The 70406-nt window shown below is 39.9% G+C and overlaps 2 protein-coding genes across 2 annotated transcripts in view; both read left to right on the forward strand.

Moving 5' to 3' along the window:
* The window catches only part of LOC145866007 (NLR family CARD domain-containing protein 3-like), a 23467-nt gene extending 21902 nt beyond the window's left edge, over positions 1–1565 (forward strand). Inside the window, exon 6 of the mRNA XM_082970891.1 lies at positions 1–1565. This exon is cut by the window's left edge and continues 1885 nt beyond it. The gene's annotated coding sequence lies outside the window, so the exon portion shown is untranslated.
* A 24710-nt stretch (positions 1566–26275) lies between these two features.
* LOC123741817 (NLR family CARD domain-containing protein 3-like) lies at positions 26276–51528 on the forward strand. The gene is made up of 6 exons (XM_045716018.2): positions 26276–26530; positions 26911–28678; positions 28800–28973; positions 43846–44019; positions 44313–44359; positions 48203–51528. The coding sequence occupies exons 1-6, from the start codon at positions 26317–26319 to the stop codon at positions 48724–48726; spliced, it is 2901 nt and encodes a 966-aa protein (XP_045571974.2). The 5' UTR covers positions 26276–26316; the 3' UTR covers positions 48727–51528.
* The last annotated feature ends 18878 nt before the right edge of the window (positions 51529–70406 follow it).

The raw sequence follows: 70406 nt of genomic DNA on the forward strand, positions 1-70406 counted from the left end.
CTTTTAAAAGGGGGAGATCCAACTCTTTTAAATAATTATAGGCCAATCTCAAAGCTGTCACCCCTGGTGAAAATACTTGAAACCCTTGTGAGTGACCAGCTAAAAGAGTTTTTATATACTAACTCTATTTTATCAATGTACCAATTGGGTTTCAGGAAGAAGCATAGCACAATTACAGCAGCCATGATGGTTTTAAATGATATCACTGAAGCTCTTGACAAAAAACAGCATTGTGTCTCACTTTTTATTGATCTCTCTAAGGCTTTTGATACAGTTGATCATGCTATACTAAGGCAGAGATTGTTGAGTGTAGGTCTTTCAGAGCATGCAGTTGCATGGTTTGTTAACTATCTGTCTGATAGAACTCAGTGCACTCAATTTGATGGGCTTAGGTCTGTTAAATTGTCTGTCTTGAATGGTGTGCCCCAAGGCTCTGTACTTGGTCCTCTCTTATTCACTATTTATATAAATAATTTAGACAAAAATGTCCAAAATGCACAACTTCATTTTTATGCTGATGATCCTGTTATTTACTGTTGTGCTTCATCTCTTACAAAAGCTTTCCAGAACTTGCAAACTGCTTTTAATACTGTTCAACATACCTTGTCTCGATTGAAGCTTATCCTGAATACTGACAAAACTAAACTAATGGTGTTTTCTAAAGCAAGAAATAGACCTCTGAACCTTTCACCTATTACTACCTGTCAGGGCAATGAGATTGAGGTTGTAACCTCATATAAATATCTTGGAATTTTGATTGATGATGGCCTCTCTTTTAAAATGCATATTCAACAACTTACAAAAAAATTGAAGCTGAAATTAGGATTTTATTTTAGGAATAAGGCTTGTTTTTCTTTTGAAGCCAGAAGGAGGCTAGTATCAGCTACATTTATGCCTTTACTAGACTATGGGGATATTTTATATATGAATGCTTCCGCTCAGTGTTTGAGATCAATTGACACCCTTTACCATGGCACTTTGAGATTTATTTTAAACTGCAAAACCCTTACGCACCACTGCACTTTGTATACCAGGGTTGGCTGGCCTTCTCTAGTCACTCGTAGGCTCAGTCACTGGTATACTTTTATTTACAAAGACATTTTGGGTTTACTACCTTTTTATTTGGGCATTTTTATTGTTCAGAAATGTGGTGGGTACTCTCTTCGTTCGCGGGACTTTATCCTGCTAACTGTTCCAAATGTCCGAACTGAATTTGGTAAAAGGGCTTTTATGTACTCTGCACCATCGTCTTGGAACGTCTTACAAAATACTTTTAAACTGGAAGAACTGGTCCTGATTGGTGTTTTTAAATCACTGATGAATGATCTGGAGACTGATTCCCTGACATGTCAATGTTTTTAATTTGCTGTTTTTGATTTTGTTATACTCTTGTGAATTCTATGGTTTTTACTAGATTACTTGTAGTTTTTCATGTTTGTCTGTAATTTTTGTAATGACTTGGCGCTGCCTATCTTGGCCAGGACGCTCTTGAAAAAGAGATTTTAAATCTCAATGAGCCCTTCCTGGTTAAATAAAGGTTAAATAAATAAATAAATAAAACTGCATCTGGCATCAATGTCCTCCATGAAGATGAGATTGATGTTCTGGCCTCTCATCTCCTCCTTCATCTCTCAGCAGGTTCACTGCATCTGGCATCAATGTCCTCCATGAAGATGAGATTGATGTTCTGGCCTCTCATCCCCTTCATCTCTCAGCAGGTTCACTGCATCTGGCATCAATGTCCTCCATGAAGATGAGGTTGATGTTCTGTTCTCTCATCCCCTCCTTCATCTCTCAGCAGGTTCACTGCATCTGGCATCAATGTCCTCCATGAAGATGAGATTGATGTTCTGGCCTCTCATCCCCTCCATCTCTCAGCAGGTTCACTGCATCTGGCATCAATGTCCTCCATGAAGATGAGGTTGATGTTCTGGCCTCTCATCTCCTCCTTCATCTCTCAGCAGGTTCACTGCATCTGGCATCAATGTCCTCCATGAAGATGAGATTGATGTTCTGGCCTCCCATCCCCTTCATCTCTCAGCAGGTTCACTGCATCTGGCATCAATGTCCTCCATGAAGATGAGGTTGATGTTCTGTTCTCTCATCCCCTCCTTCATCTCTCAGCAGGTTCACTGCATCTGGCATCAATGTCCTCCATGAAGATGAGATTGATGTTCTGGCCTCTCATCCCCTCCATCTCTCAGCAGGTTCACTGCATCTGGCATCAATGTCCTCCATGAAGATGAGATTGATGTTCTGGCCTCTCATCCCCTCCATCTCTCAGCAGGTTCACTGCATCTGGCATCAATGTCCTCCATGAAGATGAGGTTGATGTTCTGTTCTCTCATCTCCTCCTTCATCTCTCAGCAGGTTCACTGCATCTGGCATCAATGTCCTCCATGAAGATGAGATTGATGTTCTGGCCTCTCATCCCCTCCATCTCTCAGCAGGTTCACTGCATCTGGCATCAATGTCCTCCATGAAGATGAGGTTGATGTTCTGGCCTCTCATCTCCTCCTTCATCTCTCAGCAGGTTCACTGCATCTGGCATCAATGTCCTCCATGAAGATGAGGTTGATGTTCTGGCCTCTCAGCCCCTCCTTCATCTCTCAGCAGGTTCACTGCATTTGACAAACTACAGAAGAAGTACATCATTATCTGCACTAAATACAATTTACTAAATTACCTAAATTAATCAAGACTGAAATAAAATACTGAAAAAGAAACTGAAAAAAACTCCCTATTACTGCATCCCACCTTTCACCCTTTTTCATGTTCAGGAAGTGAAGCGGGTGGTCATGCTGGCAGGAAACCCCAACACGCCTGTCTCCTACAATTTCCTTGTTTTGGGTTTGGACCTGATGGCATTGCCTGCTTGAAATCCATGGCAACCCTAAAATATCTATAATAATATAAAGTACAATACAAGTATTATGTACTGAAATGCTTCCTTGCAGGTTAACCTCTTGACAATGCAACAACAATAGAACAAGTCAGTAGCTAAGTTAATAAAAAGAGTACTACAATAGTAATAAACCCTTCATTCATCAGTACCCTGAACATAGCTGGGTGTTTCTGGGATAGAGGGTTGATATTAAAGTCAGTACTACAATAGTAATAAACCCTTCATTCATCAGTACCCTGAACATAGCTGGGTGTTTCTGGGATAGAGGGTTGATATTAAAGTCAGTACTACAATAGTAATAAACCCTTCATTCATCAGTATCCTGAACATAGCTGGGTGTTTCTGGGATAGAGGGTTGATATTAAAGTCAGTACTACAATAGTAATAAACCCTTCATTCATCAGTACCCTGAACATAGCTGGGTGTTTCTGGGATAGAGGGTTGATATTAAAGTCAGTACTACAATAGTAATAAACCCTTCATTCATCAGTATCCTGAACATAGCTGGGTGTTTCTGGGATAGAGGGTTGATATTAAAGTCAGTACTACAATAGTAATAAACCCTTCATTCATCAGTACCCTGAACATAGCTGAGTGTTTCTGGGATAGAGGGTTGATATTAAAGTCAGTACTACAATAGTAATAAACCCTTCATTCACCAGTATCCTGAACATAGCTGGGTGTTTCTGGGATAGAGGGTTGATATTAAAGTCAGTACTACAATAGTAATAAACCATTCATTCATCAGTACCCTGAACATAGCTGGGTGTTTCTGGGATAGAGGGTTGATATTAAAGTCAGTACTACAATAGTAATAAACCCTTCATTCATCAGTACCCTGAACATAGCTGGGTGTTTCTGGGATAGAGGGTTGATATTAAAGTCAGTACTACAATAGTAATTAACCCGTCATTCATCAGTACCCTGAACATAGCTGGGTGTTTCTGGGGTAGAGGGTTGATATAAAAGTCAGTACTACAATAGTAATAAACCCTTCATTCATCAGTATCCTGAACATAGCTGGGTGTTTCTGGGGTAGAGGGTTGATATAAAAGTCTATATATTCAGCAATAAATGTCTATATATTCAGCAATACAGTAAGATTCTGAGACACAATCACTTCCTATTGGTCAGCTGCAGGGAACCGCCCACGTCTCTGAGACACAATCACTTCCTATTGGTCAGCTGCAGGAAACCGCCCCACGTCTCTGAGACACAATCATTTCCTATTGGTCAGCCGCAGTGAACCGCCCACGTCTCTGAGACACAATCATTTACTATTGGTCAGCTGCAGGGAACCACCCACGTCTCTGAGACACAATCACTTCCTATTGGTCAGCTGCAGGGAACCGCCCACGTCTCAGGAGATGTCTATTTTAGGCAGTAAGTAAAACTGCCAGGGCCTTGGAGAATCTGGCCCAAAAAGACAGACCATCTGTTTATCTGTAATGTACTTATCCTCATACAGTTTATCTCCTGGATTAATCTTTGTGTTTTCCGGTTGTGTTGAGTGGGACAATGGAACATAGTGTTTAACATGATCCTATTGTCTATTGGCTTCAAGAAGATATTCACTTTATCCATTACAACAATCTGAGCCCCTTATCTGCTGGTTTAATCACTATATTTCTAGAGCTTGATTTTTAACCATTTGTAAGGTTAAGCTGATAAACAGGTCTGGTTCTGAATAGTGAAAAGGAAGCCACATCCCTACGTATCAGAGTCTGTATAGTTTCTGACTCCAACTGAGGTTCCCAATGTGAGGGGTTTGGAAATAGTATCTGAGGAAAATCTGTTTCATATTCACAATGATCTTATAACTTCAATCTCTATGATAGACGTGTAGATCCCCTCCGGAGCTCCTCCCAGTCCACCTGTTTAGGAGTTGGTATGAAAGTCAGTCCACCTGTTTAGGAGTTGGTATGAAAGTCAGTCCACCTGTTTAGGAGTTGGTATGAAAGTCAGTCCACCTGTTTAGGAGTTGGTATGAAAGTCAGTCCATCTGTTTAGGAGTTGGTATGAAAGTCAGTCCACCTGTTTAGGAGTTGGTATGAAAGTCAGTCCACCTGTTTAGGAGTTGGTATGAAAGTCAGTCCACCTGTTTAGGAGTTGGTATGAAAGTCAGTCCACCTGTTTAGGAGTTGGTATGAAAGTCAGTCCATCTGTTTAGGAGTTGGTATGAAAGTCAGTCCACCTGTTTAGGAGTTGGTATGAAAGTCAGTCCACCTGTTTAGGAGTTGGTATGAAAGTCAGTCCACCTGTTTAGGAGTTGGTATGAAAGTAGGTCCACCTGTTTAGGAGTTGGTATGAAAGTCAGTCCACCTGTTTAGGAGTTGGTATGGAAGTCAGTCCACCTGTTTAGGAGTTGGTATGAAAGTCAGTCCACCTGTTTAGGAGTTGGTATGGAAGTCAGTCCACCTGTTTAGGAGTTGGTATGAAAGTCAGTCCACCTGTTTAGGAGTTGGTATGAAAGTCAGTCCTCTTTCTAGAACCTCACTCTCGGCTTGGTTGAGCCCAATGGGACATTGCTGGTCAAGACCTCAAATGGGTTGTGAAGTAGTATGGACATATTGATGGAACAAGGTCACTAAACTGGTGGATAGACAGGGTAGATCCAAGAGCCTCTGCTGTCATCTAGAGGGGGTTTCTCTGTACTGCTTGACACATGGAGACTCAGTGGAGGCCCAGTGCAAGTGCTCAAAGTAGACTAGTGGTTAGAGTGGTGGATCAGTAACTGGTATGGTCAGATAGACTAGTGGTTAGAGTGGTGGGTCAGTAACTGGTATGGTCAGATAGACTAGTGGTTAGAGTGGTGGGTCAGTAACTGGTATGGTCAAATAGACTAGTGGTTAGAGTGGTGGGTCAGTAACTGGTATGGTCAGATAGACGAGTGGTTAGAGTGGTGGGACAGTAACTGGTATGGTCAGATAGACTAGTGGTTAGAGTGGTGGGTCAGTAACTGGTATGGTCAGATAGACTAGTGGTTAGAGTGGTGGGTCAGTAACTGGTATGGTCAGATAGACTAGTGGTTAGAGTGGTGGGTCAGTAACTGGTATGGTCAGATAGACTAGTGGTTAGAGTGGTGGGTCAGTAACTGGTATGGTCAGGTAGACTAGTGGTTAGAGTGGTGGATCAGTAACTGGTATGGTCAGATAGACTAGTGGTTAGAGTGGTGGGTCAGTAACTGGTATGGTCAGATAGACTAGTGGTTAGAGTGGTGGGTCAGTAACTGGTATGGTCAGATAGACTAGTGGTTAGAGTGGTGGGTCAGTAACTGGTATGGTCAGGTAGACTAGTGGTTAGAGTGGTGGGTCAGTAACTGGTATGGTCAGATAGACTAGTGGTTAGAGTGGTGGGTCAGTAACTGGTATGGTCAGGTAGACTAGTGGTTAGAGTGGTGGGTCAGTAACTGGTATGGTCAGATAGACTAGTGGTTAGAGTGGTGGGTCAGTAACTGTTATGGTCAGATAGACTAGTGGTTAGAGTGGTGGGTCAGTAACTGAAATGTTGCTGGTTTGAATACCTGAGCCGTCAAGGTAAATATCTGTCGGTGCCCTTAAGCAAGGCACTTACACCTAATTTGCTCCAGGGGCGCCGTACTACTATGGCTGACCCTGTAAAACAACACATTTCACTGCATCTATCATACTACTATGGCTGACCCTGTAAAACAACACATTTCACTGCATCTATCATACTACTATGGCTGACCCTGTAAAACAACACATTTCACTGCATCTATCATACTACTATGGCTGACCCTGTAAAACAACACATTTCACTGCATCTATCTGGTGTCTGTGACAATAAAACATTTTAAAAGCAAGCTAACATAAAGAAAATGACAGCATTGATTATTTTTAAATTACAACAGTAAATTTAACAATGCTGTTTATATTGTTGACATTCATCCAAGGACAGTTTGACTTGCATTACACTCTCACTGCAGAAAAATATTCTCATTAAATCACATGACTTCTAGTTAGAGAAAAGGATTCCTGTAAACACGGCCTGCTACAAGCAGGAAACAAGTTATGGACAAACCAGAAATGTAACATATATGTTTGACAGTAACCCTGGATGATGAATGTGTGAACTATCTTGTCATCTCTTTTGGTAACCACAATGGAACATTCTAGTCTTTAAGGACATGAACTGGCAGAACAGGTTTCAGCAAAGTATGGAGTCATTGTTTTCAGGAAGGTGTAACCATGGTGATAGGAGAGACAGGAGGCAGACTAAGGTACAAGGGAAGCCACCTGAACTACTGCTCTACAAAGACAAACAGCATCTACACAAACAGCCACCTGAACTACTGTCCTACAAAGACAAGGAGCAGTCTACACAAACAGCCACCTGAACTACTGCCCTAGAAAAGACAAGGAGCAGTCTACACACACAGCCACCTGAACTACTGCCCTAGAAAAGACAAGGAGCAGTCTACACACACAGCCACCTGAACTACTGTCCTACAAAGACAAACAGCATCTACACAAACAGCCACCTGAACTACTGCCCTACAAAGACAAACAGCATCTACACAAACAGCAACCTGAACTACTGTCCTACAAATACAAACAGCCACCTGAACTACTGTCCTACAAAGACAAACAGCATCTACACAAACAGCCACCTGAACTACTGCCCTACAAATACAAACAGCATCTACACAAACAGCCACCTGAACTACTGCCCTACAAAGACAAACAGCATCTACACAAACAGTGAATCTGAGAAAAATGGCTTTAAGTTGTTGTTTTTTGTCCATGCATATCAACCCTGACCACTGATCTGACCTATGACCCTTAAAATGCTGATACTGCACTCTGCCTTGGTATGACCTTAAACAGCTGTCTGGGTAAGGAAAAAGCAAAGTGCAGCATCTAGAAATCTAAAGGTGTTGATCCAGCTTTCTGGTTGTTTTCTGTTTGATGGAAACAGTTTGAGAGTTCTAACTACATTCCAACTGTATTTAATGGTGTTGTGTAGTTGTGTTGTCATGTTGTGAATGTTGTATTGTAGTAACCAACTGTATTTAATGGTGTTATGTAGTTGTGTTGCCATGTTGTGAATGTTGTATTGTAGTAACCAACCTTATTTAATGGTGTTGTGTAGTTGTGTTGTCATGTTGTGAATGTTGTATTGTAGTAATCCTCAACTGTATTTAATGGTGTTGTGTAGTTGTGTTGTCATGTTGTGAATGTTGTATTGTAGTAACCCTCAACTGTATTTAATGGTGTTATGTAGTTGTGTTGTGATGTTGTGAATGTTGTATTGTAGTAACCCTCAACTGTATTTAATGGTGTTATGTAGTTGTGTTGTGATGTTGTGAATGTTGTATTGTAGTAATCCTCAACTGTATTTAATGGTGTTGTGTAGTTGTGTTGTCATGTTGTGAATGTTGTATTGTAGTAACCAATTGTATTTAATGGTGTTATGTAGTTGTGTTGTCATGTTGTGAATGTTGTATTGTAGTAACCAACTGTATTTAATGTTGTTATGTAGTTGTGTTGTCATGTTGTGAATGTTGTATTGTAGTAGGCCTAACCCTCACCAACAGAGACAGCAACAGACAACACAGAGAAAGTGATGGAGAGAGGCAGAGGATGGGAGTGTACAGTAGACTGGGATTCTAATTACTGCACTGCGCGTGTGTGTGTGTGTGTGTGTGTGTGTGTGTGTGTGTGTGTGTGTGTGTGTGTGTGTGTGTGTGTGTGTGTGTGTGTGTGTGTGTGTGTGTGTGTGTGTGTGTGTGTGTTTATCTGTGTGTGTGTGTGTGTGTGTGTGTGTGTGTGTGTGTGTGTGTGTGTGTGTGTGTGTGTGTGTGTGTGAGAGAGAGGGTGTTTAGGTACTGTAGGATTCTTTAATCAATGTGGCTCATTGGACAGGTCAGAGTCTCAACACAATTGAAAACTTACCATCAATTAAACACCAAATGATGTAATTTCTTGTGGAAGAATGGTGTCACATCCCTCCAATAGACTTCCAGACAGTTGTAGAATGTTTGCCAAGGCTCATTGTAAGAGCTGTAAAGAGAGAGGGACTCGGAGAGAGAACAGGTAGAACCTGATATGTAAATGAGCAGAGCAAACGAAAGTAACTTTCGACGACCGAATGATCATTCAGACTCTGTTTCTATTGAGAGACAAAAGGTAAGACGACGATTGTTATGTGTATTAATATAGTTGATGATATTGTTGTGTGTATTCATATAGTTGATGATATTGTTGTGTGTATTAATATAGTTGGTGATATTGTCATGTGTATTAATATAGTTGATGATATTGTTGTGTGTATTCATATAGTTGATGATATTGTTGTGTGTATTAATATAGTTGGTGATATTGTCATGTGTATTAATATAGTTGATGATATTGTTGTGTGTATTAATATAGTTGATGATATTGTTATGTGTATTAATATAGTTGATGATATTGTTGTGTGTATTAATATAGTAAATGATATTGTTATGTGTATTAATATAGTTGGTGATATTGTTATGTGTATTAATATAGTTGATGATATTGTTATGTGTATTCATATAGTTGATGATATTGTTGTGTGTATTAATATAGTTAATTATATTTTTGGTGGACAGTGTTATAATAGTCCTACTCTCCTTAAAATGTTTTGGATATAAATTAGATGCGTGGGGTGAATTCGTTCTGTGCCCATCTGTGTGCCCCAGGGTGATCGCTCCTACACTATCTACAATCTAAAAGGGTTCTTTGGCTGTCCCCATAGGAGAACCCTTTGTAGAACCCTTTTTTTGGTACTAGGTAGAACACTTTTGGGTTCCGTGAAGAACCCTTTCCACCGAGGGTTCTACATGGAAGCCAGAAGGGTTCTACCTGGAACCCAAAAGCGTTCTCCTACGGGGACGGCCGGAGGACCCGTTTGGAACCCTTTATTCTAAGAGTGTACTGTATCATAGGTCTATAGACTTGTCTTCTCAAAACAGGCTTAAAACACAACAAGTAACAAACAAACATGTTCTCTTTATAATCTACAGTTAACTCTTTTCACTCAGGAAGGTATGTTGTGTGAAAGAGAGACAAATAAATATTGTTCGAGAGACTAACAACAACTTACACTTCCTCAAAACAGTTTGTGTGTATTCATTAGTGCCCACCGTAGCAAAACGTTTGGCAACAGAAACCGTTTAGGTCACATTGTACAGCGTTTAGAGTAAACGGTTTATGTTTTATTTAACATCTTAAAACTGTTGGCTGTGGAGTAAACTAATGAATACAACCCAGGTTGTTGCCTACGACTCGGCATGTTGATACCTGCCTCTTGCTGAAACCTGAACGTAGCCTGAGGGGTATACTATGATACAGGCTTGATATACTGGTTTTCTAAAGCTAGCCAGCTTCAGTTAGCTTCACATTCCAGCTCAGGCCTCATCCATCAGAATATACAGAACAGAACAGAAAAAAAATCTCAATGAAGTTTCAAGGTGAGAATCCTGCCTGGGATTATTGTAAAGTGTGTAGATAAATTAAATGTAATGTTAGTATAGTGAATGACAGTAAAACACTCCTAACAGTCTACTACTACTGAGACAGGTTGGTGTAATGTTAGTATAGTGAATGACAGTAAAACACTCCTAACAGTCTACTACTACTGAGACAGGTTGGTGTAATGTTAGTATAGTGAATGACAGTAAAACACTCCTAACAGTCTACTACTACTGAGACAGGTTGGTGTAATGTTAGTATAGTGAATGACAGTAAAACACTCCTGACAGTCTACTACTACTGAGACAGGTTGGTGTCCGTTTAATCATATAAATGGAGCTGACTGGACGTGGTCAAGTCAAATTCAATATATCAATATTCAGATATTATACTTCTACATTTAACATTTCATATGATAATGTAATTGTATCATAGTTCCACTATAGTGCAGTGATCCTCTACATTTCATATGATTATGTAATTGTATCATATTTCCACTATAGTGTAGTGATCCTCTACATTTCATATGATAATGTAATTGTATCATAGTTCCTCTATAGTGCAGTGATCCTCTACATTTCATATGATAATGTAATTTTATCATAGTTCCTCTATAGTGTAGTGATCCTCTACATTTCATATGATAATGTAATTGTATCATAGTTCCACTATAGTGCAGTGATCCTCGCTATATGAGCCACTTCACAATTCCAACCAAGTGACCCAATTGGTGCCAATGGCGCGATGCGTAGGTTGTTGACCTTTTACAGGTGCGACCTGGGTTCACTTCCCTGCCCAGCTGTTTGCTACATTGGTGTCAGAAGTGGTATGGTGTCTGTGAGGTCATCAGAATGGACCGGATGTGTGAGGGGTCTGAGTAGTCGAAGCACGGGACTAATTAATACTGATACTGGGTTAACACTATTAATACTGATACTGGGTTAACCCTATTGATACTGATACTGGGTTAACCCTATTGATACTGATACTGGGTTAACACTATTGATACTGATACTGGGTTAACACTATTGATACTGGGTTAACACTATTGATACTGATACTGGGTTAACACTATTGATACTGATACTGGGTTAACACTATTAATACTGATACTGGGTTAACCCTATTGATACTGATACTGGGTTAACCCTATTGATACTGATACTGGGTTAACACTATTAATACTGATACTGGGTTAACACTATTTATACTGATACTGGGTTAACACTATTGATACTGATACTGGGTTAACACTATTGATACTGATACTGGGTTAACACTATTGATACTGGGTTAACACTATTGATACTGATACTGGGTTAACCCTATTTATACTGATACTGGGTTAACCCTATTTATACTGATACTGGGATTACACTATTGATACTGATACTGGGTTAACCCTATTTATACTAATACTGGGTTAACCCTATTTATACTGATACTGGGTTAACACTATTGATACTGATACTGGGTTAACCCTATTTATACTGATACTGGGTTAACCCTATTGATACTGATACTGGGTTAACACTATTGATACTGATACTGGGTTAACCCTATTGATACTGATACTGGGTTAACCCTATTGATACTGATACTGGGTTAACCCTATTGATACTGATACTGGGTTAACCCTATTGATACTGATACTGGGTTAACCATATTGATACTGATACTGGGTTAACCCTATTGATACTGATACTGGGTTAACCCTATTGATACTGATACTGGGTTAACCCTACTTGGGGCGGCAGGTAGCTGCGCTCCAACGCTCTAGTGGTTAGTTAGAGCGTTGGATTGGTAACCGAAAGGCTGCAAGATCAAATCCCTGAGCTGACAAGGTAAAAATCGGTTGTTTACCCCTGAACAAGGCAGTTAACCCACTGTTCCTAAGCCATCATTGAAAATAAGAATTTGTTCTTAACTGACTTGCCTAGTAAAATAAATAAATAAATACTGGGTTAACCCTATTTGTGCGATGCATAGGGTGTTTTCCTTGTTCACCAGCGACCTGGGTTCACTGCCCTGCACCACTGTTTGCTACAATATTAATATCATAGACTATCTGTTAAACGAAGAGACACCACAATATGAGTGAAAGGATTTCAGGATAATATCAGTGAGTGTTGATTTAGAGTTGTCTTCTGGGTTCATCCTTGTAGCTGCCTTTATCAACAGGGTGAAATGTAACAAATGACATCAGAGTTGGGAGGTAACCAGGTCCCTGTTTAAATCACCATGACAACCATTTCATTATTTCTCCAGAGCAGCAAGGGAATCTGGAGACTCAACCTTTGTAGAATCACAATCACCAAGTACATTTGCACGTACATATGTAGGATCTTAATTTGAGCCAGTTTACTACAGCAGGAAAATATTCCTGCAGCAACAGAAAATGTGAATTATTATGTGAATTATAATTAATGGACATTTTTGTAGGGGTTACTACATTTTTCGTAAGGAAAACACAAGTCTGAAATTTCTAAGTGGAAATTACAAACTTCAGAAGCCTTTTTAAACCTCAAATACATTTCAAGTTTTACATTTCCTGCATTGCTGGAAAGTTCTTCTGCAGTGGGGGGTGATCAAATTAAGATCCTACATCTGTACACATAATTGTACATGGGGATATGAATGGGGGTCTATAACATCCAATCACAGAGGTTTACATCAGCTGACAGTTGCAATGTTATTGCTAATAATTCAAACTGCCCTTTTCAGATAAAGACATAAACTCTGTACAGATGTAGGATCTTAATTTGATCACCCTGTTGCAGAAAAACTAAACTTGTAGTGTAATTGAGTGTAATTAAACTTTAGAAAAGGTTTCTGAAGATGATAAATTCCACTTTTCCATTTTAAAACTGTTCATTAATTATAATTAATTATAATCCACACAATAATTCAAATGTCCTGTTTCTGCAGGATTATTTTCCTGGTGTAGCAAACTGGCTCAAATTAAGATCCAACATCTGCAGCAATATACCCCTCTCTAATGAATATGGCTCTATCAGGATTCACTTTTGACCATTTGACATCTTGTATTTCCTATTGTTTAGGCTGGTTGAATGAGTTGCCTGTGAAAGCTACTTCATCTGCAAGAAAACAGGTGGCTGCACCAGTGACTGTCAGAAGTTTTGTGATTTCCTCATATGAACGTGAAAGTAAGTGTGTTGTCTACGCAGTTACAAAAATGGCTGATGAAACTGTGGCACATATTTCTCGGTAACATTGAATAAATGTGTTGGTATGTAAGAAAGACGGGCAGACTCTCGTACTGTTGGTCTAGACTACCTACAAACTATTATAAGGCTATGATCACTTATCATGCCGACAAACCTGATGTTCTCTGTGAACTGATCTGAACAGGTTTAGGCTGGTCATCTATGATATGTAGGTTATATACAGTACATTCTCTGTTCTGCTACTGGTAGGACTATAACATTATGTTGATCTGAACAGGTTTAGACTGGTCATCTATGATATGTAGGTTATATACAGTACATTCTCTGTCCTGCTACTGGTAGGACTATAACATTATGTTGATCTGAACAGGTTTAGGCTGGTCATCTATGATATGTAGGTTATATACAGTACATTCTCTGTCCTGCTACTGGTAGGACTATAACATTATGTTGATCTGAACAGGTTTAGACTGGTCATCTATGATATGTAGGTTATATACAGTACATTCTCTGTCCTGCTACTGGTAGGACTATAACATTATGTTGATCTGAACAGGTTTAGACTGGTCATCTATGATATGTAGGCTATAGCCGAGGTATAGACCTTGATCTGCATATCACTAACAAACTGCTATTATGCATTATAACCTAGTCTACTTTACATAATATAACATCTCTCACTTGATGCAAAAAAACCTTTCTGAATGGATCAACAATTTCCTCCTCGGATCAATCATGTCCGTTTTAGCCCTTCTGTCTATATTCTCAGATACGTTTAGAAAAGAACAGATTGAAAGACAATAAATAGTCTACTGTTAGTGAATACAAATACGTGTGAGACATGGCCTTGTGTTGCTGTTCTGTCTATAACTACCTTAACAAACAGTGACTTATTATTATTATTATTATTATTATTATTATTGTTATTATTATTATTGTTGCTGTACTGTCTATAACTACCTTAACAAACAGAGACTTATTATTATTATTATTATTATTATTGTTGTTGCTGTTCTGTCTATAACTACCTTAACAAACAGAGACTTATTATTATTATTATTATTATTATTATTGTTGCTGTTCTGTCTATAACTACCTTAACAGTGACATATTATTATTATTGTTGTTGTTCTGTCTATAACTACCTTAACAAACAGTGACTTATTATTATTATTATTGTTATTATTTTTATTATTATTATTGTTATTATTGTTGCTGTACTGTCTATAACTACCTTAACAAACAGTGACTTATTATTATTATTATTATTATTATTATTGTTGCTGTTCTGTCTATAACTACTTTAACAAACAGTGACTTATTATTATTATTATTGACAGTTACCATGGAGATGAAATGTCACAACTACATGTTCATGTGATGCTTTAAATCACCTGACTGTTTCCATGTGTCTGTTAGTAAATGTTTCATAAGAGATAATTAATAAATGACAACAATTGACATTAAAGAATGACTGTGTTAACCACAACCAACATCCTGGATCTCTGTTTAGTTGTCACTGTGTTAACCACAACCAACATGTTGGATCTCTGTTTAGGGGTCAGTGCTCTAAAATGAGTCTCTCTGGGGAGAGAGAGGAGGGACCTGCCTCTAAAATGAGACTCTCTGGGGAGAGAGAGGAGGGGGGCCCCGCCTCTAAAATGAGACTCTCTAGGGAACATGACACCAAAGCCAAGAGGTGAGATGACAATTTTTGAAATAATTATTAAGAGTTTATTTCCAAAATCATTTCCAAAATCACATTCGTTTTTTCATCAGAAATGGTTGCTTATGGGTACCTTCAATATTACTGTTCTCAGATTTTCAATGAATAGATTTTTGATGGGTATATCTTTTTTAAATTATTATTACTATTATTTCTGCATGTCCTCTTTTTCAAGATGTGGCCGATTTAAACAACAGAATACTCTTTAAAATTAGATTTTTTATTTTTTTACGACATCTTGTTTTTAAATGGCTGCTGGAAATTAGATCGAAAGCATCGAAATCTTCATTCAAAGGCATCAAATTGAGTGAATGCTGCGCAGGTTCACTGAGTTGCAAACCAAATGGATTACTGCAACTCGCTGTTGGCTGGGCTCCCTGCCTGTGCCATTAAACCCCTACAACTCATCCAGAACGCCGCAGCCCGTCTGGTGTTCAACCTTCCCAAGTTCTCTCACGTCACCCCGCTCCTCCGCTCTCTCCACTGGCTTCCAGTCGAAGCTCGCATCCGCTACAAGACCATGGTGCTTGCCTACGGAGCTGTGAGGGGAACGGCACCTCCGTACCTTCAGGCTCTGATCAGGCCCTACACCCAAACAAGGGCACTGCGTTCATCCACCTCTGGCCTGCTGGCCCCCCTACCTCTGAGGAAGCACAGTTCCCGCTCAGCCCAGTCAAAACTGTTCGCTGCTCTGGCACCCCAATGGTGGAACAAGCTCCATCACGACGCCAGGACAGCGGAGTCAATCACCACCTTCCGGAGACACCTGAAACCCCACCTCTTTAAGGAATACCTGGGATAGGATAAAGTAATCCTTCTAACCCCCCCCCCCCCCCCCCCTTAAAAGATTTGTGGTTGTTCCACTGGATATCATAAGGTGAATGCACCAATTTGTAAGTCGCTCTGGATAAGAGCGTCTGCTAAATGACTTAAATGTAAATGTAAAATGTCTAGCTCATTGATTTGTAGATCTGACACAGTTGCTACCTCAGATTATGAGCCTAGCAGGTGTCGTGAATGAGGTATGTAGTACCCACAGAAGGCCACAGGGAGGAGCAAGAGAGATATAAACCCATACAGTTTATCTCTTTAAATACCCTGAACCTAACAATCAATCTAATGTATTTATGAAGCCCTTTTTACATCAGCAGATGTCACAACGTGATGTGCAGAAACTCTTAACACTACGTATTACCTGTTTTAGCCTGAACCCTAATTCCAGGGTAGGGTAGCGTAGAACAGTTCTAGAAACTATTTTAGTACTAAATAGCATTTTGATTATTTTGTTAACCAAAATCTATCTAAGCATTTTGCTTTTATTGTTTTGTTATTTTATTAGATTTACTATTTGTAAGGCAGAACACTTGATTAACAAGACACACTAGTTTAATTTTCAAAATGTGTTTTAAACTTGGTGACCTGGTGACCTCTATGTGAAAGTCCAGCAATTGGCGTGGGATAGATGGGGAAGGTTTGAGACTGATCTAAGGAATTAATGGGAAAAATACACTTTATTTCTCAGCTACCTCACCATGTCTGTATGTGAATGAATAGCTTTTAATTGCTAAATATTTCCAATAGATGGAAGCATAAGACCACAAAGCATCAGTTATAGGCTACAAGCAGCAATATGATTGACATAAAATAGCATGCAACCACAGACTATATGTCCCATGATTCTCTAAAATGGTCACTCATTACTTTAGTTAGCTATATATCTCGTGTTAGGGCTGTGTTACTTTTGGGAGAGCAACAAAAATAGTGACCAAAAAGGTATTGAACCCCAGGTAAATTATCACTAGTCAGAACCTCAACCTTAGTATAACATTACATGCATGATAAAAAAATCTTAATATCTGATATTGTGAGTAAACAACCTCAGAATAGAAAAGACAAGAGTGCATCTTCCAGCCCTCCAATAAATTACATCATTCAACCCTCCCGGTTAGTAAATTTACCACAACATGCCCCTTGGCTTTTCAAATAAAAACAGGTAATAATAAACATGAATCATCATTATATTACTAAACAGTAATCTTTTAAATGCTTTTGCAGTCTTCCTCTTGCGTTAGCAGTGTGGAAAGGACAGACAGAAGCCCACACAGGAGTTTTCCTATGAGGGGGAGTGGTGGTGCATCCAGGGAGAAAACTAAACTGATCTTCTGAATTGTCATTGTGGTCTTATGCTGCCATCTATTGGAATTATGTAGCAACTGCAGTACTACTGAATAATGTGTAATTCCTTACTAATGAAGTAATTACTCAGAATTCCAAAATATACAATCTTCTAGTTTATTTTATCACTTACAACCATAACCACTTATACCATAACAAACAATTAAACTGACATAAACCAAAAACACCATACATTTAGTTAATTTAGTTAATTACCAAATTGAGCCGGTCGGTCACATTTGAGAGTGTGTCAGGTTCGTCGTAAGGATGGGATCAAACTGCAGCGGGAATGTGAATCATCTTCTTGAATGTATTAAAGAAATGAACACTGACCAAAAGCACGACGAAAAACAGTCCTGTAAGGTACATAGAAACGGAAAAACTACCCACAAACCCATGGAAAAACACCCCCAACTAAATAGGACCCTCAATTAGAGGCAACGAGGAACAGCTGCCTCCAATTGAAGGTCAACCCAATGAACTACACATAGAAATATAAGAACTAGAACAAACAGAAATATATTAACATAGAACATAACCCCCCAAAAAAACGAAACACACAAAACAAACACACCACTGCCACGTCCTGAGCAACTGCAATAACAAAATGACCCCTTTTCTGGTCAGGACGTGACAGAGTGAGGCAGATATATTTTTGTCTGAAATGAAACCATCAAGTGATAGATTTTAAACAAATACCTGTTTGTGAGATATGTAATATTTGTCTCTGTTGTGTTGAAGCCCAATCAAGCAGGAGAGACCAGCCTCCCCTGTATCCAGCTGTGTGTCCATGAAGAGTGACCGGTCTATGGACTATCCTATATTCTTTAGAGAGGGAGACTTTTCTACTGAACAAAGGTAAGAAGAACTCATGGTTCATGGTCAGTGAGTTTAACAACACTGTCTCTAGTCATTTCTCCTCTCACATTTTCCCATTTATTTTGGTTGTTTTCATAATCCATAGGCTAATCCTTTTATCCATTTTCATAGTCCTAAAACAATATTAAACAAACACAACGTTCCCTCCCTTTGTGTGTGTGTGTGTGTGTGTGTGTGTGTGTGTGTGTGTGTGTGTGTGTGTGTGTGTGTGTGTGTGTGTGTGTGTGTGTGTGTGTGTACTCCCTGGATGAAGAGATATAATCTCTATCCTGATAGCCTAGTCAGTTTTACCCCTACCTACATGTACATATTACCTCAATTAACTAAACTACCTGGTACACCTGCACATTGACTCAGTACTGGTACTCCTTATAGTCTCATTATTACCTCAACTACCTGGTACACCTGCACATTGACTCAGTACTGGTACTCCTTATAGTCTCATTATTACCTCAACTACCTGGTACACCTGCACATTGACTCAGTACTGGTAATCCTTATAGTCTCATTATTACCTCAACTACCTGGTACACCTGCACATTGACTCAGTACTGGTACTCCTTATAGTCTCATTATTACCTCAACTACCTGGTACCCCTGCACATTGACTCAGTACTGGTACTCCTTATAGTCTCATTATTACCTCAACTACCTGGTACCCCTGCACATTGACTCAGTACTAGTACTCCTTATAGTCTCATTATTACCTCAACTACCTGGTACCCCTGCACATTGACTCAGTACTGGTACTCCTTATAGTCTCATTATTACCTCAACTACCTGGTACCCCTGCACATTGACTCAGTACTGGTACTCCTTATAGTCTCATTATTACCTCAACTACCTGGTACCCCTGCACATTGACTCAGTACTGGTAGTCCTTATAGTCTCATTATTACCTCAACTACCTGGTACCCCTGCACATTGACTCAGTACTAGTACTCCTTATAGTCTCATTATTACCTCAACTACCTGGTACCCCTGCACATTGACTCAGTACTGGTAATCCTTATAGTCTCATTATTACCTCAACTAACTCGTACCCCTGCACATTGACTCAGTACTGGTACTCCTTATAGTCTCATTATTACCTCAACTACCTGGTACCCCTGCACATTGACTCAGTACTGGTACTCCTTATAGTCTCATTATTACCTCAACTACCTGGTACCCCTGCACATTGACTCAGTACTGGTACTCCTTATAGTCTCACTATTACCTCAACTACCTGGTACCCCTGCACATTGACTCAGTACTGGTACTCCTTATAGTCTCATTATTACCTCAACTACCTGGTACCCCTGCACATTGACTCAGTACTGGTACTCCTTATAGTCTCATTATTACCTCAACTACCTGGTACCCCTGCACATTGACTCAGTACTGGTACTCCTTATAGTCTCATTATTACCTCAACTACCTGGTACCCCTGCACATTGACTCAGTACTGGTACTCCTTATAGTCTCATTATTACCTCAACTACCTGGTACCCCTGCACATTGACTCAGTACTGGTACTCCTTATAGTCTCATTATTACCTCAACTACCTGGTACCCCTGCACATTGACTCAGTACTGGTACTCCTTATAGCCTCATTATTAGCTCAACTACCTGGTACCCCTGCACATTGACTCAGTACTGGTACTCCTTATAGTCTCATTATTACCTCAACTACCTGGTACCCTGCACATTGACTCAGTACTGGTACTCCTTATAGCCTCATTATTGTTATTTTGTGTTACTATTTCCTTTTTTTTATTTACAAGGTATAAGGCCAACGTAGCAAGTCTGGTGAACAGGTCAGAGTTCATATCCTCAGTCAGACCAGTAGAAACTGTATCAGCAGCACTACAAGGTATCACGTCTGGTGAACAGGTCAGAGTTCATATCCTCAGTCAGACCAGCAGAAACTGGATCAGCAGCACAACAAGGTATCATGTCTGGTGGACAGGTCAGAGTTCATATCCTCAGTCAGACCAGTAGAAACTGGATCAGCAGCACTACAAGGTATCACGTCTGGTGAACAGGTCAGAGTTCATATCCTCAGTCAGACCAGTAGAAACTGGATCAGCAGCACTACAAGGTATCACGTCTGGTGGAGCATGTATCAATACTGATAGGATGGAAAGAAAGGGAGCTCTACTCTCAGATCAGTTTCTCCATTCAAATCTTTCCTTAACATTATAATTAGTTCACATACTGACCACGGATCAGCTTCTATTATCACCTATGGCTGCAAGTATTAAGGAGGCTTATTCTAATGCTTACCCAATAAAAATGCACTAAATTACAGATTTGGCACAGCATTATGTTCATGTTAGGATACACATCATGACATATATTGACACAAATTACAGATAGTGGCCTACAATTAGCAAAATATAACTTAAAACCTGTTGAGGACCCCTTCGAGATAGGATCCCGTTAACGGCAAAAATAGCAAAAATATCATACTTTCAATTTCTCAAACATACGACTATTTTACACCATTTTAAAGATACACTTCTCCTTAATGTAACCACATTGTCCGATTTCAAAAAGGCTTTACAGCGAAAGCAAAACATTAGATTATGTTAGGAGAGTACATAGACAAAAATAACCACACAGCCATTTTCCAAGCAAGAAGATACAGTGGGGCAAAAAAGTATTTAGTCAGCCACCAATTGTGCAAGTTCTCCCACTTAAAAAGATGAGAGAGGCCTGTAATTTTCATCATAGGTACACGTCAACTATGACAGACAAAATGAGAAAAAAAATCCAGAAAATCACATTGTAGGATTTTTAATTTATTTATTTGCAAATTATGGTGGAAAATAAGTATTTGGTCACCTACAAACAAGCAAGATTTCTGGCTCTCACAGACCTGTAACTTATTCTTTAAGAGGCTCCTCTGTCCTCCACTCGTTAACTGTATTAATGGCACCTGTTTGAACTTGTTATCAGTATAAAAGACACCTGTCCACAACCTCAAACAGTCACACTCCAAACTCCACTATGGCCAAGACCAAAGAGCTGTCAAAGGACACCAGAAACAAAATTGTAGACCTGTACCAGGCTGGGAAGACTGAATCTGCAATAGGTAAGCAGCTTGGTTTGAAGAAATCAACTGTGGGACCAATTACTAGGAAATGGACGACATACAAGACCACTGATAATCTCCCTCGATCTGGGGCTCCACGCAAGATCTCACCCCGTGGGGTCAAAATTATCACAAGAACGGTGAGCAAAAATCCCAGAACCACACGTGGGGACCTAGTGAATGACCTGCTGAGAGCTGGGACCAAAGTAACAAAGCCTACCATCAGTAACACACTACGCCGCCAGGGACTCAAATCCTGCAGTGCCAGACGTGTCCCCCTGCTTAAGCCAGTACATGTCCAGGCCCGTCTGAAGTTTGCTAGAGAGCATTTGGATGATCCAGAAGAGGATTGGGAGAATGTCATATGGTCAGATGAAACCAAAATATAACTTTTTGGTAAAAACTCAACTTGTCGTGTTTGGAGGACAAAGAATGCTGAGTTGCATCCAAAGAACACCATACCTACTGTGAAGCATGGGGGTGGAAACATCATGCTTTGGGGCTGTTTTTCTGCAAAGGGACCAGGACGACTGATCCGTGTAAAGGAAAGAATGAATGGGGCCATGTATCGTGAGATTTTGAGTGAAAACCTCCTTCTATCAGCAAGGGCATTGAAGATGAAACGTGGCTGGGTCTTTCAGCATGACAATGATCCCAAACACACCGCCCGGGCAACGAAGGAGTGGCTTCGTAAGAAGCATTTCAAGGTCCTGGAGTGGCCTAGCCAGTCTTCAGATCTCAACCCCATAGAAAATCTTTGGAGGGATTTGAAAGTCCGTGTTGCCCAGCGACAGCCCCAAAACATCACTGCTCTAGAGGAGATCTGCATGGAGGAATGGGCCAAAATACCAGCAACAGTGTGTGAAAACCTTGTGAAGACTTACAGAAAACATTTGACCTGTGTCATTGCCAACAAAGGGTGTATAGCAAAGTATTGAGATAAACTTTTGTTATTGACCAAATACTTATTATCCCCCATAATTTGCAAATAAATTCATTAAAAATCCTACAATGTGATTTTCTGGAATTGTTTTTCTCATTTTGTCTGTCATAGTTGAAGTGTACCTATGATGAAACTTACAGGCCTCTCTCATCTTTTTAAGTGGGAGAACTTGCACAATTGGTGGCTGACTAAATACTTTTTTGTCCCACTGTATGTCACAAAAACCCAAAACACAGCTTAATGAAGCACTAACCTTTGACGATCTTCATCAGATGACACTCCTAGGACATCATGTTTCACAATACATGTATGTTTTGTTCGATAAAGTTCATATTTATATCCAAAAACAGAATTTTACATTGGCGCGTGATGTTCAGAAATTGTTCCGAAAATGTTTATCCTCCAAAACTTCCTGTGAATGAGCACAATGAGCACACATATTACAGAAATACTCATTATAAACGTTGACAAAATACGTAACAATTATTTTAAGAATTATAGATACAGTACTCCTTTATGCAAACGCTGTGTCAGATTTTAAAATAGCTTTTCGGAGAAAGTACATTTTTCAATATTCTGAGTACATAGCTAGCCATCAAAGCAAGCTATACAGACACCTGCCAAGTTCGGGCAGATATATATTATTACTGTATAAAACCTAGCAGTACTACTGATTTCTCTGAGAGTGAGGCAGATATATATTATTACTGTGTTAAACCTAGCAGTACTACTGATTTCTCTGAGAGTGAGGCAGATATATATTATTACTGTGTTAAACCTAGCAGTACTACTGATTTCTCTGAGAGTGAGGCAGATATATATTATTACTGTGTTAAACCTAGCAGTACTACTGATTTCTCTGAGAGTGAGGCAGATATATATTATTACTGTGTTAAACCTAGCAGTACTACTGATTTCTCTGAGAGTGAGGCAGATATATATTATTACTGTGTTAAACCTAGCAGTACTACTGATTTCTCTGAGAGGCAGATATATATCATTACTATATTAAACCTAGCAGTACTACCGATTTCTCTGAGAGGCAGATATATATTATTACTGTGTTAAACCTAGCAGTAATACTGATTTCTCTGAGAGTGAGGCAGATATATATTATTACTGTGTTAAACCTAGCAGTACTACTGATTTCTCTGAGAGTGAGGCATATATATATTATTAATGTATAAAACCTAGCAGTACTACTGATTTCTCTGAGAGTGAGGCAGATACATATTATTACTGTGTTAAACCTAGCAGTACTACTGATTTCTCTGAGAGGCAGATATATATTATTACTGTATTAAACCTAGCAGTACTACTGATTTCTCGGAGAGTGAGGCAGATATATATTATTACTGTGTTAAACCTAGCAGTACTACTGATTTCTCTGAGAGTGAGACAGATATATATTATTACTGTATTAAACCTAGCAGTACTACTGATTTCTCTGAGAGGCAGATATATATTATTACTGTATTAAACCTAGCAGTACTACTGATTTCTCGGAGAGTGAGGCAGATATATATTATTACTGTGTTAAACCTAGCAGTACTACTGATTTCTCTGAGAGTGAGACAGATATACGTAAAGCATTTTGAAAAAAAAAAACATTTGACTCTCTTAAATGAAACATCAAATGATACATTATAAACATATACATGTCGGTCATTGAAAAATTGCATGCCATGATTAGGGAGTTATGGCAGGTGGCACCAAATCGCCCCACCTACGTAACAGCCAGTTGAATCCTGTGGCGCGATATTCAAATACCTTAGAAATGCTATTACTTCAATTTCTAAAACATATGACTATTTTACAGCATTTTAAAGACAAGACTCTCGTTAATCTAACCACACTGTTCGATTTCAAAAAGGCTTTACAACGAAAGCAAAACATTAGATTATGTCAGCAGAGTACCCAGCCAGAAATAATCAGACACCCATTTTTCAAGCTAGCATATAATGTCACAAAAACCCAGAAGACAGCTAAATGCAGCACTAACCTTTGATGATCTTCATCAGATGACACACCTAGAACATTATGTTATACAATACATGCATATTTATATCAAAAACCAGCTTTGTACATTAGCATGTGACGTTCAGAACTAGCATACCCCCCGCAAACTTCCGGCGAATTTACTAACAATTTACTAAATTACTCACGATAAACGTTCACAAAAAGCATAACAATTATTTTAAGAATTATAGATACAGAACTCCTCTATGCAATCGATATGTCCGATTTTAAAATAGCTTTTCGGTGAAAGCACATTTTGCAATATTCTAAGTAGATAGCCCGGCATCACAGGGCTAGCTATTTAGACACCCAACAAATTTAGCCTTCACCAAACTCCGAATTACTGTTAGAAAAGTTTGATTACCTTTCCTGTTCTTCGTCAGAATGCACTCCCAGGACTTCTACTTCAATAATAAATGTTGGTTTGGTCCCAAATAATCCATAGTTATGTTCCAACAGCAGCGTTTTGTTCGTGCGTTCAAGACACTATCCGAATGGTAAATAAGGGTCATGCGCACGGCGCATTTCGTGACAAAAGATTTCTAAATATTTCATTACCGTACTTCGAAGCATGTCAACCGCTGTTTAAAATCAATTTTTATGCCATTTTTCTCGTAAAAAAGCGATAATATTCCGACCGGGAATCTGCAATTAGGTAAACAGACGAAAGACAATACAGCATGGGTTCGACTCGGGCACGCGCCTAATTCCATTGTCCTCTGATCGGCCACTTGGCAAAGGCGATAATGTGTTTCAGCCTGGGGCTGCCTCGATATCGTTCAGCTTTTTCCCAGGCTCTGAGAGCCTATGGGAGCCGTAGGAAGTGTCACGTTACAGCTAAGATCCTGACTCTTCAATAAACGAGGCAAGAACAACAACACCTTGTCAGACAGGCCACTTCCTGCATGAAACCTTCTCAGGTTTTTGCCTGCCATAGGAGTTCTGTTATACTCACAGACACCATTCAAACAGTTTTAGAAACTTTAGCGTGTTTTCTATCCAAAGCCAATAATTATATGCATATTCTAGTTACTGGACAGGAGTAGTAACCAGATTAAATCGGTTACGTTTTTTTATCCGGCCGTGTAAATACTGCCCCCTAGCCCTAACAGGTTAAAAAACACCTATCTCATTTATAATTTCTTTAAACAATAAAAGTTAACTTATGAACGTTTCTGAAAGTGATATCTAGCGTTTTGTAATGAAACTCTTCTTATGTTTCCCATCTGAGATCAGAGTAGATGAGAGATGTAAAGTTTGTCTCTGTTGTGTTGAAGACCAATCAAGCAGGAGAGACCAGCCTCCCCTGTTCCCAGCTGTGTGTCCATGAAGAGTGACCAGTCTATGGATCCTCCTATAGTGTTTAGAGAGGGAGACTTTTCTACTGAACAAAGGTAAGAAGAACTCATGGGTCATGGTCAGTGAGTTAAACAACACTGTCTCTAGTCATTTCTCCTCTCCCATTTTCACATTTCTTTTGGTTGTTTTCATAATCCATAGGCTAATCCTTTAGTCCATTTTCATAGTCCTAAAACAGTGTGTGTGTGTGTGTGTGTGTGTGTGTGTGTGTGTGTGTGTGTGTGTGTGTGTGTGTGTGTGTGTGTGTGTGTGTGTGTGTGTGTGTGTGTGTGTGTGTGTGTGTGTGTGTGTGTGTGTGTGTGTGTGTGTGTACTCCCTGGTTGATTAGATGTAATCTCATGTTTTGTCCACAGAAACCAACAGGAGAGATCAGAGTCAGAGATTCTCAGTGGTCAGTCTTCCCAGAGTCATCAAACAGACCTGGACTCCATATTCAGTGTATGTGGTCCTGTTATGAACATTTGTTTTTGTTTTCCTCAAGTAAAGTTGATCTGTCAATTATTCATTATTGTGTTATAGAGAAAGCATTTATTCTCTTGCTTAACTTATTTACTTGATTTATTTTAGTTGCTTGAAGAGAAAATGATGACATTTGTGAAGAACGAGCTGAAGATGTTCAAGAGGATTCTTAGTCCAGAACTCCCAGAAGGCTTTGAGAGTCAGAAGCAGGAAGAGGAAGTGGTGGATGCTGAAGATGAGAAGCAGGAGAGCAGTGCCAGAGAGGGGGCTCTGAAGATCACACTGCACGTCCTGAGGAAAATGAACCAGAAGGAGCTTGCTGACACACTGGAGAAATGTAAGATCTGTCTGCCTCATGTTGAATGCTGTTTTATAACATTTAAAAGCTGTAGCTAAAGTACAGCTAAAATAGCTGTGTAACTCAATGATATTGTAGCAGCCTTAACACAACACCTAGTGGCCTCATCAAGTAGCAGAAGGGATGTGTTGTGGTGATTAATTTAGAGAGACAGAGAGAGACAACATGAATAATACCATCAATAATACCAATAATAATATAATCAGTCACACCAGTCTGTAATGCATTATGAAAACATTTACACATTTATACATTCAGTTATGAGAATAAATGATTATAATTTAAAATGTTATAACAGTCCTACAATACTGTAGTTATTAAAACAGACGTAATATTAATATCCTCTGTGTTATTTCTAGATTCAGATGAGCTTGCTGTGATTTGCCAACGTGAACTCAAATCTAATCTAAAGAAGAAGTTTCAATGTGTATTTGAGGGGATCGCTAAACAAGGAAACCCAACACTTCTCAATAAGATCTACACAGAGCTCTACATCACAGAGGGAGGAACAGGAGAGGTCAATAATGAACATGAGCTGAGACAGATTGAGACAACAACCAGGAAACAAGCAAGACCAGAGACTGCAATCAAATGTAACGACATCTTCAAACCCTTAACTGGACAAGACAAACTTATCAGAACTGTGCTGACAAAGGGAGTCGCTGGCATTGGAAAAACAGTCTCTGTGCAGAAGTTCATTCTGGACTGGGCTGAAGGAAAAGCAAATCAGGATGTCCAATTTGTATTTTCATTCCCTTTTCGGGAGCTGAATTTGATGAAAGGGGAAAATACTTTCATTGAACTTCTCAATAACTTCTCAATGGAAACCAAACAATCAACAATCTCCAACTTCGACAAGTACAAAGTTCTGTTCATCTTTGATGGTCTGGATGAGTGCCGACTGCCCCTAGACTTCCAGAAGAACAAGATCTGTTGGGACGTCACAGAGTCAACCTCAGTGGATGTTCTGCTGACAAATCTCATCAAGGGAAATCTGCTTCCCTCTGCTCTCCTCTGGATAACTACCCGACCTGCAGCAGCCAATAAGATCCCTTCAGGGTGTGTTGACCAGGTGACAGAGGTACGAGGGTTCAAAGACCCACAGAAGGAGGAGTACTTCAGGAAGAGATTCAGTGATGAGGACCTGGCCAGCAGAATCATCTCACACATAAAGAGATCAAGGAGCCTCCACATCATGTGCCACATTCCAGTCTTCTGTTGGATTTCTGCAACAGTCCTCGAACACATGCTGAAACATAAGAGAGAAGAGATGCCCAAGACTCTGACTGAGATGTACACACACCTTGTGGTGTTTCATACCAAACAGAAGAATGAAAAGTATCTTGGGATAGAAGAGACAGGTCCACACTGGAATAAAGAGAGCATTCTGTCACTGGGAAAACTGGCTTTTCAACAGCTTGTGAATGGCAATCTGATTTTCTATGAAGAAGACCTGAAGGAGGTTGGCATTGATGTCAATGAAGCCTCTGTGTACTCAGGATTGTGCACACAGCTCTTTAAAGAGGAATGTGTTCTGTACCAAGACAAGGTGTACTGCTTCGTGCATCTGAGCATTCAGGAGTTTCTGGCTGCTGTATATGTGTTCCTCTCATTCATCAACAACAATGAGAATCTCATGGACAAACTGAAAACAAAAGATGAGCCTGAAGTTACTTTCTACAAGAGTGCTGTGGATAAAGCCTTACAAAGTGAGACAGGAAACCTGGACCTGTTCCTCCGCTTCCTTCTGGGACTTTCACTGGAGTCCAATCAGAAGCACTTACGAGGTCTACTGACAAAGACAAGATGCAGCTCACAGAGCCATGAAGAGACAGTAAAGTACATCAAGGAGAAGATCAGGGAGAATCCCTCTCCAGAGAGGAGCATCAATCTGTTCCACTGTCTGAATGAACTGAATGACCATTCTCTAGTGGAGGAGATCCAAAGCTTCCTGAGCTCAGGAAGTCTCTCAAAACCCAACCTGTCACCTGCACAGTGGTCAGCTCTGGTCTTTGTGTTGCTGACTTCAGAAAAGGAGCTGGATGTGTTTGACCTGAAGAAATTCTCCAGATCAGAGGAAGGTCTTCTGAGGCTGCTGCCAGTGGTCAAAGCCTCCAGAGCTGCTCTGTGAGTAAATAGAATGACATTTAAGAACTTATCATCAGGAAGAAATGAATATCATTGTCCTTCTACACTACTGGTGTTAAATAAACAGTGTGTTTGTGAAGTCATGATGATCTTGTTGCAGGCTGTCAGGCTGTGGAGTCACAGAGAAAGGCTGTGCTTCTCTGGTCTCAGCTCTGAGGTCAAACCCTTCACACCTGAGAGAGCTGGATCTGAGTAACAATGACCTGAAGGATTCAGGAGTGAAGCTGGTCTCTGCTGGACTGGGGAATCCCCACTGTAAACTGGAGACTCTGAGGTCAGTATTCCTGTAGTTGGTCAACAAGTGATAACTGTTCACCAGATCCACATGTGTTTACCAGACACACATAGTCCACACCATATGTGTTTGGACAGTGAAGCTTACATTTTACATTTGGTGCTATGCTCCAGCATTTTGGATTTGAGATAGAATGTTTCATATTAGGTGACAGTACAGAATGTCACCTTTTATTTGAGGTTAATGGTGAGAGGTTAGCATGTTTTGTTGTGGTCTCAGTTATTGGTAATGGTGAGAGGTTAGCATGTTTTGTTGTAGCCTCTGTTATTGGTAATGGTGAGAAGTTAGCATGTTTTGTTGTAGCCTCTGTTATTGGTAATGGTGAGAGGTTAGCATGTTTTGTTGTATCCTCTGTTATTGGTAACGGTGAGAGGTAAACATGTTTTGTTGTAGCCTCTGTTATTGGTAATGGTGAGAGGTTAGCGTGTTTTGTTGTAGCCTCTGTTATTGGTAATGGTGAGAGGTTAGCATGTTTTGTTGTAGCCTCTGTTATTGGTAATGGTGAGAGGTTAGCATGTTTTGTTGTAGCCTCTGTTATTGGTAATGGTGAGAGGTTAGCATGTTTTGTTGTAGCCTCTGTTATTGGTAATGGTGAGAGGTTAGCATGTTTTGTTGTAGCCTCTGTTATTGGTAATGGTGAGAGGTTAGCATGTTTTGTTTTAGCCTCTGTTATTGGTAATGGTGAGAGTTTAGCATGTTTTGTTGTAGCCTCTATTATTGGTAATGGTGAGAGGTTAGCATGTTTTGTAGCCTCTGTTATTGGTAATGGTGAGAGGTTAGCATGTTTTGTAGCCTCTGTTATTGGTAATGGTGAGAGGTTAGCATGTTTTTTTTTAGCCTCTGTTATTGGTAATGTGGAGAGGTTAGTATGTTTTGTTGTATCCTCTGTTATTGGTAATGGTGAGAGATTAGCATGTTTTGTAGCCTCTGTTATTGGTAATGGTGAGTGCTTAGCATGTTTTGTTGTAGCCTCTGTTATTGGTAATGGTGAGAGGTTAGCATGTTTTGTTGTATCCTCTGTTATTGGTGATGGTGATAGGTTAGCATGTTTTGCTGTAGTCTCTGTTATTGGTAATGGTGAGAGGTTAGCATGTTTTGCTGTAGCCTCTGTTATTGGTAATGGTGAGAGGTTAGCATGTTTTGTTGTAGCCTCTGTTATTGGTAATGGTGAGAGGTTAGCATGTTTTGTTGTAGCCCCTGTTATTGGTAATGGTTAGAGGTTAGCATGTTTTGTTGTAGCCTCTGTTATTGGTAATGGTGAGAGGTTAGCATGTTTTGTTGTAGCCTCTGTTATTGGTAATGGTGAGAGGTTAGCATGTTTTGTTGTATCCTCTGTTATTAGTAATGGTGAGAGTTTAGCATGTTTTGTTGTAGCCTCTATTATTGGTAATGGTGAGAGGTTAGCATGCTTTGTTGTAGGCTCTGTTATTGGTAAAGGTGAGAGGTTAGCATGTTTTGTTGTAGCCTCTGTTATTGGTAATGGTGAGAGGTTAGCATGTTTTGTTGTAGCCTCTGTTATTGTTAATGGTGAGAGTTTAGCATGTTTTGTTGTAGCCTCTGTTATTGCCAATGGTGAGAGGTTAGCATGTTTTGTTGTAGCCTCTGTTATTGGTAATGGTGAGAGGTTAGCATGCTTTGTTGTAGCCTCTGTTATTGGTAATGGTGAGAGGTTAGCATGTTTTGTTGTAGCCTCTGTTATTGGTAATGGTGAGAGGTTAGCATGTTTTGTTGTAGCCTCTTTTATTGGTAATGGTGAGAGGTTAGCATGTTTTGTTGTATCCCCTGTTATTGGTAATGGTGAGAGTTTAGCATGTTTTGTTGTAGCCTCTATTATTGGTAATGATGAGAGGTTAGCATGTTTTGTAACCTCTTATTGTTAATGGTGAGAGGTTAGCATGTTTTGTAGCCTCTGTTATTGGTAATGGTGAGAGGTTAGCATGTTTTGTTGTAGCCTCTGTTATTGGTAATGGTGAGAGGTTAGCATGTTTTGTTGTAGCCTCTTTTATTGGTAATGGTGAGAGGTTAGCATGTTTTGTTGTATCCCCTGTTATTGGTAATGGTGAGAGTTTAGCATGTTTTGTTGTAGCCTCTGTTATTGGTAATGGTGAGAGGTTAGCATGCTTTGTTGTAGCCTCTGTTATTGGTAATGGTGAGAGGTTAGCATGTTTTGTTGTAGCCTCTGTTATTGGTAATGGTGAGAGGTTAGCATGTTTTGTTGTAGCCTCTTTTATTGGTAATGGTGAGAGGTTAGCATGTTTTGTTGTATCCCCTGTTATTGGTAATGGTGAGAGTTTAGCATGTTTTGTTGTAGCCTCTATTATTGGTAATGATGAGAGGTTAGCATGTTTTGTAACCTCTTATTGTTAATGGTGAGAGGTTAGCATGTTTTGTAGCCTCTGTTATTGGTAATGGTGAGAGGTTAGCATGTTTTTTTGTAGCCTCTGTTGTTGGTAATGTGGAGAGGTTATTATGTTTTGTTGTATCCTCTGTTATTGGTAATGGTGAGAGGTTAGCATGTTTTGTTGTATCCTCTGTTATTGGTAATGGTGAGAGGTTAGCATGTTTTGTAGCCTCTGTTATTGGTAATGGTGAGTGCTTAGCATGTTTTGTTGTAGCCTTTGTTATTGGTAATGGTGAGAGGTTAGCATGTTTTGTTGTAGCCTCTGTTATTGGTAATTGTGAGAGGTTAGCATGTTTTGTTGTAGCCTCTGTTATTGGTAATGGTGAGAGGTTAGCATGTTTTGTTGTATCCTCGGTTATTGGTAATGGTGAGAGCTTAGCATGTTTTGTTGTAGCCTCTGTTATTGGTAATGGTGAGAGGTTAGCATTTTTTGTTGTAGACTCTGTTATTGGTAATTGTGAGAGGTTAGCATGTTTTGTTGTAGCCTCTGTTATTGGTAATGGTGAGAGGTTAGCATGTTTTGTTGTAGCCTCTGTTATTGGTAATGGTGAGAGGTTAGCATGTTTTGCTGTAGCCTCTGTTTTTGGTAATGGTGAGAGATTAGCATGTTTTGTTGTAGCCTCTGTTATTGGTAATGGTGAGAGGTTAGCATGCTTTGTTGTAGCCTCTGTTATTGGTAATGGTGAGAGGTTAGCATGTTTTGTTGTAGCCTCTGTTATTGGTAATGGTGAGAGGTTAGCATGTTTTGTTGTAGCCTCTTTTATTGGTAATGGTGAGAGGTTAGCATTTTTTGTTGTATCCCCTGTTATTGGTAATGGTGAGAGTTTAGCATGTTTTGTTGTAGCCTCTATTATTGGTAATGATGAGAGGTTAGCATGTTTTGTAACCTCTTATTGTTAATGGTGAGAGGTTAGCATGTTTTGTAGCCTCTGTTATTGGTAATGGTGAGAGGTTAGCATGTTTTGTTGTAGCCTCTGTTATTGGTAATGGTGAGAGGTTAGCATGTTTTGTTGTAGCCTCTGTTATTATTAATGGTGAGAGTTTAGCATGTTTTGTTGTAGCCTCTGTTATTGCCAATGGTGAGAGGTTAGCATGTTTTGTTGTAGCCTCTGTTATTGGTAATGGTGAGAGGTTAGCATGCTTTGTTGTAGCCTCTGTTATTGGTAATGGTGAGAGGTTAGCATGTTTTGTTGTAGCCTCTGTTATTGGTAATGGTGAGAGGTTAGCATGTTTTGTTGTAGCCTCTTTTATTGGTAATGGTGAGAGGTTAGCATGTTTTGTTGTATCCCCTGTTATTGGTAATGGTGAGAGTTTAGCATGTTTTGTTGTAGCCTCTATTATTGGTAATGATGAGAGGTTAGCATGTTTTGTAACCTCTTATTGTTAATGGTGAGAGGTTAGCATGTTTTGTAGCCTCTGTTATTGGTAATGGTGAGAGGTTAGCATGTTTTTTTGTAGCCTCTGTTGTTGGTAATGTGGAGAGGTTAGTATGTTTTGTTGTATCCTCTGTTATTGGTAATGGTGAGAGGTTAGCATGTTTTGTTGTATCCTCTGTTATTGGTAATGGTGAGAGGTTAGCATGTTTTGTAGCCTCTGTTATTGGTAATGGTGAGTGCTTAGCATGTTTTGTTGTAGCCTCTGTTATTGGTAATGGTGAGAGGTTAGCATGTTTTGTTGTAGCCTCTGTTATTGGTAATTGTGAGAGGTTAGCATGTTTTGTTGTAGCCTCTGTTATTGGTAATGGTGAGAGGTTAGCATGTTTTGTTGTATCCTCTGTTATTGGTAATGGTGAGAGCTTAGCATGTTTTGTTGTAGCCTCTGTTATTGGTAATGGTGAGAGGTTAGCATTTTTTGTTGTAGACTCTGTTATTGGTAATTGTGAGAGGTTAGCATGTTTTGTTGTAGCCTCTGTTATTGGTAATGGTGAGAGGTTAGCATGTTTTGTTGTAGCCTCTGTTATTGGTAATGGTGAGAGGTTAGCATGTTTTGTTGTAGCCTCTGTAATTGGTAATGGTGAGAGGTTAGCATGTTTTGTTGTAGCCTCTGTTATTGGTAATGGTGAGATGTTAGCATGTTTTATTGTAGCCTCTGTTATTGGTAATGGTGAGAGGTTAGCATGTTTTGTTGTAGCCTATGTTATTGGTAATGGTGAGAGGTTATCATGTTTTGTTGTAGCCTCTGTTATTGGTAATGGTGAGAGGTTAGCATGTTTGTTGTAGCCTCTGTTATTGGTAATGGTGAGAGGTTAGCGCATCTTGTTGTAGCCTCTGTTATTGGTAATGGTGAGAGGTTAGCATGTTTTGTTGTAGCCTCTGTAATTGGTAATGGTGAGAGGTTAGCATGTTTTGTTGTAGCCTCTGTTATTGGTAATGGTGAGAGGTTAGCATGTTTTGTAGCCTCTGTTATTGGTAATGGTGAGTGCTTAGCATGTTTTGTTGTAGCCTATGTTATTGGTAATGGTGAGAGGTTATCATGTTTTGTTGTAGCCTCTGTTATTGGTAATGGTGAGAGGTTAGCATGTTTTGTTGTAGCCTCTGTTATTGGTAATGGTGAGAGGTTAGCATGTTTTGTTGTAGCCTCTGTAATTGGTAATGGTGAGAGGTTAGCATGTTTTGTTGTAGCCTCTGTTATTGGTAATGGTGAGATGTTAGCATGTTTTATTGTAGCCTCTGTTATTGGTAATGGTGAGAGGTTAGCATGTTTTGTTGTAGCCTATGTTATTGGTAATGGTGAGAGGTTATCATGTTTTGTTGTAGCCTCTGTTATTGGTAATGGTGAGAGGTTAGCATGTTTGTTGTAGCCTCTGTTATTGGTAATGGTGAGAGGTTAGCGCATCTTGTTGTAGCCTCTGTTATTGGTAATGGTGAGAGGTTAGCATGTTTTGTTGTAGCCTCTGTAATTGGTAATGGTGAGAGGTTAGCATGTTTTGTTGTAGCCTCTGTTATTGGTAATGGTGAGATGTTAGCATGTTTTGTTGTAGCCTCTGTTATTGGTAATGGTGAGAGGTTAGCATGTTTTGTTGTAGCCTCTGTTATTGGTAATGGTGAGAGGTTATCATGTTTTGTTGTAGCGTCTATTATTGGTAATGGTGAGAGGTTAGCATGTTTGTTGTAGCCTCTGTTATTGGTAATGGTGAGAGGTTAGCGCATCTTGTTGTAGCCTCTGTTATTGGTAATGGTGAGAGGTTAGCATGTTTTGTTGTAGCCTCTGTAATTGGTAATGGTGAGAGGTTAGCATGTTTTGTTGTAGCCTCTGTTATTGGTAATGTGAGATGTTAGCATGTTTTGTTGTAGCCTCTGTTATTGGTAATGGTGAGAGGTTAGCATGTTTTGTTGTAGCCTCTGTTATTGGTAATGGTGAGAGGTTATCATGTTTTGTTGTAGCGTCTGTTATTGGTAATGGTGAGAGGTTAGCATGTTTTGTTGTATCCTCTGTTATTGGTAACGGTGAGAGGTAAACATGTTTTGTTGTAGCCTCTGTTATTGGTAATGGTGAGAGGTTAGCATGTTTGTTGTAGCCTCTGTTATTGGTAATGGTGAGAGGTTAGCGCATCTTGTTGTAGCCTCTGTTATTGGTAATGGTGAGAGGTTAGCATGTTTTGTTGTAGCCTCTGTAATTGGTAATGGTGAGAGGTTAGCATGTTTTGTTGTATCCTCTGTTATTGGTAACGGTGAGAGGTAAACATGTTTTGTTGTAGCCTCTGTTATTGGTAATGGTGAGAGGTTAGCGTGTTTTGTTGTAGCCTCTGTTATTGCTAATGGTGAGAGATTAGCATGTTTTGTTGTAGCCTCTGTTATTGGTAATGGTGAGAGGTTAGCATGTTTTGTTGTAGCCTCTGTTATTGGTAATGGTGAGAGGTTAGCATGTTTTGTTGTAGCCTCTGTTATTGGTAATGGTGAGAGGTTAGCATGTTTTGTTGTAGCCTCTGTTATTGGTAATGGTGAGAGGTTAGCATGTTTTGTTTTAGCCTCTGTTATTGGTAATGGTGAGAGTTTAGCATGTTTTGTTGTAGCCTCTATTATTGGTAATGGTGAGAGGTTAGCATGTTTTGTAGCCTCTGTTATTGGTAATGGTGAGAGGTTAGCATGTTTTGTAGCCTCTGTTATTGGTAATGGTGAGAGGTTAGCATGTTTTTTTGTAGCCTCTGTTATTGTTAATGTGGAGAGGTTAGTATGTTTTGTTGTATCCTCTGTTATTGGTAATGGTGAGAGGTTAGCATGTTTTGTTGTATCCTCTGTTATTGGTAATGGTGAGAGGTTAGCATGTTTTGTAGCCTCTGTTATTGGTAATGGTGAGTGCTTAGCATGTTTTGTTGTAGCCTCTGTTATTGGTAATGGTGAGAGGTTAGCATGTTTTGTTGTATCCTCTGTTATTGGTGATGGTGATAGGTTAGCATGTTTTGCGGTAGTCTCTGTTATTGGTAATGGTGAGAGGTTAGCATGTTTTGTAGCCTCTGTTATTGGTAATGGTGAGTGCTTAGCATGTTTTGTTGTAGCCTATGTTATTGGTAATGGTGAGAGGTTATCATGTTTTGTTGTAGCCTCTGTTATTGGTAATGGTGAGAGGTTAGCATGTTTTGTAGCCTCTGTTATTGGTAATGGTGAGTGCTTAGCATGTTTTGTTGTAGCCTATGTTATTGGTAATGGTGAGAGGTTATCATGTTTTGTTGTAGCCTCTGTTATTGGTAATGGTGAGAGGTTAGCATGTTTTGTTGTAGCCTCTGTTATTGGTAATGGTGAGAGGTTAGCATGTTTTGTTGTAGCCTCTGTAATTGGTAATGGTGAGAGGTTAGCATGTTTTGTTGTAGCCTCTGTTATTGGTAATGGTGAGATGTTAGCATGTTTTATTGTAGCCTCTGTTATTGGTAATGGTGAGAGGTTAGCATGTTTTGTTGTAGCCTATGTTATTGGTAATGGTGAGAGGTTATCATGTTTTGTTGTAGCCTCTGTTATTGGTAATGGTGAGAGGTTAGCATGTTTGTTGTAGCCTCTGTTATTGGTAATGGTGAGAGGTTAGCGCATCTTGTTGTAGCCTCTGTTATTGGTAATGGTGAGAGGTTAGCATGTTTTGTTGTAGCCTCTGTAATTGGTAATGGTGAGAGGTTAGCATGTTTTGTTGTAGCCTCTGTTATTGGTAATGGTGAGATGTTAGCATGTTTTGTTGTAGCCTCTGTTATTGGTAATGGTGAGAGGTTAGCATGTTTTGTTGTAGCCTCTGTTATTGGTAATGGTGAGAGGTTATCATGTTTTGTTGTAGCGTCTATTATTGGTAATGGTGAGAGGTTAGCATGTTTGTTGTAGCCTCTGTTATTGGTAATGGTGAGAGGTTAGCGCATCTTGTTGTAGCCTCTGTTATTGGTAATGGTGAGAGGTTAGCATGTTTTGTTGTAGCCTCTGTAATTGGTAATGGTGAGAGGTTAGCATGTTTTGTTGTAGCCTCTGTTATTGGTAATGTGAGATGTTAGCATGTTTTGTTGTAGCCTCTGTTATTGGTAATGGTGAGAGGTTAGCATGTTTTGTTGTAGCCTCTGTTATTGGTAATGGTGAGAGGTTATCATGTTTTGTTGTAGCGTCTGTTATTGGTAATGGTGAGAGGTTAGCATGTTTTGTTGTATCCTCTGTTATTGGTAACGGTGAGAGGTAAACATGTTTTGTTGTAGCCTCTGTTATTGGTAATGGTGAGAGGTTAGCATGTTTGTTGTAGCCTCTGTTATTGGTAATGGTGAGAGGTTAGCGCATCTTGTTGTAGCCTCTGTTATTGGTAATGGTGAGAGGTTAGCATGTTTTGTTGTAGCCTCTGTAATTGGTAATGGTGAGAGGTTAGCATGTTTTGTTGTATCCTCTGTTATTGGTAACGGTGAGAGGTAAACATGTTTTGTTGTAGCCTCTGTTATTGGTAATGGTGAGAGGTTAGCGTGTTTTGTTGTAGCCTCTGTTATTGCTAATGGTGAGAGATTAGCATGTTTTGTTGTAGCCTCTGTTATTGGTAATGGTGAGAGGTTAGCATGTTTTGTTGTAGCCTCTGTTATTGGTAATGGTGAGAGGTTAGCATGTTTTGTTGTAGCCTCTGTTATTGGTAATGGTGAGAGGTTAGCATGTTTTGTTGTAGCCTCTGTTATTGGTAATGGTGAGAGGTTAGCATGTTTTGTTTTAGCCTCTGTTATTGGTAATGGTGAGAGTTTAGCATGTTTTGTTGTAGCCTCTATTATTGGTAATGGTGAGAGGTTAGCATGTTTTGTAGCCTCTGTTATTGGTAATGGTGAGAGGTTAGCATGTTTTGTAGCCTCTGTTATTGGTAATGGTGAGAGGTTAGCATGTTTTTTTGTAGCCTCTGTTATTGTTAATGTGGAGAGGTTAGTATGTTTTGTTGTATCCTCTGTTATTGGTAATGGTGAGAGGTTAGCATGTTTTGTTGTATCCTCTGTTATTGGTAATGGTGAGAGGTTAGCATGTTTTGTAGCCTCTGTTATTGGTAATGGTGAGTGCTTAGCATGTTTTGTTGTAGCCTCTGTTATTGGTAATGGTGAGAGGTTAGCATGTTTTGTTGTATCCTCTGTTATTGGTGATGGTGATAGGTTAGCATGTTTTGCGGTAGTCTCTGTTATTGGTAATGGTGAGAGGTTAGCATGTTTTGCTGTAGCCTCTGTTATTGGTAATGGTGAGAGGTTAGCATGTTTTGTTGTAGCCTCTGTTATTGGTAATGGTGAGAGGTTAACATGTTTTGTTGTAGCCCCTGTTATTGGTAATGGTTAGAGGTTAGCATGTTTTGTTGTAGCCTCTGTTATTGGTAATGGTGAGAGGTTAGCATGTTTTGTTGTAGCCTCTGTTATTGTTAATTGTGAGAGGTTAGCATGTTTTGTTGTATCCTCTGTTATTGGTAATGGTGAGAGGTTAGCATGTTTTGTTGTAGCCTCTGTTATTGGTAATGGTGAGAGGTTAGCATGTTTTGTTGTATCCTCTGTTATTGGTAATGGTGAGAGTTTAGCATGTTTTGTTGTAGCCTCTATTATTGGTAATGGTGAGAGGTTAGCATGCTTTGTTGTAGGCTCTGTTATTGGTAAAGGTGAGAGGTTAGCATGTTTTGTTGTAGCCTCTGTTATTGGTAATGGTGAGAGGTTAGCATGTTTTGTTGTAGCCTCTGTTATTGTTAATGGTGAGAGGTTAGCATGTTTTGTTGTAGCCTCTGTTATTGCCAATGGTGAGAGGTTAGCATGTTTTGTTGTAGCCTCTGTTATTGGTAATGGTGAGAGGTTAGCATGCTTTGTTGTAGCCTCTGTTATTGGTAATGGTGAGAGGTTAGCATGTTTTGTTGTAGCCTCTGTTATTGGTAATGGTGAGAGGTTAGCATGTTTTGTTGTAGCCTCTTTTATTGGTAATGGTGAGAGGTTAGCATGTTTTGTTGTATCCCCTGTTATTGGTAATGGTGAGAGTTTAGCATGTTTTGTTGTAGCCTCTATTATTGGTAATGATGAGAGGTTAGCATGTTTTGTAACCTCTTATTGTTAATGGTGAGAGGTTAGCATGTTTTGTAGCCTCTGTTATTGGTAATGGTGAGAGGTTAGCATGTTTTTTTGTAGCCTCTGTTGTTGGTAATGTGGAGAAGTTAGTATGTTTTGTTGTATCCTCTGTTATTGGTAATGGTGAGAGGTTAGCATGTTTTGTTGTATCCTCTGTTATTGGTAATGGTGAGAGGTTAGCATGTTTTGTAGCCTCTGTTATTGGTAATGGTGAGTGCTTAGCATGTTTTGTTGTAGCCTCTGTTATTGGTAATGGTGAGAGGTTAGCATGTTTTGTTGTAGCCTCTGTTATTGGTAATTGTGAGAGGTTAGCATGTTTTGTTGTAGCCTCTGTTATTGGTAATGGTGAGAGGTTAGCATGTTTTGTTGTATCCTCTGTTATTGGTAGCGGTGAGAGGTTAGCATGTTTTGTTGTAGCCTCTGTTATTGGTAATGGTGAGAGGTTAGCATTTTTTGTTGTAGACTCTGTTATTGGTAATTGTGAGAGGTTAGCATGTTTTGTTGTAGCCTCTGTTATTGGTAATGGTGAGAGGTTAGCATGTTTTGTTGTAGCCTCTGTTATTGGTAATGGTGAGAGGTTAGCATGTTTTGTTGTAGCCTCTGTTTTTGGTAATGGTGAGAGGTTAGCATGTTTTGTTGAAGCATCTGTTATGGGTAATGGTGAGAGGTTAGCATGTTTTGTTGTAGCCTCTGTTATTGGTAATGGTGAGAGGTTAGCATGTTTTGTTGTAGCCTCTGTTATTGGTAATGGTGAAATGTTAGCATGTTTTGTTGTAGCCTCTGTTATTGGTAATGGTGAGAGGTTAGCATGTTTGTTGTAGCCTCTGTTATTGGTAATGGTGAGAGGTTAGCGCATCTTGTTGTAGCCTCTGTTATTGGTAAAGGTGAGAGGTTAGCATGTTTTGTTGTAGCCTCTGTAATTGGTAATGGTGAGAGGTTAGCATGTTTTGTTGTAGCCTCTGTTATTGGTAATGGTGAGATGTTAGCATGTTTTGTTGTAGCCTCTGTTATTGGTAATGGTGAGAGGTTAGCATGTTTTGTTGTAGCCTATGTTATTGGTAATGGTGAGAGGTTATCATGTTTTGTTGTAGCCTCTGTTATTGGTAATGGTGAGAGGTTAGTATGTTTTGTTGTAGCCTCTGTTATTGGTAATGGTGAGAGGTTAACATTTTTTGTTGTATCCTCTGTTATTGGTAATGGTGAGAGGTTAGCATGTTTTGTTGTAGCCTCTGTTATTGGTAATGGTGAGAGGTTAGCATGTTTTGTTGTAGCCTCTGTTATTGGTAATGGTGAAATGTTAGCATGTTTTGTTGTAGCCTCTGTTATTGGTAATGGTGAGAGCTTAGCATGTTTGTTGTAGCCTCTGTAATTGGTAATGGTGAGAGGTTAGCATGTTTTGTTGTAGCCTCTGTTATTGGTAATGGTGAGATGTTAGCATGTTTTGTTGTAGCCTCTGTTATTGGTAATGGTGAGAGGTTAGCATGTTTTGTTGTAGCCTCTGTTATTGGTAATGGTGAGAGGTTATCATGTTTTGTTGTAGCGTCTGTTATTGGTAATGGTGAGAGTTTAGTATGTTTTGTTGTAGCCTCTGTTATTGGTAATGGTGAGAGATTTACATGTTTTGTTGTATCCTCTGTTATTGGTAATGGTGAGAGGTTAGCATGTTTTGTTGTAGCCTCTGTTATTGGTAATGGTGAGAGGTTAGCATGTTTTGTTGTATCCCTGTTATGGGCAATTGTGAGAGGTTAGCATGTTTTGTTGTAACCTCTGTAACTTTCTCACTCATTATTATTGATGATTCGTTTACGACCAAACACTAATCTTTGACTACTAACCTGATCCCGGTATTGGGATTTATTGTCAAGAGACCATGGCAGGAAATTCAAATCTGCAAGAATCTAAGAATTTCAATTTCTCAAACAATCAACTATTTTTCACCATTTGAAAGATAAACATCTCCTAAATCCAACCACATTGTCCGATTTCAAAGAGGCTTTACGGCAAAATCATAAAGTTAGATTATGTTAGGACAGTACATTGAAAATAGCTGTGTGTAATCTTTTGTCAATTCAAAGACAGGCGTCACCAAAAGCAGATAACCAGCTAAAATTATGCACTAACCTTTGATGATCTTCATCAGATGACACTACTAGGACATTATGTTATACAATACATGCATTTTTTGTTCCATCAAGTTCATATTTATATCCAAAAACAGCATTTTACAGTAGCGGTGAAATTCAGATTTTTTTTCTCCCTCAAATGCTTCCGGTGAATCAGCGTTACAATTTACAAAATTACTATTCGAAAACATTGGTCAATTATAATATTGTCATTCAAAGAATTATAGATGAACATCTCGTAAATGCTACCGCATTGCCAGATTTCAAAATAACTTTACTGGGAAATCATACTTTGCAATAAACGGGGTGCTGTGCTAAGAACAATAGGCTAGGATATACAGGATAGAACCATCTAATATCAATAATACTATTGTCAATAATCCCTTACCTTTGATTATCTTCATCAGAAGGCACTTCCAGGACTCCCAGGTCCACAACAAATGTGGTTTCTTTCGACAAAGTTCATAATTTATGTCCAAATAACTCCAAGTTGTTCCATGTTGTTAGGCGTTCAGTAGGCTCCTCAAAATGTAGGGCGGGGGGGGAAAAGTCACGACGAAAAGTAAAAAAAAAATCTATTTACGTTCGTTCAAACATGTCAAACGTTGTTTAGCATCAATCTTTAGGGCCATTTTTAACGTGAAACATCAGTAATATTTCAACCCGACCTCTCCTGTGTCTTGAAAAACGTTTTTGAAAAATGTCTCGCCTCACATGCACGCGCAGGTGTGGGCAATAATGAAGTGACGACCTCCCAGGGACGTCAACTTCCCTTCCTTGTCATCCGGTCTCTGTTCATCATAGACGCTTCAATCAACTTTATAAAGATCGTTGACATCTAGTGGAAGCCGTAGGAAGTGCGAAATGAATCCTTTGTCACTGTGTGATCTATTAGCAATGACTCGAAAATAGTACAGCCACAAAATTCTCATTTCCTGGTTGTATTTTTCTCAGGTTTTTGCCTGCCATATGAGTTTTGTTATACTTACAGACACCATTCAAACTGTTTTAGAGAATTCAGAGTGTTTTCTATCCAAATCTGTTAATAATATGCATATCCTAGCTTCTGAGTTGGTGTAGGAGGCAGTTAAAAATGGGCACATATTTTTTTCAAAATTCTCAATACTGCCCCCTAGCCCGTAGAGGTTAATACACTATAAGTATATTGGTCAGAATACTTATGACTTCTTCAAATGGGGAGACAGGAAACATAAAGTGTTTTCATTTTTAAACGTGAAACAGACATGTATTAAAATACCCTCAAATAAAAGGTGACATTTTATACAGTCACCTCATATGAAACATTTGATCTCAAATCCAAAATGTTGGAGTATAGAGCCACATTTAAAATGTCAGCTTCACTTTCAAAATAGATATGGTGTGGACTGTATACTCAATACAATCTAAATCTGATACCTCACTGTCTGTCTTTTGACTGATACTGCTTTTAAACTGGTCTGGTCAGTCTACTCAAATATTTGTACTATACATGTTTCTATCTGCAGGCAATACTTTGATCATTTGTCATTTTTAATGATGATATATTAATTTACGAATAGATATGGAAGGTTTCATATGTTTAAAAAATATACTGCCACTATTTTCACCACCAAAGAATAGCAGTGTGATTTTAATATGATTTGACTCTTTGCAGGCTGTCAGGCTGTCTAGTCACAGAGGAAAGCTGTGCTTCTCTGGTCTCAGCTCTGGAGTCAAACCCCTCACACCTGAGAGAGCTGGACCTGAGTAACAATGACCTGAAGGATTCAGGAGTGAAGCTGCTCTCTGCTGTACTGTGGAATCCCCACTGTAAACTGGAGACTCTGAGGTCAGTATTCCTGTAGTTGGTCAACAAGTGATAACTGTTCACCAGATCCACGTGTTTACCAGACACACATAGTCCACAGCACATGTGTTTGGACAGTGAAGCTTACAGTTTAAAATGTGGTGCTATGCTCCATCATTTTGGATTTGAGATCGAATGTTTCATATTAGGTGACAGTACAGAATGTCACCTTTTATTTAAAGGTATTCATACATATACAGTCGTGGCCAAAGGTTTTGAGAATGACACAAATATTATTTTTCACAAGTCTGCTGCTTCAGTGTCTTTAGATATTTTTGGTCAGATATTACTATGGAATACTGAAGTATAATTACAAGCATTTCATGAGTGTCAAAGGCTTTTATTGACAATTACATGAAGTTGAAACATAACCCAAAACACAACCAAAACAAACTGCAAATCATACCAATGAGTAAACCAACCAAATCCTCAACTTGTGACTACTTTAATACACTATAAGTGAATTGGTCAGAATACTTATGACTTCTTCAAATAGGGGGACTAGATACATAAAGTGCTTTTATTTTTCAAAATGGTGAAACAGATATGTATGAAAATACCCTCAAATAAAAGGTGACATTATATACTGTCACCTCATATGAAACATTTGATCTGAAATCGAAAATGTTGGAGTTTAGAGCCACATTTAAAATGTTATCTTCACTGTCAAAATAGATATGGTGTGGACTGTATACTCAATACAATCTAAATCTGAGTCTTTTGACTGATGCTGCTTTTTAAACTGGTCTGGTCAGTCTACTCAAATATTTGTACTATACATTTTTCTCTCAACAAGCAATACTTTGATCATTTGTCATTTCTAGTAATGATACATTATTTTATGAATAGATATGGCAGGTTTCAGGACACTGATATATCTGAATATGTAGAAAAAATATATACTGCCACTATTTTCACCACCAAAGAATGTCAGTGTGATTTTATTATGATTTGACTCTTTGCAGGCTGTCAGGCTGTCTAGTCACAGAGGAAGGCTGTGCTTCTCTGGTCTCAGCTCTGCGGTCAAACCCCTCACACCTGAGAGAGCTGGACCTGAGCTACAATCACCCAGGAGACTCAGGAGTCAGACTGCTCTCTGCTGGACTGGAGGATCCACACTGCAGACTGGAGAAACTCAAGTATGTAGAGGGTTTATGTCAATGTTCATATCAGACATGTTTGACTTATCAGGCTAGTTATGACAAACATTCTTAACACCACTTGGACAAAGTTCTATGCTGACTCTGTGTGTGTGTGTGTGTGTGTGTGTGTGTGTGTGTGTGTGTGTGTGTGTGTGTGTGTGTGTGTGTGTGTGTGTGTGTGTGTGTGTGTGTGTGTGTGTGTGTGTGTGTGTGTGTGTGTGTGTGTGTGTGTGTGTGTGTGTGTGTGTGTATCACTCATTGACTGTCTGTTCTTCTGCTTACCGCTACAGTGTGGAAAATGGTGGAGAGAACACAATGAAACCTGGGCTTAGAAAATGTGAGTGTTGACTGCTGTGAGGAATATGACAAAGAATAAGTCCTAATTCAAGTGTGTGTGTCCTGTGTGTGTGTGTGTATCCTGTGTGTGTGTGTGTGTGTGTATATCCAGTGTGTGTGTGTGTGTGTGTTTGTGTGTCCAGTGTGTGTCCAGTGTGTGTGTGTGTGTGTCCATCCTGAAATGGACAATTATGAATGGGAACATATTGGCACCGTACGAAACATATACACGATGTCCAATACCACTCAAATGGACGGCATTTATTTCAAAGCTTATGGCAAATCTCATATGGAAAATGCCAAGTGTCACACAGCAAAAATCCATAAGATGGCAAGCGCGCTCCACAGTAAATTGTCATATTGCAAATGCACATCAAGTCAAGACCCAAGGGTCAAATTTTGAAAATGTGAAAAAAAAACCACAAAAATGTATCACCCTCTAAAAAAGTGCTCTCTAGACCGTTTTTCAAAATTCTTTCGATTTTTTTTGTCAATTATATATGTATAAGAACTGTATGAACATACCTTTGTCATATTATATTCTCATATTTTTTTTACTTGTCCATAAGGCATATGTTTTGCCAATTTGCAATATGATTTCATAGGAAGTCAAACGTCGAAGTCAAAAGTCAGTGAACCATTCCCAAATGCCATAAGAAATGTCCAAATGCAATATGAAAGTATTGAAAGTGCCAAATCAGGATGTTATGTCCATTTGCCATGTGCGATCATAGGAAGTTGGTTTCCAAACCCAAAAGTCAGTGAACCATGTCCAAATGGCATTTATACTGCCCGAATGACATATAGCCCTATGTTAAGCCATGAATCAACCTAGATGGTCTATGTGTCATGTATGATGAGGGAGAAGTGGGACTCTGTTGTTTTTAACATTTTGAAAAACGTCCAAAATGACCAGGGGCGCCCCCTATTGGATGGGCATGGGTGGGGGGTGCTCCCTACCCAACCGTAGACCCCTTGCTCCCCCTAAAGGCATTAAAAAACGTTTTTAAAATGTGCTCCTGGTAACCCATTCCAATCACCAGGTGCACGGCTGTCCATTTGCAATATGTTTTAATTTGACATGCTCAAAAATACTGCAGAAATGCAAAATTGACTGGCCCGATGAACTCGGGATGGCCGGGCAGTGCTAGTGGGTCCTCTCCATCGCTCGTTGTGTTGATTTCATCATGTCCATTTGGTGATGTTTTTTCACTGTTGAATCTTATTGCAAATGGACACAAGTCAGCCAGCAAGTCACCGTCCATCAGTCAATTAGATATCATTCTGACACCAAACTGATACATACTGACACCACACCAACTTTTTCCAATTAGTTTAGCAGCCAACTATCACATATTTCAGAGCAGTTCCATAATTCACAGCATCTTCTGTTTAACCTCTCTGGGCTAGGTGGGACGAATTCGTCCCACCTACGTAACAGCCAGTTGAATCCTGTGGCGCGATTTTCAAAACCTTTGAAATGCTATTACTTCAATTTCTCAAACATATGACTATTTTACAGCTATTTAAAGACAAGACTCTCGTTAATCTAACCACACTGTCCGATTTCAAAAAGGCTTTACAACGAAAGCAAAACATTAGATTATGTCAGCAGACTACCCAGCCAGAAATAATCAGACACCCATTTTTCAAGCTAGCATATAATGTCACAAAAACCCAGAAGACAGCTAAATGCAGCACTAACCTTTGATGATCTTCATCAGATGACACACCTAGGACATTATGTTATACAATACATGCATGTTTTGTTCAATCAAGTTCATATTCATATCAAAAAACAGCTTTTTACATTAGCATGTGACGTTCAGATCTAGCATACCCCCCGCAAACTTCCGGGGAATTTACTAACAATTTACTAAATTACTCACGATAAACGTTCACAAAAAGCATAACAATTATTTTAAGAATTATAGATACAGAACTCCTCTATGCACTCGATATGTCCGATTTTAAAATAGCTTTTCGGATGAAGCACATTTTGCAATATTCTAAGTACATAGCCCAGCCATCACGGGCTAGCTATTTAGACACCCGGCAAGTTTAGCCTTCACCAAAATCACATTTACTATAAGAAAAATGGTCTTACCTTTCCTGTTCTTCGTCAGAATGCACTCCCAGGACTTCTACTTCAATAACAAATGTTGGTTTGGTCCCAAATAATCCATCGTTATATCCGAATAGCGTCGTTTTGTTCGTCCGTTCCAGAAACTATCCGAAATGGTAAATAACGGTCGTGCGCATAGCGCATTTCGTGACAAAAAAATTATAAATATTCCTTTACCGTACTTCGAAGCATGTCAACCGCTGTTTAAAATCAATTTTTATGCAATTTATCTCGTAGAAAAGCGATAATATTCCGACCGGGAATCTGCGTGTCTGTAAAATGAGGGAAAAACAGAAAGATGGGGGCGGACTGTGCATGCGCCTAAAGCCCTTTGTCCCCTGATAGACCACTTAGCAAAAGTGCTCCTGTGTTTCAGCCAGGGCTTTGAATTACGTCATTCAGGTTTTTCCCGGGCTCTGAGACCCCATTGGAGCTGTGGGAAGTGTCACGTAACAGCTAAGATCCTGACTTTTCAATAAACAGAAACAAGAAGAACGACTCCTTGTCAGACAGGCCACTTCCTGCATGAAACCTTCTCAGATTTTTGCCTGCCAAATGAGTTATGTTATACTCACAGACACCATTCAAACAGTTTTAGAAACTTTAGGGTGTTTTCTATCCATATGTAATAAGTATATGCATATTCTAGTTACTGGGTAGGAGTGGTAACCAGATTAAATCGGGTACGTTTTTTATCCGGCGGTGAAAATACTGCCCCCTAGCACTAACAAGTTAAACCATAATAAAAACATAAAACACATAGTTACGTTCTAGCTGTGGGTCCAGTTCGGACATTATGTGTAGGCCTAGCTGAGGCGACACCGAATCCTAAGTTTCGGCTCGATAGGTCATTTGAAGCCCGAGCAGCGACCTTAATTGGTGCTGAAAATCCACATTTTCCGGGAGTTGCTACGGGGTCCTTGAATGAAACGTTAGGGTCCATCTCTATGGGCCGAGGCGGTTTCAATGCACCTAGTCTTGCGACTCTGGGACTTTTTTAAATGTCGTCATTTTTGTGATGTTATTGCAAATGTACGAGTCTGTTTCTCGGTCTGAGAACCTCCTAGAGCCACGTAACTCACCGTGCACTATCGACTTGAGCTCTAGAACAGGTTTCTAAAGTTTCAGAGCTCTAGGTCTGACGGTTCTTTGATAGTTCAAATGAAGTTAACTATTGCAGGCAGTGTATGTCTCTAAGCCCCACACTGTGTTACTATGGCCTAGATGTGTATGTGTGTTAGTTTGTTTTGCAAATCTGATGGGATAAATGACTGATTTAGAGGTTCATGAGGGTTGCCTAATCACACATATGAAGTTTTGGAAAGATGTGACTTTTTTAACCCTTCGAAACAGCCCCTATGCCCCCAATTTAAGGCACTTCCGGTTGGCACAGGAAGCTAAAAGTAAACACATATCCTCATTGGGGTAGGCTTTTACAGAATCCTGAGTTGAATACAGTGATTTTCACAAACTGCAGGTTTGGTGCATCAAAACACCTTTAGGGTGAATTTAACCACTTCCGGTTGCTCCAGGAAGCTTAGAATCAACACAGGTAGACCTCATAGTATAACATATGATCATTCAACAAGTCTCAAGTTACCTTAACTTCTCCTTTTGATACCTAGAAACATCTACATTAAATGAATTAGTGAAAAGTGAGTTAACATTCTAATGTGAATGATGATGATTTCTAATATTGTGTCTGGTTTCATCCATCAGATGTCTGTGATCTCACACTCGACCCAAACACAGTAGACAGACGCCTCTCTCTGTCTGAGGAGAACAGAAAGGTGACATGGAGGAGAGAGGAGCAGCCGTATCCTGATCACCCAGAGAGATTTGTGGGATGTAGACAGGTGCTGTGTAGAGAGGGTCTGACTGGGCGCTGTTACTGGGAGGCAGAGTGGAGTGGGAGGGAGGCTGTTATAGGAGTGACTTATAAAGGAATCAGCAGGAGAGGAGAGGTTAATGACTGTTGTCTTGGATGTAATGACAAGTCCTGGAGTCTGACCTGCTCTGACAACAGTTACTATGCCTGTCACGATAATAATTCCACTACCATAGACGTCCGCTCCTCCAGCTCCCACAGAGTAGGAGTGTATCTGGACTGGCCAGCCGGCACTCTGTCCTTCTATAGAGCCTCCTCTGACACACTGACCCACCTGATCACATTCACCTCCACATTCACTGAGCCCCTCTATCCAGGGTTCTGGGTTTATAATGACTCCTCAGTGTCCCTGTAAATAATAACCTGACACACACACACACACACACACACACACACACACACACACACACACACACACACACACACACACACACACACACACACACACACACACACACACACACACACACACATATACACACACTGGACACACACACACACACACACACTGACACACACTGACACACACACACACACTCACACTGGACACCCACATACACATACACTGGACACACACACACACACAGTGGACACGCGCACGCACACACACACACACACACACACACACACACACACACAGATACACCCATTGAATAAACATACACACACTGGACACATTCACATACACACACACACACACACACACACTGGACACACACACACACACACACACACACACACACACACACACACTGGATACACATACACACAATGGACACATACAATGGATTCACACACTGGACACACACTGGACAAACACGCTGGACACAAATACACACTGGACACACACACACACCAGACACACACACACTAGATACACACACTGGACACACACACACACACACACACTGGACACACACACACTGGACACACAAACACACACACACACACACTGGATACACACACACACACACACACAGGATACACACACACACACACACACACACACACACACACACACACACACACACACACACACACACACACACACACACACACACACTGGAAACAAACACACACTGAACACACACACACACACACATACACACACTGGACACATACACAATGGACACACACACACATGCTGGACACACATATGCAAACACACACACAGACACACAAACACACACACACACACTGGACACACACACACAGACACAAGACAGACACAAGTGTTCTTCTCTTCTCAGGAAGGCCAAGTCTGAATATTTTATGTCTGTTACCACTGATAACCTGAATGACCCTAGAAAGTTTTGGAAGGCTATTAAGTCTATGTCTGGTAACAGTAATGTTAATGAATTACCATCATGTGTATTGAAGGACTCTGTTGCTATATATGACAAAACTGAAATGCTGAATTGTTTCAATGAGCACTTTGTATCATCTGGTAGGCTGTTTGATTCAGTGTCCTCTGTCTCTGTACAACCTTGTGTTGATGAACCAGTGAGAGCTGGTCAAACTTTTAGCTTTTTGCCATTCTCAGTGCAGGTGGTACATAAGGCCCTGAAATCCTTAGATCAGAGAAAGCCTGCAGGTCCTGATCTTTTGGATCCCTGCTTTTTAAATCTGGCAGCTGATTTCATAGCTGAACCACTTGCATATCTGTTTAATCTAACCCTGGAATGGAATGAAATTCCAAAGATCTGGAAATCAGCATTTGTCCTGCCACTTTTAAAAGGGGGAGATCCAACTCTTTTAAATAATTATAGGCCAATCTCAAAGCTGTCACCCCTGGTGAAAATACTTGAAACCCTTGTGAGTGACCAGCTAAAAGAGTTTTTATATACTAACTCTATTTTATCAATGTACCAATCGGGTTTCAGGAAGAAGCATAGCACAATTACAGCAGCCATGATGGTTTTAAATGATATCACTGAAGCTCTTGACAAAAAACAGCATTGTGTCTCACTTTTTATTGATCTCTCTAAGGCTTTTGATACAGTTGATCATGCTATACTAAGGCAGAGATTGTTGAGTGTAGGTCTTTCAGAGCATGCAGTTGCATGGTTTGTTAACTATCTGTCTGATAGAACTCAGTGCACTCAATTTGATGGGCTTAGGTCTGTTAAATTGTCTGTCTTGAATGGTGTGCCCCAAGGCTCTGTACTTGGTCCTCTCTTATTCACTATTTATATAAATAATTTAGACAAAAATGTCCAAAATGCACAACTTCATTTTTATGCTGATGATCCTGTTATTTACTGTTGTGCTTCATCTCTTACAAAAGCTTTCCAGAACTTGCAAACTGCTTTTAATACTGTTCAACATACCTTGTCTCGATTGAAGCTTATCCTGAATACTGACAAAACTAAACTAATGGTGTTTTCTAAAGCAAGAAATAGACCTCTGAACCTTTCACCTATTACTACCTGTCAGGGCAATGAGATTGAGGTTGTAACCTCATATAAATATCTTGGAATTTTGATTGATGATGGCCTCTCTTTTAAAATGCATATTCAACAACTTACAAAAAAATTGAAGCTGAAATTAGGATTTTATTTTAGGAATAAGGCTTGTTTTTCTTTTGAAGCCAGAAGGAGGCTAGTATCAGCTACATTTATGCCTTTACTAGACTATGGGGATATTTTATATATGAATGCTTCCGCTCAGTGTTTGAGATCAATTGACACCCTTTACCATGGCACTTTGAGATTTATTTTAAACTGCAAAACCCTTACGCACCACTGCACTTTGTATACCAGGGTTGGCTGGCCTTCTCTAGTCACTCGTAGGCTCAGTCACTGGTATACTTTTATTTACAAAGACATTTTGGGTTTACTACCTTTTTATTTGGGCATTTTTATTGTTCAGAAATGTGGTGGGTACTCTCTTCGTTCGCGGGACTTTATCCTGCTAACTGTTCCAAATGTCCGAACTGAATTTGGTAAAAGGGCTTTTATGTACTCTGCACCATCGTCTTGGAACGTCTTACAAAATACTTTTAAACTGGAAGAACTGGTCCTGATTGGTGTTTTTAAATCACTGATGAATGATCTGGAGACTGATTCCCTGACATGTCAATGTTTTTAATTTGCTGTTTTTGATTTTGTTATACTCTTGTGAATTCTATGGTTTTTACTAGATTACTTGTAGTTTTTCATGTTTGTCTGTAATTTTTGTAATGACTTGGCGCTGCCTATCTTGGCCAGGACGCTCTTGAATTTTAAATCTCAATGAGCCCTTCCTGGTTAAATAAAGGTTAAATAAATAAATAAATAAAACTGCATCTGGCATCAATGTCCTCCATGAAGATGAGATTGATGTTCTGGCCTCTCATCTCCTCCTTCATCTCTCAGCAGGTTCACTGCATCTGGCATCAATGTCCTCCATGAAGATGAGATTGATGTTCTGGCCTCTCATCCCCTTCATCTCTCAGCAGGTTCACTGCATCTGGCATCAATGTCCTCCATGAAGATGAGGTTGATGTTCTGTTCTCTCATCCCCTCCTTCATCTCTCAGCAGGTTCACTGCATCTGGCATCAATGTCCTCCATGAAGATGAGATTGATGTTCTGGCCTCTCATCCCCTCCATCTCTCAGCAGGTTCACTGCATCTGGCATCAATGTCCTCCATGAAGATGAGGTTGATGTTCTGGCCTCTCATCTCCTCCTTCATCTCTCAGCAGGTTCACTGCATCTGGCATCAATGTCCTCCATGAAGATGAGATTGATGTTCTGGCCTCCCATCCCCTTCATCTCTCAGCAGGTTCACTGCATCTGGCATCAATGTCCTCCATGAAGATGAGGTTGATGTTCTGTTCTCTCATCCCCTCCTTCATCTCTCAGCAGGTTCACTGCATCTGGCATCAATGTCCTCCATGAAGATGAGATTGATGTTCTGGCCTCTCATCCCCTCCATCTCTCAGCAGGTTCACTGCATCTGGCATCAATGTCCTCCATGAAGATGAGGTTGATGTTCTGTTCTCTCATCTCCTCCTTCATCTCTCAGCAGGTTCACTGCATCTGGCATCAATGTCCTCCATGAAGATGAGATTGATGTTCTGGCCTCTCATCCCCTCCATCTCTCAGCAGGTTCACTGCATCTGGCATCAATGTCCTCCATGAAGATGAGGTTGATGTTCTGGCCTCTCATCTCCTCCTTCATCTCTCAGCAGGTTCACTGCATCTGGCATCAATGTCCTCCATGAAGATGAGGTTGATGTTCTGGCCTCTCAGCCCCTCCTTCATCTCTCAGCAGGTTCACTGCATTTGACAAACTACAGAAGAAGTACATCATTATCTGCACTAAATACAATTTACTAAATTACCTAAATTAATCAAGACTGAAATAAAATACTGAAAAAGAAACTGAAAAAAACTCCCTATTACTGCATCCCACCTTTCACCCTTTTTCATGTTCAGGAAGTGAAGCGGGTGGTCATGCTGGCAGGAAACCCCAACACGCCTGTCTCCTACAATTTCCTTGTTTTGGGTTTGGACCTGATGGCATTGCCTGCTTGAAATCCATGGCAACCCTAAAATATCTATAATAATATAAAGTACAATACAAGCATTATGTACTGAAATGCTTCCTTGCAGGTTAACCTCTTGACAATGCAACAACAATAGAACAAGTCAGTAGCTAAGTTAATAAAAAGAGTACTACAATAGTAATAAACCCTTCATTCATCAGTATCCTGAACATAGCTGGGTGTTTCTGGGATAGAGGGTTGATATTAAAGTCAGTACTACAATAGTAATAAACCCTTCATTCATCAGTACCCTGAACATAGCTGGGTGTTTCTGGGATAGAGGGTTGATATTAAAGTCAGTACTACAATAGTAATAAACCCTTCATTCATCAGTATCCTGAACATAGCTGGGTGTTTCTGGGATAGAGGGTTGATATTAAAGTCAGTACTACAATAGTAATAAACCCTTCATTCATCAGTACCCTGAACATAGCTGAGTGTTTCTGGGATAGAGGGTTGATATTAAAGTCAGTACTACAATAGTAATAAACCCTTCATTCACCAGTATCCTGAACATAGCTGGGTGTTTCTGGGATAGAGGGTTGATATTAAAGTCAGTACTACAATAGTAATAAACCATTCATTCATCAGTACCCTGAACATAGCTGGGTGTTTCTGGGATAGAGGGTTGATATTAAAGTCAGTACTACAATAGTAATAAACCCTTCATTCATCAGTATCCTGAACATAGCTGGGTGTTTCTGGGATAGAGGGTTGATATTAAAGTCAGTACTACAATAGTAATAAACCCTTCATTCATCAGTACCCTGAACATAGCTGGGTGTTTCTGGGATAGAGGGTTGATATTAAAGTCAGTACTACAATAGTAATTAACCCTTCATTCATCAGTATCCTGAACATAGCTGGGTGTTTCTGGGATAGAGGGTTGATATAAAAGTCTATATATTCAGCAATAAAAGTCTATATATTCAGCAATACAGTAAGATTCTGAGACACAATCACTTCCTATTGGTCAGCTGCAGGGAACCGCCCACGTCTCTGAGACACAATCACTTCCTATTGGTCAGCCGCAGGGAACCGCCCACGTCTCTGAGACACAATCACTTACTATTGGTCAGCCGCAGGGAACCGTAAACGTCTCTGAGACACAATCACTTCCTATTGGTCAGCTGCAGGGAACCGCCCACGTCTCAGGAGATATGTATTTTAGGCAGTAAGTAAAACTGCCTAGGCCTTGGAGAATCTGGCCCAAAAAGACAGACCATCTGTTTATCTGTAATGTACTTATCCTCATACAGTTTATCTCCTGGATTCATATTTGTGTTTTCCGGTTGTGTTGGACAATGGAACATAGTGTTTAACATGATCCTATTGTCTATTGGCTTCAAGAAGATATTCACTTCATCCATTACAACAATCTGAGCCCCTTATCTGCTGGTTTAATCACTATATTTCTAGAGCTTGATTTTTAACCATTTGTAAGGTTAAGCTGATAAAAAAGGTCTGGTTCTGAATTGTGAAAAGGAAGCCACATCCCTACGTATCAGAGTCTGTATAGTTTCTGACTCCAACTGAGGTTCCCAATGTGAGGGGTTTGGAAATAGTATCTGAGGAAAATCTGTTTCATATTCACAATGATCTGATAACTTCAATCTTCTATGATAGACGTGTAGATCCCCTCCGGAGCTCCTCCCAGTCTACCTGTTTAGGAGTTGGTATGAAAGTCAGTCCACCTGTTTAGGAGTTGGTATGAAAGCCAGTCCACCTGTTTAGGAGTTGGTATGAAAGTCAGTCCACCTGTTTAGGAGTTGGTATGAAAGTCAGTCCACCTGTTTAGGAGTTGGTATGAAAGTCAGTCCACCTGTTTAGGAGTTGGTATGAAAGTCAGTCCACCTTTTTAGGAGTTGGTATGAAAGTCAGTCCACCTGTTTAGGAGTTGGTATGAAAGTCAGTCCACCTGTTTAGGAGTTGGTATGAAAGTCAGTCCACCTGTTTAGGAGTTGGTATGAAAGTCAGTCCACCTGTTTAGGAGTTGGTATGAAAGTCAGTCCACCTGTTTAGGAGTTGGTATGAAAGTCAGTCCTCTTTCTAGAACCTCACTCTCGGCTTGGTTGAGCCCAATTGGACATTGCTGGTCAAGACCTTAAATGGGTTGTGAAGTAGTATGGACATATTGATGGAACAAGGTCACTAAACTGGTGGATAGACAGGGTAGATCCAAGAGCCTCTGCTGTCATCTAGAGGGGGTTTCTCTGTACTGCTTGACACATGGAGACTCAGTGGAGGCCCAAGGCAAGTGCTCAAAGTAGACTAGTGGTTAGAGTGGTGGGTCAATAACTAGTATGGTCAGATAGACTAGTGGTTAGTGGTGGGTCAGTAACTGGTATGGTCAGGTAGACTAGTGGTTAGAGTGGTGGGTCAGTAACTGGTATGGTCAGGTAGACTAGTGGTTAGAGTGGTGGGTCAGTAACTGGTGTGGTCAGATAGACTAGTGGTTAGAGTGGTGGGTCAGTAACTGGTATGGTCAGATAGACTAGTGGTTAGTGGTGGGTCAGTAACTGGTATGGTCAGGTAGACTAGTGGTTAGAGTGGTGGGTTAGTAACTGGTATGGTCAGATAGACTAGTGGTTGGAGTGGTGGGTCAGTAACTGGTATGGTAAGATAGACTAGTGGTTAGAGTGGTGGGTCAGTAACTGGTATGGTCAGATAGACTAGTGGTTAGAGTGGTGGGTCAGTAACTGGTATGGTCAGATAGACTAGTGGTTAGAGTGGTGGGTCAGTAACTGGTATGGTATAGTCAGATAGACTAGTGGTTAGAGTGGTGGGTCAGTAACTGGTATGGTCAGGTAGACTAGTGGTTAGAGTGGTGGGTCAGTAACTGGTATGGTCAGATAGACTAGTGGTTAGAGTGGTGGGTCAGTAACTGGTATGGTCAGGTAGACTAGTGGTTAGAGTGGTGGGTCAGTAACTGGTATGGTCAGGTAGACTAGTGGTTAGAGTGGTGGGTCAGTAACTGGTATGGTCAGATAGACTAGTGGTTAGAGTGGTGGGTCAGTAACTGGTATGGTCAGATAGACTAGTGGTTAGAGTGGTGGGTCAGTAACTGGTATGGTCTGATAGACTAGTGGTTAGAGTGGTGGGTCAGTAACTGGTCTGGTCAGATAGACTAGTGGTTAGAGTGGTGGGTCAGTAACTGGTATGGTCAGATAGACTAGTGGTTAGAGTGGTGGGTCAGTAACTGGTATGGTCTGATAGACTAGTGGTTAGAGTGGTGGGTCAGTAACTGGTATGGTCAGATAGACTAGTGGTTAGAGTGGTGGGTCAGTAACTGGTATGGTTAGATAGACTAGTGGTTAGAGTGGTGGGTCAGTAACTGGTATGGTCTGATAGACTAGTGGTTAGAGTGATGGGTCAGTAACTGGTATGGTCTGATAGACTAGTGGTTGGAGTGGTGGGTCAGTAACTGGTATGGTCAGATAGACTAGTGGTTAGAGTGGTGGGTCAGTAACTGGTATGGTCTGATAGACTAGTGGTTAGAGTGGTGGATCAGTAAATGGTATGGTCAGATAGACTAGTGGTTAGAGTGGTGGGTCAGTAACTGGTATGGTCAGATAGACTAGTGGTTAGAGTGGTGGGTCAGTAACTGGTATGGTTAGATAGACTAGTGGTTAGAGTGGTGGGTTAGTAACTGGTATGGTCAGATAGACTAGTGGTTAGAGTGGTGGGTCAGTAACTGGTATGGTCAGATAGACTAGTGGTTAGAGTGGTGGGTCAGTAACTGGTATGGTCAGATAGACTAGTGGTTAGAGTGGTGGGTCAGTAACTGGTATGGTCAGATAGACTAGTGGTTAGAGTGGTGGGTCAGTAACTGGTATGGTCAGATAGACTAGTGGTTAGAGTGGTGGGTCAGTAACTGGTATGGTCAGATAGACTAGTGGTTAGAGTGGTGGGTCAGTAACTGGTATGGTCAGATAGACTAGTGGTTAGAGTGGTGGGTCAGTAACTGGTATGGTCAGATAGACTAGTGGTTAGAGTGGTGGGTCAGTAACTGGTATGGTCAGATAGACTAGTGGTTAGAGTGGTGGATCAGTAACTGGTATGGTCAGATAGACTAGTGGTTAGAGTGGTGGGTCAGTAACTGGTATGGTCAGGTAGACTAGTGGTTAGAGTGTTGGGTCAGTAACTGGTATGGTCAGGTAGACTAGTGGTTAGAGTGGTGGGTCAGTAACTGGTATGGTCAGATAGACTAGTGGTTAGAGTGGTGGGTCAGTAACTGGTATGGTCAGATAGACTAGTGGTTAGAGTGGTGGGTCAGTAACTGGTATGGTCAGATAGACTAGTGGTTAGAGTGGTGGGTCAGTAACTGGTATGGTCAGATAGACTAGTGGTTAGAGTGGTGGGTCAGTAACTGGTATGGTCAGATAGACTAGTGGTTAGAGTGGTGGGTCAGTAACTGGTATGGTCAGATAGACTAGTGGTTAGAGTGGTGGGTCAGTAACTGGTATGGTCAGATAGACTAGTGGTTAGAGTGGTGGATCAGTAACTGGTATGGTCAGATAGACTAGTGGTTAGAGTGGTGGGTCAGTAACTGGTATGGTCAGGTAGACTAGTGGTTAGAGTGTTGGGTCAGTAACTGGTATGGTCAGGTAGACTAGTGGTTAGAGTGGTGGGTCAGTAACTGGTATGGTCAGATAGACTAGTGGTTAGAGTGGTGGGTCAGTAACTGGTATGGTCAGATAGACTAGTGGTTAGAGTGGTGGGTCAGTAACTGGTGTGGTCAGATAGACTAGTGGTTAGAGTGGTGGGTCAGTAACTTGTATGGTATGGTCAGATAGACTAGTTGTTAGAGTGGTGGGTCAGTAACTGGTATGGTCAGATAGACTAGTGGTTAGAGTGGTGGGTCAGTAACTGGTATGGTCAGATAGACTAGTGGTTAGAGTGGTGGGTCAGTAACTGATATGTTGCTGGTTTGAATACCTGAGCCGTCAAGGTAAAAATCTGTTGGTGCCCTTAAGCAAGGCACTTACACCTAATTTGCTCCAGGGGCGCCGTATGGCTGACCCTGTAAAACAACACATTTCTCTGCATCTATCTGGTGTCTGTGACAACAACACATTATAAAAAGCTAGCTAACATAAAGAAAATTACAGCATTGATTTTTTTTAATTACAACTGTTAATTTAACAATGCTGGTTATAAATCTTGTTGACATACATCCAAGGACAGCTTGACTTGCATTACATTCTCACTGCAGAAAAATATTCTCATGAAATCACATGACTTCTAGTTATAGAAAAGGATTTCTGTAAACACGGCCTGCTACAAGCAGGAAACAAGTTATGGACAAACCAGAAATGTAACATATATGTTTGACAGTAACCCTGGATGATGAATGTGTGAACTATCTTGTCATCTTTGTGGGTAACCACATTGGAACATTCTAGTCTTTAAGGACATGATCTGGCAGAACAGGTTTCAGCAAAGTATGGAGTCATTGTTTTCAGGAAGGTGTACCCATGGTGATAGGAGAGACAGGAGGCAGACTAAGAGCAAAGTTAGCCACCTGAACTACTGTCCTACAAAGACAAACAGCATCTACACAAACAGCCACCTGAACTACTGTCCTACAAAGACAAACAGCATCTACACAAACAGCCACCTGAACTACTGTCCTACAAAGACAAACAGCATCTACACAAACAGCCACCTGAACTACTGCCCTACAAAGACAAGGAGCATCTACACAAACAGCCACCTGAACTACTGTCCTACAAAGACAAACAGCATCTACACAAACAGCCACCTGAACTACTGTCCTACAAAGACAAACAGCATCTACACAAACAGCCACCTGAACTACTGTCCTACAAAGACAAACAGCATCTACACAAACAGCCACCTGAACTACTGTCCTACAAAGACAAACAGCATCTACACAAACAGCCACCTGAACTACTGCCCTAGAAAAGACAAGGAGCAGTCTACACACACAGCCACCTGAACTACTGCCCTAGAAAAGACAAGGAGCAGTCTACACACACAGCCACCTGAACTACTGCCCTAGAAAAGACAAGGAGCAGTCTACACAAACAGCCACCTGAACTACTGCCCTAGAAAAGACAAGGAGCAGTCTACACAAACAGCCACCTGAACTACTGCCCTAGAAAAGACAAGGAGCAGTCTACACAAACAGCCACCTGAACTACTGCCCTAGAAAAGACAAGGAGCAGTCTACACAAACAGCCACCTGAACTACTGCCCTAGAAAAGACAAGGAGCAGTCTACACAAACAGTGAATCTGAGAAAAATGGTTTCAAGTTTGTTTTTTAGTCCATGCATAACAACCATGACCACTGATCTGACCTATGACCCCTAAAACGCAAAAGAAAAGTGTAACATCTAGAAATCTGAATGTGTTTATCCAGCTTTCTTGTTGTTTTTCTGTTTGATGGAACTAGTTGAGAGTTCTGTGTTATTTCTTATTTTATGTACCTTTACTTAACCAGAGGCAACGAGAAAACACCTGCCTCCAATTGAGGATTCAACCCCCAATTAACTAAACATAGAAATACAAATAACTAGACTGAACATAGAAATACATAAACATAGAACAGTGCCCAAAACCCGGGAATACTAAATCAAACACCCTACAACTAACACAACCAACCTGAACCACATAAAACAAATACCCCCTGCCACGTCCTGACCAAACTACAATAACAAATAACAACCCCTATTACTGGCCAGGATGTGACACTATGACCCCTAAAACGCTAAAGAAAAGTGCAATATCTAGAAATCTGAATGTGTTTATCCAGCTTTCTTGTTGTTTTTCTGTTTGATGGAACTAGTTGAGAGTTCTGTGTTATTTCTTATTTTATGTACCTTTATTTAACCAGGTAGGCCAGTTGAGAACAAGTTCTCATTTATAACTGCGACCTGGCCAAGATAAAGCAAAGCAGTGTGACACAAACAACACAGAGTTACACATGGGATAAATGTCACGTCCTGACCAGTAAAAGGGGTTATTTGTTATTGTAGTTTGGTCAGGGCGTGGCAGGGGGGTGTTTGTTTTGTGTGTTTCGAGGTTTTGATGTATGTTCTATATTTTCTATTTCTATGTTTATTCTAGGTTTCTCTTTCTATGTTGTGTTTTTTCAATGACCTCCAATTAGAGGCAGCTGGTGGTTGTTGTCTCTAATTGGAGGCCATATTTAGTGTGTTCATTTTCACTTGTGTTTGTGGGTGGTTGTTTCCGGTTTAGTCTGTGCACCTTACTGGACTGTTATCGTCGTTATTTTGTTTGAGTCTGTTTACCTTCAATAAATACGAAGATGAGCAATATACCCGCTGCATATTGGTCCGATGATTTCTCCTCTTCAGACGATGAAGTTTATGACAATTAACAAACGTACAGTCAATAACACAATAGAAAAGTCTATATACAGTGTGTGCAAATGTAGTAAGATTAGGGAGGTAAGGCAATAAATAGGCCAGAGTGGAGAAATAATTACAATTTAGCAACTAAACACTGGAGTGATAGATGTGCAGAAGATGAATGTGCAAGTAGAGATACTGGGGTGCAAAGGATAAAGGAAATTACAAAATGGGGATGAGGTAGTTGGTTGGGCAATGTACAGATGGGCTATGTACAGGTGCAATGATCGGTAAGCTGCTCTGATAGCTGATGCTTAAAGTTAATGAGGGAGATATAAGACTCCAGCTTCAGTGATTTTTGCAGTTCGTTCCAGTCATTGGCAGCAGGGAACTGGAAGGAAAGGTGGACAAATGAGGAATTGGCTTTGGGGGTGACCAGTGAAATATAACTGCTGGAGTGCATGCTACGAGTGGGTGCTGCTATGGTGACCAGTGAGCTGAGATAAGGCAGGGCTTTACCTAGCAAAGGCTTATAGATGACCTGGAGCCAGTGGGTTTGGCGATGAATATGAAGTGAGGGCCAGCCAACGAGAGCATACAGGTCGCAGTGATGGGTAGTATATCGCGCTTTGGTGACAAAACGGATGGCACTGTGATAGACTGCATCCAATTTGCTGAGTAGAGTGTTGGAGGCTATTTTGTAAATGACATCGCCGAAGTCAAGGATCAGTAGGATAGTCAGTTTTACAAGGGTATGTTTGGCAGCATGAGTGAAGGAGGCTTTGTTGTGAAATAGGACGCTAATTCTAGATTTAACTTTGGATTGGAGATGCTTAATGTGAGTCTGGAAGGAGAGTTTACTGTCTAACCAGACACCCAGGTATTTATAGTTGTCCACATATTCTAAGTCAGAACCATCCAGAGTAGTGATGCTTGATGGGCGGGCAGGTGCAGGCAGCGATCGGTTGAAGAGCATGCGTTTAGTTTTACTTACATTTAAGAGCAGTTGGAGGCCTCAGAAGGAGAGTTGTATGGCATTGAAGCTCGTCTGGAGGGTTGTTAACACAGTGTCCAAAGAAGGGCCAGAAGTATACAGAATGGTGTCGTCTGCATAGAGGTGGATCAGAGAATCACCAGCAGCAAGAGCAACATCATTGATGTATACAGAGAAGAGAGTCGGCCCGAGAATTGAACCCTGTGGCACCCCCACAGAGACTGCCAGAGGCCCGGACAACAGGCCCTCCGATTTCACACACTGAACTCTATCTGAAAAGTAGTTGGTGAACCAGGCAAGGCAATCATTTGAGAAACCAAGGCTGTTGAGTCTGCTGATAAGAATACGGTGAGTGACAGAGTCGAAAGCCTTGGCCAGGTCGATGAAGACGGCTGCACAGTATTTTCTTTTATCAATGGCGGTTATGATATCGTTAAGGACCTTGAGCGTGGCTGAGGTGCACCCATGATCAGCTCTGAAACCAGATTGCATAGCGGAGAAGGTACAGTGGGATTCGAGATGGTCGGTGATCTGTTTATTAACTTGGCTTTCGAAGACTTTAGAAAGGCAGGGTAGGATAGATATAGGTCTTTAATAGTTTGGGTCTAGAGTGTCACCCACTTTGAAGAGGGGGATGACCGCGGCAGCTTTCCAGTCTTTAGCGATCTCAGACGATACGAAAGAGAGGTTGAACAGGCTAGTTATGTAGTTGTGTTTTCATGTTTTGAATGTTGTATTGCAGTAGGCCTAACCCTCACCAATTATTCTGGTGATGGAGAGAGACACCAGACAAGACACAGAGACATAAACAGAAGAATAGGATATGTGTGTGTGTGTGAGAGAGAGAGAGAGAGAGAGAGAGAGAGAGAGAGAGACTTTAATCAGTTTGGCTCATTGGACATGTCAGAGTCTATGTTTGAAGTTGTTGAGTCATTTTTGGCAATACACTGGTGTTGTATTCATGGTTTTAGCTGTTGAAATTCCGTCCCGGACTCACCTACTGGCTATGAGCTAAGCCACCAATGTCTTCACATCCTAGGGGAGAGAGGAGCTGCTACCCCTGGGGAGAGAGGAGCTGCTACCGCTGGGGAGAGAGGAGCTGCTACCCCTGGGGAGATAGGAGCTGCTACCCCTGGGGAGAGAGGAGCTGCTACCCCTGGGGAGAGAGAGGAGCTGCTACCCCTGGGGTGAGAAGAGCTGCAACCAGCAGAGACTGCGACCATGCTCGGGAAGAGCTTAGTGATTGGTGATTGTTGGGGCATGATTGGCAGGAGCTTCAGTGATGAAGACTGCTGCACTTGCTGATGTTTCACAATATGCCGCGGCCGTCTCAGTCACCAGGTCTCAACACAATAGAACACCACCATCCCTCCAATAGACTTCCAGACAGTTGTAGAATGTTTGCCAAGGCTCATTGTAAGAGCTGTAAAGAGAGAGGGACTCGGAGAGAGAACAGGTAGAACCTGATATGTAAATGAGCAGAGCAAACGAATGCAACTTTCGACGACCGAATGATCATTCAGACTCTGTTTCTATTGAGAGATAAAAGGTAAGACGACGATTGTTATGTGTATTAATATAGTTGATGATATTGTTGTGTGTATTAATATAGTTGATGGTATTGTTATGTGTATTCATATAGTTGATGATATTGTTGTGTGTATTAATATAGTTGATGATATTGTTATGTGTATTAATATAGTTGATGATATTGTTATGTGTATTCATATAGTTGATGATATTGTTATGTGTATTAATATAGTTGATGATATTGTTGTGTGTATTAATATAGTTGATGATATTGTTATGTGTATTAATATAGTTGATGATATTGTTATGTGTATTAATATAGTTGATGATATTGTTGTGTGTATTCATATAGTTGATGATATTGTTATGTGTATTCATATAGTTGATGATATTGTTATGTGTATTAATATAGTTGATGATATTGTTATGTGTATTAATATAGTTGGTGATATTGTTGTGTGTATTCATATAGTTGGTGATATTGTTATGTGTATTCATATAGTTGATATTGTTATGTGTATTAATATAGTTGATGATATTGTTATGTGTATTAATATAGTTTATGATATTGTTATGTGTATTAATATAGTTGATATTGTTATGTGTATTAATATAGTTGATGATATTGTTATGTGTATTAATATAGTTGATGGTATTGTTGTGTGTATTAATATAGTTGATGATATTGTTGTGTGTATTCATATAGTTAATGATATTGTTATGTGTATTCATATAGTTGATGGTATTGTTGTGTGTATTAATATAGTTGATGATATTGTTATGTGTATTAATATAGTTGATGATATTGTTATGTGTATTCATATAGTTAATTATATTTTTGGTGGACAGTGTTATAATAGTCCTACTCTCCTTAAAATGTTTTGGATATAATTTAGATGCGTGGGGTGAATTCGTTCTGTGCCCATCTGTGTGCCCCAGGGTGATTGCTCCTACATTATCTACAATCTAAAAGCAAAACGTTTGGCAACAGAAACCGTTTAGGTCACATTGTACAGCGTTTAGAGTAAACGGTTTATGTTTTATTTAACATCTTAAAACTGTTGGCTGTGGAGTAAACTAATGAATACGACCCAGGTTGTTGCCTACGACTCGGCATGTTGATACCTGCCTCTTGCTGAAACCTGAACGTAGCCTGAGGGGTATACTATGATACAGGCTTGATATACTGGTTTTCTAAAGCTAGACAGCTTCAGTTAGCTTCACATTCCAGCTCAGGCCTCACCCATCAGAATATACAGAACAGAACAGAAAAAAATCGCAATGAAGTTTCAAGGTGAGAATCCTGCCAGGGATTATTGTAAAGTGTGTAGATAAATTAAATGTAATGTTAGTATAGTGAATGACAGTAAAACACTCCTAACAGTCTACTACTACTGAGACAGAAAACTCAAGTCTGAAATTTCTATGTGGAAATTACAAACTTCAGAAGCCTTTTTAAACCTCAAATACACTACAAGTTATATATTTCCTGCATTGCTGGAAAGTTCTTCTGCAGTGGGGGGTGATCAAATTAAGATCCTACATCTGTACACATAATTGTACATGGGGATATGTATGGGGGTCTATAACATCCAATCACAGAGGTTTATATCAGCTGACAGTTGCAATGTTATTGCTAATAACTCAAACTGCCCTTTTCAGATAAAGACATAAACTCTGTACAGATGTAGGATCTTAATTTGATCACCCTGTTGCAGAAAAACTAAACTTGTAGTGTATTTGAGTGTAATTAAACTTTAGAAAAGGTTTCTGAAGATGATAAATTCCACTTTCCCATTTTAAAACTGTTCATTAATTATAATCCACACAATAATTCAAATGTCCTGTTTCTGCAGGATTATTTTCCTGGTGTAGCAAACTGGCTCAAATTAAGATCCAACATCTGCAGAAATATACCCCTTTCTAATGTAGATGGCTCTATTGAGATTCACTTTTGACCATTTGACATCTTGTATTTACTGTTGTTTAGGCTGGTTGAATGAGTTGCCTGTGAAAGCTACTTCATCTGCAAGAAAACAGGCGGCTGCACCAGTGACTGTGAGAAGTTTTGTGATTTCCTCATATGAACGTGAAAGGAAGTGTGTTGTCTACGCAGTTACAAAAATGGCTGTTGAAACTGTGGCACATATTTCTCGGTAACATTGAATAAATGTGTTGGTATGTAGGAAAGACGGGCAGACTCTCGTACTGTTGGTCTAGACTACCTACAAACTATTATAAGGCTATGATCACTTATCATGCCGACAAACCTGATGTTCTCTGTGAACTGATCTGAACAGGTTTAGGCTGGTCATCTATGATATGTAGGTTATATACAGTACATTCTCTGTCCTGCTACTGGTAGGACTATAACATTATGTTGATCTGAACAGGTTTAGACTGGTCATCTATGATATGTAGGTTATATACAGTACATTCTCTGTCCTGCTACTGGTAGGACTATAACATTATGTTGATCTGAACAGGTTTAGACTGGTCATCTATGATATGTAGGTTATATACAGTACATTCTCTGTCCTGCTACTGGTAGGACTATAACATTATGTTGATCTGAACAGGTTTAGACTGGTCATCTATGATATGTAGGTTATATACAGTACATTCTCTGTCCTGCTACTGGTAGGACTATAACATTATGTTGATCTGAACAGGTTTAGACTGGTCATCTATGATATGTAGGTTATATACAGTACATTCTCTGTCCTGCTACTGGTAGGACTATAACATTATGTTGATCTGAACAGGTTTAGACTGGTCATCTATGATATGTAGGCTATAGCCGAGGTATAGACCTTGATCTGCATATCACTAACAAACTGCTATTATACATTATAACCTAGTCTACTTTAAATAATATAAAATCTCTCACTTGATGCAAAAAACCTTTCTGAATGGTTCAACAATTTCCTCCTTGGATCAATCATGCCCGTTTTAGCCCTTCTGTCTATATTCTCAGATATGTTTAGAAAAGAACAGATTGAAAGACAATAAATAGCCTACTGTTAGTGAATACAAATACGTGTGAGACATGGCCTCGTGTTGCTGTACTGTCTATAACTACCTTAACAAACAGTGACTTATTATTATTATTATTATTGTTATTGTTGTTGTTCTGTCTATAACTACCTTAACAAACAGTGACTTATTATTATTATTATTATTGTTATTGTTGCTGTACTGTCTATAACTACCTTAAAAACAGTGACTTATTATTATTATTATTATTATTATTATTGTTGCTGTTCTGTCTATAACTACCTTAACAAACAGTGACTTATTATTAATTATTATTATTATTATTATTATTATTGATGTTATTGTTGTTGTTCTGTCTATAACTACCTTAACAAACAGTGACTTATTATTATTATTATTATTATTATTATTGTTGTTGTTCTGTCTATGACTACCTTAACAAACAGTGACTTATTATTATTATTATTGACAGTTACCATGGAGATGAAATGTCACAACAACATGTTCATGTGATGCTTTAAATCACCTGACTGTTTCTATGTCTGTTAGTAAATGTTTTATTTCTCTAAGAGATAATGAATACATGAGAACAATTGACAGTCAATAATTAGTTGTCACTGTGTTAACCACAACCAACATGCTGGATCTCTGTTTAGTTGTCACTGTGTTAACCACAACCAACATGCTGGATCTCTGTTTAGTTGTCACTGTGTTAACCACAACCAACATGCTGGATCTCTGTTTAGTTGTCACTGTGTTAACCACAACCAACATGCTGGATCTCTGTTTAGTTGTCACTGTGTTAACTACAACCAACACGCTGGATCTCTGTTTAGTTGTCACTGTGTTGACCACAACCAACATGCTGGATCTCTGTTTAGTTGTTACTGTGTTGACCACAACCAACATGCTGGATCTCTGTTTAGTTGTCACTGTGTTAACCACAACCAACATGCTGGATCTCTGTTTAGTTGTCACTGTGTTAACCACAACCAACATGCTGGATCTCTGTTTAGTTGTCACTGTTAACCACAACCAACATGCTGGATCTCTGTTTAGTTGTTACTGTGTTGACCACAACCAACATGTTGGATCTCTGTTTAGTTGTCACTGTGTTAACCACAATCAACCTGCTGGATCTCTGTTTAGTTGTCACTGTGTTAACCACAACCAACATGCTGGATCTCTGTTTAGTTGTCACTGTGTTAACTACAACCAACACGCTGGATCTCTGTTTAGTTGTTACTGTGTTAACCACAACCAACATGCTGGATCTCTGTTTAGTTGTCCCTGTGTTAACCACAACCAACATGCTGGATCTCTGTTTAGTTGTTACTGTGTTAACCACAACCAACATGCTGGATCTCTGTTTAGTTGTCCCTGTGTTAACCACAACCAACATGCTGGATCTCTGTTTAGTTGTCACTGTGTTGACCACAACCAACATGATGGATCTCTGTTTAGTTGTCACTGTGTTGACCACAATCAACATGCTGGATCTCTGTTTACAGGGGTCAGTGCTCTAAAATGAGTCTCTCTGGGGAGAGAGAGGAGGGGGGCCCTGCCTCTAAAATGAATCTCTCTGGGGGACATGACACCAAAGCTAAGAGGTGAGATAACAATTTTATGAATAATTTATTAAGTTTATTTCCTAAATAATTAGCTATCTTAAGGTGAATGCACTTACTGTACATCTCTCTGGATAAGAGCATCTGCTAAATCAGGGGTTCTCAATCCAGGGTCTGCGGAGGTACTGCAGGGGTTCTGCAGGAAGTGTGGGGAGTGGTGGTGTATCCAGGGAGAAAACTAAACTAATATTCTGAAATGTCATTGTGGTCTTATGTTCCCATCTATTGGAATTATTTAGCAACTGCAGTAGTGCTGAAAAAATGTGTTATTCCTTACTAAAGTAGTAATTACTGAGAATTACTAGTTAATTGTATCACTTACAATCATAAAATAACAACTTATACCATAACAAACAATTAAACTGACATAAACCAAAATCACTATATATGTAGTTATTTAGTTAATTACCAAATTGAGCCGGTCGGTCACATTTGAGAGTGAGGCAGATATATAGCATTTTGCATAAAAAAACATGATTTCTGTCTCTGAAATGAAACCATCAAGTGATAGATTTTAAACAAATCCTTGTCTGTGAGAGATGTAATAATTAATACATAATTTCTTTAAACAATAAAAGCTCATTTCTGTAAAGTGATATGTTGCGTTTTGGAACTCTTCTTATGTTTCCCATCTGAGATCAGAGTAGATGAGAGATGTAATGTTTGTCTCTGTTGTGTTGAAGTCCAATCAAGCAGGAGAGACCAGCCTCCCCTGTTCCCAGCTGTGTGTCCATGAAGAGTGACCTGTCTATGAATCTTCCTATATCCTTTAGAGAGGGAGACTTTTCTACTGAACAAAGGTAAGAAGAACTCATGGGTCATGGTCAGTGAGTTAAACAACACTGTCTCTAGTCATTTCTCCTCTCCCATTTTCACATTTATTTTTTCAATTTTCATAGTCTTTAAACAATATTAAACAAACACAACATTCCCTCCCTGTTTGTGTGTGTGTGTGTGTGTGTGTGTGTGTGTGTGTGTGTGTGTGTGTGTGTGTGTGTGTGTGTGTGTGTGTGTGTGTGTGTGCTCTCCCTGGATGAAGAGATATAATCTCTATCCTGATTGCCTAGTCACTTTTATCCCTACCTACATATACATATTACCTCAATTACCTAAACTACCTGGTACCCCTGCACATTGACTCAGTACTGGTACTCCTTATAGTCTCATTATTACCTCAACTACCTGGTACCCCTGCACATTGACTCAGTACTGGTACTCCTTATAGTCTCATTATTACCTCAACTACCTGGTACCCCTGCACATTGACTCAGTACTGGTACTCCTTATAGTCTCATTATTACCTCAACTACCTGGTACCCCTGCACATTGACTCAGTACTGGTACTCCTTATAGTCTCATTATTACCTCAACTACCTGGTACCCCTGCACATTGACTCAGTACTGGTACTCCTTATAGTCTCATTATTACCTCAACTACCTGGTACCCCTGCACATTGACTCAGTACTGGTACTCCGTATAGCCTGATCTCTGAGAGTGAGACAGAAATATACTATTACTGTGTTAAACCTAGCAGTACTACTGATTTCTCTGAGAGTGAGGCAGATATATATTATTACTGTGTTAAACCTAGCAGTACTACTGATTTCACTGAGAGGCAGATATATATTATTACTGTGTTAAACCTAGCAGTACTACTGATTTCTCTGAGAGGCAGATATATATTATTACTGTGTTAAACCTAGCAGTACTACTGATTTCCCTGAGAGTGAGGCAGATATATATTATTACTGTATTAAACCTAGCAGTACTACTGATTTCTCTGAGAGTGAGGCAGATATATATTATTACTGTATTAAACCTAGCAGTACTACTGATTTCTCTGAGAGTGAGGCAGATATATATTATTACTGTATTAAACCTAGCAGTACTACTGATTTCTCTTAGAGGCAGATATATATTATTACTGTGTTAAACCTAGCAGTACTACTGATTTCACTGAGAGGCAGATATATATTATTACTGTATTAAACCTAGCAGTACTACTGATTTCTCTGAGAGGCAGATATATATTATTACTGTATTAAACCTAGCAGTACTACTGATTTCCCTGAGAGTGAGGCAGATATATATTATTACTGTATTAAACCTAGCAGTACTACTGATTTCTCTGAGAGGCAGATATGTATTATTACTGTGTTAAACCTAGCAGTACTACTGATTTCTCTGAGAGTGAGGCAGATATATAGCATTTAGCAAAAAAACATTATTTCTCTCTCTGAAATGAAACCATCAAGTGATAGATTTTAAAGAAATACATGTCTGTCACTGAACAACGCCATGCCATGATTAGATAGTGAAATAACACACCAATCTCTTCCATAATTTCTTTAAACCATAAAGGCAAATTTCCGAACATTTCTGTAAAGTGATATGTTGCATGTTGGAACTCTTCTTATGTTTCCCATCTGAGATCAGAGTAGATGAGAGATGTAATGTTTGTCTCTGTTGTGCTGAAGACCAATCAAGCCGGAGAGACCAGCCTCCCCTGTACCCAGCTGTGTGTCCATGAAGAGTGACCGGTCTATGGATCGTCCTATATCCTTTAGAGAGGGAGACTTTTCTACTGAACAAAGGTAAGAAGAACTCATGGGTCATGGTCAGTGAGTTAAACAACACTGTCTGTAGTCATTTCTCCTCTCCCATTTTCACATTTCTTTTGGTTGTTTTCATAATCCATAGGCTCATCCTTTAGTCCATTTTCATAGTCCTAAAACAATATTAAACAAACACAACGTTCCCTCCACGTGTGTGTGTGTGTGTGTGTGTGTGTGTGTGTGTGTGTGTGTGTGTGTGTGTGTGTGTGTGTGTGTGTGTGTGTGTGTGCACTCCCTGGATGAGGAGATATAATCTCTATCCTGATTGCCTAGTCACTTTTATCCCTACCTACATGTACATATTACCTCAATTACCTAAACTACCTGGTACCCCTGGACATTGACTCAGTACTGGTACTCCTTATAGTCTCATTATTACCTCAACTACCTGGTACCCCTGC

The sequence above is a fragment of the Salmo salar genome, unplaced genomic scaffold (assembly GCF_965601325.2).
Source record: "Salmo salar unplaced genomic scaffold, fSalSal1 ptg000117l, whole genome shotgun sequence".
In the NCBI taxonomy this organism is placed as follows: Eukaryota; Metazoa; Chordata; class Actinopteri; order Salmoniformes; family Salmonidae; genus Salmo; species Salmo salar.

Excerpts from the sequence above, each read along its gene's own strand:
- LOC123741817 (XM_045716018.2), top strand. The coding sequence starts at position 26,317 with ATGATGACATTTGTGAAGAACGAGCTGAAGATGTTCAAGAGGATTCTT. Across the intron at positions 28,974-43,845 it reads TGTAAACTGGAGACTCTGAG|GCTGTCAGGCTGTCTAGTCA; the intron begins GTCAGTATTCCT and ends GACTCTTTGCAG. Across the intron at positions 44,020-44,312 it reads TGCAGACTGGAGAAACTCAA|TGTGGAAAATGGTGGAGAGA; the intron begins GTATGTAGAGGG and ends TTACCGCTACAG.